Genomic DNA, 71,057 nt, shown 5'->3' on the forward strand with positions numbered 1-71,057 from the left:
TGTGAAACTATGATTAAGTCTTAACATCGTCATTGCAGCACAAATCTTCTGTTTTTGCTGGAGAATAATGTGGGAACCGTAGTGCACAGTCGTATGTGGGATTGTAATTTTTTGAGAATTACTACAAAGCAATTACTACAAACCTGTTTTCTCTTTGGCTTTTTGAGGAGTGAGACTGAGCACACTAAGGAAGTTGTCAAGCCGTATGACTGGACTTACACAACAGACTACAAAGGGACGTTGCTGGGAGATACTGCAACATTAAAGGTAACAATTTTCTCCATGTTAAATGCTGACCACATATTGCTTCAGTCAAACACTTTTAAAGCTGTCATTTACGTTTCAGTAGGCTTCTGTAAAATCATAACTTCTGACTGCAAAGTATAGTTTGGGCTTATCCTGTCTCTCAGCATGTTATCCTAATGAAATCATGGCTTATTTTAATAACGGGAGGGGTGGGGGAGGGTGGGTGATGTCTTAAGGCATTTTAGGATTAAAGCACATGGGAATGTTCAGCACTTGCTGGGTGCCCCTCTGAAGCTCTGAGCTGCTCACACACAGCAGAGCTATCAACTGTGTAATTCTGTATTACCTTTGTGCTCTGTTACTTGCCTGTTTGTCTAAGCAGATATGTAGATCTTGCTGCTTTCAGTGATTTTATGTTATTGCAGCAGTAACTCCTCTTATTTAAACTCACAAGCCCTCCCATATCTTGAGAATAAGACTAAAGTTCCCAGTTTTTCTTTACTGTATACAGATTTCTTGCTACTAAGTAGAAAATATATATTAATTCACTAGAATGCTTTAGTTAGAGATCATATGAGTTATTCTGGAATTAAAAATGCAGCACAGAAACAAACCATGTGTTGTTGGCCTGTAGTCTTAAGGCACCAGAAGTGTATTAGGGTCTATCCACCATGAGGTGTATTAGGTCTTTCCATCATGAGGTGGAAAACTTGATTTTCACAGAAAGGCTTTATTAGAAGCCTTTTCAGGGTCTGTAGTGAGAAGAGATACTGAACTTGTGGAATCCTGTTTATAAACCCGAATTTCTCATTTGTATGGTAAACATGAGGCATCTTCACATGTTTTGGAAAAAACATTTGAAAGAAAGTGAACAGAATTGTTTGCAGCTAAAAACCTACTGAGCCCGTATCCAGAGGGAAGTTTATTAAGAATTTTCCACTCTTAGCTGTTGCTTTTGCTTGATGTTTGTTTCCAAGAGGATACTCTTGGAAACTTTGGTTTTAATTTTAACTTCTCCTAGAAATCTGGGATGTTTTAAGGTTTGAGCTCTAAAAGCTTTTTCTTTTCTAAAACTGTGGAATTCAAAAGATCAGGACAAACTTTTTGTGGTTTGGCAATAAATTAATGTGCTAACTGTTCTTAACCTTTTTCTTTAGGTTGTTCCTACAACAGAACACATAAATACAGAGAAATTGAAAGCCAGGGAACAAATTATGTTTTTTGAAGAAGTACTTCTGTTTGAAGACGAACTTCACGATCATGGAGTATCAAGTTTGAGTGTAAAAGTAGTGAGTATTTAGAGGCTTACACAAGATGCTTGGTGACTCATTGGCTAATAAATGCAAAATGCAGTCACTTTTTGCATGTTCTTCCTTCTGGGATTTAAGCTTTACAACACAAACTTCTTTATCCTTGCTCTTAGAAATACAATCTTACTGGAAAATATGTTGTTTTGAAATCTTTCTATCATCTGTCACTTGCTTCAGGGAACAGTCCTTTCCCTCTTTCTGCATCCTGCCTAGGAATCTTTTGAGGCACTGTCTGCCCTATTGTTCAGCCATGGTTGTAGCAAATCAGCAGCACAGATTTTGGCTTTACTACTGAAAGCTCCTCATACTATCTTTCATAGTGAATATCTGATGCAGATAATTGCATACTTAAAGTGTACCTTTGTAATATGCTGAATGGAACATCTTTATTTTTGCAGAGAGTTATGCCTTCCAGCTTTTTTGTGCTGTTGAGGTTTTTCTTGCGAGTTGATGGGGTACTTATCAGGATGAATGATACGAGGCTTCATCATGAGGTAAACCCTTATTTTCCATCATGAGTATTTTACAGAGGTTCCCTTGCCGTGTTACTTTTATAGACCTGCTGATATTCCTCTAATTTAATACTGATGTTTGGGGGCACGGAAGTTACCTGAACTGAACTTTCATTTGTCTTTTATAATTGTGGTGGTGCTGAACTAGCAACCAAGTGTGGGTGCTGTGGAGGGAGGTGTTACACGAGCAGAGTAGGCTATTTCTCATGTGAAGTAATCACTTAAATACATGTGACAGACACAGATTAGAGAAGGAAGTACAAGAGGAAAAATAGGCAACAGTAAATAGTTTGATACTGTTCTTTTCTCCAAGTAAATTATTTTTGGCTTGTCTAATAGAGTTAGACTGCAAGTGTTAACTTGCAAATAACTGTCCATATTCCATTGAGTTCTGATATCTCATAAATAATACAGAATGTTAAGATTTAACTGGTTTAGTTATTCTGTCTAACTGTATTTGTACTGATGAAGCAGTTCAAGGTGAGTAAAGATTAACAAGTGTATTCAGTCCTAGCATTTTTTTTAGGCATGCACAAAGAAAGGTGATTTTTAGAAAAGAGAACATTGCTATCAACTTTTTCTGTCTTTGTGAATTTGAACATACATTTCTGCTCCCAGATGAAAATCTGTGGTCAACCAAATTCAGATGTATACTGAATTCAATGTATTTAAAATGCTTGGCTTGCACTGATACCAGATGATCATTTTTTTCCATTAGGCTGACAAGACCTACATGTTGCGAGAATACACATCCAGAGAAAGCAAAATATCAAGTTTAAAGGTATTGCATTTTTTAAACTTACTTTTTTTTTCTTTCTGTCTTCTTTTTTGTTTTACAGTCAGCATAGAAAATACTGTGTCTGTAAGTCATTCTTTGTTAGTTTTGGAACTGATAGAGGGAGAAAATCTTTCTACTTATGCAGCATTTGTTTTAGTGATTTGCATTTGTAAACAAACAGGATTTGCATTTGTAAATGCTCAGATCACATGGCAAGAGATGGGATTGGGTTACTTTTTCTGCTTGTGTGTTACCAAGATTTTTTATTAATTATTTTTTCATAGAACTCTTCAGGTATAAAATCAGGTATTCTATGTCCCCTGATGCTCAGTTTCAGGCCTGGTTGTATGCTTGCAGGTAGTGTTAGAGATTAAAATCTGTTTTTCTCAAATAAGTTTAATACATGACCTTCAAACTCTAGGAATGGTTCAGCATAATTTGTGGCACATTTGGAGTTGCAGCTGTTGATTTTTATTCTTGACCCAGCACCTGATTTTTCATATTCTTGTAACTTTCCTTCTCCCTTATTTTTCTTTCACTTGGAAAAAGTGACTAATGCTAACCTTCCAAAGGGAATATTTTTGCAAAATGTTTCTTGTCTTGTGAGAAAAGGGGCACTATATCATTTCTTAACAATATGTGACCCCTATAAAGAGGACTAAATCCAGACACAAGCTTTTTGAATAGTTTTGTAATTTTTGAAATATTAATCAGTGATCTAGGTTTTATTTCATCTCATGTTTAAAAATTATCATCTGTGCTGTAAAGTAATTTTTCCTGCTTGTTGTTATAGAGAGGAAATGCATATGGCTTTTCAGTTCCCTAGATTAGCTTGCATAGGTAAAGCAGAAAAGATTCCTGCTTCACTGAGATTTGAAATAATTAAAACAGTGGTATGGCTCCTTGCATGGCAAGGGTAGCCAAAGGGCAGGTTGCATTTGAATAACTCTGGGTGCACTTCTTAAAGAATGTTGTTAGAAAGTTTGGAGGTTATTTGTTCAGTATAGCATTATTTTTTTCCATCACATGTCTTGCATATGGTGATCTACAGAGATCTCCAGAGAAAGATACTGATTCACTTAATGAAACCACCTTGTTTGTTAAAATATGAAATTAAAATCCAGTGAGTTTTAGTATTTTATATACATGTCTGTGGTGAACATCGTAAAACTAAGATACATGTTAAGATTGATCAATTATCAATAGCTAAATACAAGCAACTCCAGGGAATATATCACAATGGCTAGAAGACATGGAATCCCTTGTGGCCATCCTAGTCTCATCTAGAATTAGAACCTTAAAAAGACTGTTTGTTACATTCCCATTTTAAATATATTTTTAAAAAACATTGTAGCTGTTTATGGATGTCTCTGACTTTCTTGTGCTCTTATAATCTGCTGCTTAAAAATGTTAAATCCCTTTCCCTGGCTTATTGATCCACATAAGGAGTAAGACTATATGTCCATTTGAAGTTCTAAGATAAATTTTAATAATCATACCTGACTTTGGGTAAATTATAGATTAATTGTCTGTAAAAGTTTGGAGTACTTTTTTTCCCCTTCCTTTCATTCACTTGTTTCATATAAAATTTTTGCTTTTTAGCACGTTCCACCTTCCCTGTTCACAGAACCTAACGAGATCTCTCAGTATCTACCCATAAAGGAGACAATCTGTGAAAAATTAGAATTCCCAGAGAAGCTGGAGCCTAAACCAGAAGAATCACTGGAAACCGTGTGTGTTAAGTCTAATAAATAAATGTGACTTTATATGGACTTGAAGTAGACTGGAGATGATGTGATCACGTATTCGTTGCCATGGGGGGTATTTCACTAATAGTGGAATGAAGAATTTGGCTCATTTTTCTGTAGCCTTAAGAGAAAACATTTCAAGCAGGTTTTGCTAATGGTGTTTTTTGGTTGTTTTTTTTAACCTGTATCTGGAATTGATGATAAGCTGGTGGTGAGTGATAATTTTCAATGGCACTGGAGAAATGACAATTAAGAGTCTGGGTTCTGTTTAGTTCACCAAGTAGGCAGGAGTATTTTCTGGACCCTCCACCACTAACACTTTTATGAAGATTTTGTTATGGCTGCTTCAGATATTAAGAGATTACTGGCATTGTAAAGTTGGCATGATTTATTTTTATTGAGAAATCATCCACAGTAAAAAGAAAAAAACTCATCTGCATTTATTTTGATCTGACAGTCCTAAACTACACATTTTGCTTGGCTTCCCCTACTGTGAGCTGATAACCAACTGTTACTCTCTGATCCAGAGTCTCACCTAAGAATATTCATTTCATCTGAGGATAGGTTTAGGGATGGGGGGGAAAAAATGGATTTGTTTGACACTATATAAAGGTAAAATGACTTTCTTTGTAAAGCAGTTAATTCTGATGTCAGGCAGATTTCTCTAGACAGTTCTGGAGACTCTCAGTTAGGGTCTGGATGCTGCTCCAGTCACACACAATATTGGACATGCATTGTTCTGCACTGACCATTTGTTGGATGCACTGAGTGGTGCCCACATGTGATGGTTATACTGCCCTGAAAGTCAAATTGCCAAATTGCAGCGTGGGTTGAGGCTGTGGAAGACAGGGCTGTTTAATCTGTAATCCCTAAAGGATGCTGTATTTGGAGTTTGACAAATGAGATCCTGTATGGCCTTAAAAGGATGCTAACGTGTTCCAGATACATAATTTTGGTTTATTATAAAATTCTTTAAGTTTTAATATTAATAGCATCGTGATCACTTGTATAGTATGGTTTTAACACTTTGTAGATTAAACTTAAATATTTGTGTTGCTTTTGGAAATCCTACAGTATGTTAATGGTTTGGCCTAAGAATGGGGCAGCTGAGCAGGCTTGTCTCGGGGTACTGCTGACTCTCAGTGCAAGAAGCAAGTCACTGCAGTGAAAAGCAGGCTGTGGTTTCAGGTGATTACAGATAAGAATGAGTATGCATTCTGTTGTCTTGGGGGTTTTGTTTAAAAATGTTCGTATTTTACAGTGCATGACTTAATAGAAACAACTCACCTCAAAATCTGGTATTTAAGCAGATCTTCAGAGAAATGGTTTTCATGTAGAGAAGACCCTGAGGTTTTTAGGAAAGAAACCCCAGTCTACTGCCATCTAAGGGACTGTTTTCTTGGTGTCCTGTGTCACTGATTTACTCCAACTACAGGGAAGACACTTCTCTGTGCCTCCGTTCCCTGTATGTAAAAATGAGAGTTAATATATGCCTACCTCACAGAGAGTCTGTGGGGATTAGTTTGTAAAAAGTTATTGATTAGAATTAATTTATTTTTTTTTTCTGAATACACCTTCAGCCTTATCTTTGGAATCCTTTGGAAAGGATTACTGCAAAATATCTTATGATCCGTAGGATAAAATGAGTGAAGAAAACTGAAATTAAGCAGTCTCTGAAAGAAATTGTCATCCAGACATGGTCTGTGTGACTGAATTTATGGCCACTTTGAAATAGAGGTGAGATCCTCTATATTCCCTCTTACAGTCCTATATTCTGTTGGCGTTTTTTCATCTTCCAGCATTGTTTCCTAAAGATTTTGATGTCAGGGTAAAGAAGGGGGCTGCAAATAAATGCAGCATGGAAGTGATTAAAATTCATTTGGTAATAGAAGATGATTTGGGTCTGCTCCAGTGATAGAGGAGTACGGGGAGAGAGTGAAAAGGAAGGGAACAGCAAATGGGGGTGAAGAGGTATTTTTCTAGTAGAAGTAAATCATGGCACTTCTTTTACTCTAAGCATATATTATTTTACATGCCTTAAAGCTTATAAAAACACACTTTAAAGCTGGTAATGACTGAGAGCAGAGCTCATGTAGTGCTAGCATGAAGGAAACTGTATCTGCATTAATTAATTAAAACTGTGATTCGGGTTTGGTCAGTGATGCTAATGTAAGCTCCGTTGGGCTAAAATGTGTTGGGGGGAAAACCCACAGAGTGGACAGCAAGCACTGAAAAGGGCACTCTGCATGTTTAGCTTATACTGTGTATTTTATCTTGTCCATCATACACTCTAATCTGTGACCTTTTGATACAGTTTTATTGAATGGGCTTGTATCCTGACTATGTAGATATGTGATATCCATCTATTTTGGGTGCATTTAAGTGGAACCACACGTATTGGGGAAATTACAGGAACATGTTTAGGAAGTTACAGTTACTACAAGTTCAAAATTGGAGCACTTTGTGACTTTCTTATGCCACACAGATTACCAAGAAGCAGTAGCATAAGCTGGTGTACCACAAGCCTGCTGGCACAATATTTCCACAGAAAAGTACCACTTTGGAGGGTACCACTTTTAGGGGGAGGGAGCAGGGGGGGATTCTCCAGCTGTTTTGTGGCGAGTCTAATGTGGCAGTTTATATTGTTTCTTGTATGTTGCAAACTAAAATGTACCAAATGTTTTATAGTTTTGTTTTTAACTGAGCAAAATAAACTGAAATAACCACTTGTGATGCTGAATTTTGCCTGCTAGTAAGATGTTGCATCCACGTGCCTTTGGCAGGAGACCGCTCTGGCTAGTTACGAAAATAAAGTGGAGACTCTTTCAGACCAGGGTAAGAGCCACAGCCGTGGGAGCGAAATGAAGTCTGTGTCATTGTTTCTATGAGCTTTGCTATTGCCGAGTAATGGACGCGAAAGGGATGGGAGGAGATGGGATACAGCCACATCCGGACTACATCCCCCGTCAGCCCGCGCGCCGCCCCGCGGCCTTCCCGTACCTGGGAGCGCAGGTGGGCGCGGTGCCTGCCGGAGTGGTAGTCCCTGGGGAGGGGAAGGGAAGGCAGCCGGCGGCCGGGCGGGGAGCGGAGCCATGGACAAGCTGAAGCGGGTGCTGAGCGGCCGCGACGCGGAGGAGCCGAGCGGCCTGGCCGAGGTACCGCCGGGGGGCTGCGGGGGCACCCAAACAACCCCTCCCCGGTTGGTTTGGAGAGCTGGCGGAACAGCCCCAGCGGAAAAGTTGCCGGTGCCGGCGATCCCGGCGTGGGCGGGAGGACGGGCGGTCCCCCCCCCGTCCCCTCAGCCCTGCGGGGACCCCCCGGGTCCCCAGCGCGGGTGGCGGTCCCGCCGCATCCCCCGCGCCTCCCGCGGGCCGCGGGAGAGGGAGCCGGAATAGGACACAGCTCGGCGTCCGAGAGGAAGTTTGCACACTTGACAGGAGGCGAGGTCTACTAGTAAATAAGTTTCGCTTTTATTTTTCTCCTCGTTTCCAGGTTATTGATTCAACTTCTTTAGGCTGGGGCACCCGAGTGAAAGGCTTCGTTGCGTGTTTTGCTATAGGATGCCTGTGCTCGGTCTTGGTAAGGACTTTTTGCCAGATCTCTCCAGTATTTGAGTTTCAGGAGCCCAGGTGATTGCAGCCTTGCTCTGTGCCGTTGCTTGATTTTTCTGAGTCTCTGAGGAGACGTCTGACTCGGTTCCAGTTAGATACACTAAGTCTTAACAAAAATGCTAATAAATGCGATTTACTTTTATATGTGTGATTCTGCCATTTAGGTTTAAGGTTGGGGTTTTTTTAAGTTTCTTTTGTGATGTGATATTTCTGGGATATATTTCTTTTTCAATTTCAAAGCTATTAATTTCCACCCCCCGTCTCTCTAATGTTCCTTTTTAGGGTAGTTGTCTGCTATGGATACCAAAGAAAGGGCTGATTCTCTTTGCAGTGTTTTATACTCTGGGGAATATTGCGTCTATTGGGAGGTAACAATCTTTATAATTTAGTTCCATAATAAAGATGAGAAACAAAAGCAGAATGATAGTGCATAAGTGTTAATAAGTGGTAGAAGCTGTTGCATTTGCCTGAGATTTGCTTTTGTAGGTAATTTTCTTGTTGAATTTTAAAGAACACAATTTTCCCAGTGGTGCCCTGAAAAGGTAAAGGAAATTTTAATTTTCTTTGTTGTTATTAGTAATACATTCAAGGTAGAAGTTACTCATCAGTAAAGGAGAATCAAACTTACACTTAGAGCATTGAGGTTTTTGGATTTTGTTGGTTCCTCCTTCTCAATTTAAAAATAATTCTCCATTTTGCATTTGGTAATGTTCTGTGTGTTTTGGTGAATATATTTGAGGCAGTCTTGTCTGTCAGGGCAGGCATATTTGTTAGGACTTCAAGGTTCCTGAAACATAGCTCCACAGATTTGTGACAGATACAACCTTCTGTGATTGAGGAAACTTAGCATGATGTTAGAAAGTGTAAATAGTGGAATTGGAAGTAATATACTGATGAGGCAGAATAACATAGTATATGAGACAGGAATATCACTTTAGATAAAACTTTCATGTTGTATAATTCATACAGTATCCATCACCAGGGCCCTAAATGAGGGCTGCAGTTCTAGTAAGGGATCACAGAATGGATCCAGGCCTGAAAACAGTCCTTTATATAGGGGAATTGAGCTGGATTACCTGGCAATCCATGCAGAACCTCTGTGGATGGCGTTCTTGAAAAGCAGATTTAAAAAGCATTTTTGAAAAGCGGGTTGAAAAAAGCATCTGTCAAGAATGATCTAACTGGAGCTGACCTTGACCTATGCTACTAACTTGACAGTTCTGCTCTGCTTATGTTGATTTTAACTGAACAAGTGTGAATAAAATTTGAAATACTCTGCAGAAAAAAAAGCAGGAACGGATTTTGTCTCGTATATTCCATAGTGTAATTATGTTCTGCATGACAACAGACAGTTTATTCTTACCTAGTTTCACTTTTGCCTTTCTTACCTCTGTGTTCATCCTGGTTTATTTTTCACAGCACTCTTTTTCTTATGGGACCAGTGAAACAATTAAAAAGGATGTTTGAGCCTACACGTTTGATTGCTACTATTGTTATGCTAGTAAGTATCAAAGGAGTCAGTTTTAACTCATGAAAGCTTGTGAAAAATTTTCACTGTAAAGTCTTTTCATATACATTGATCTACCTGAGTCTCAGGATGTGTTTGTGGGTGGTGTTTTCTTTTATTTTTTTTTTCTTTTCTTAAAGCATCAAACACCCTGCAAATCGGCTATAGTGGAAAGGTGAGTGTAGCACCAGAAAACCACTGAAAAGACTGAGATTAAGCCAGATTGTTGTGCTAAATGGGCATTAAGGGTCTGTGGCTGGTGTGTGTGTACCATGCATGTGCTTTTTTAGGGTGCTTGAAGTCACAACATCGTATTTACACATTTCCTAAAAAATGAAAGATGGGAAACTAGTCCTACGGACGTAGTTAGATATTTTGGTTTTCATTATTTTGTCTTTTTTATATTCTATCTGATTTGCTTTAAAGAACCATGTAGGTATTTCTACCTTGATAGAATCATCTATTGCTGACAAAGCAACAGAGGGAACTCTATGCTGTGGTCACCTTGCATTAAAAATGCAGGCATCATCCCAGCTGGCTGATAACTTCAGGTTTTGAAACTTGTATGACAGAATGAAATTGCAAATTCAGTGTTTAGCTGAAGTCAGCCCTTAGAATTATTTTTATTTTCAGAAGATGGAAATTGTACCAAACCTACTGCGTGTGTGTCTATGCCTGGAAGTTGCTGCTAAGTTCCATACCTAAAAGTGAATGTTTTTTTGTCTCTGCAACTTTCCCATTTTCTCTTGGTGAGTCTAAAGTCTGGAAGGTGGTATAACTTGCATGAGTCTGTCCTCCCGTTTTCAGTCTGAATGTCTTCAGAGTGTTTGCTTGGCATCAGCACTTCCTAATTTCTCTTTAAACATCCTGAAATGCTGCAGAGCTTGAGAAATTGTGCATGCTTGCAGATCCAAGCAAGAAGCTTACTGTGTGGTGTATGTGTTTTGTATGCATTCAGGATGCCTGAAGTCAGGAGAATGCCTGGAATGTTGTTCACTGGAATAAAGCCAGTTGTTAGATGTATGATGCAGTATTTAGACCAATATAAAAATCACCACCTTAAAACTAATGGAAAAATTACATTTAAAGTCAGTTATCATGGTTGAGGTGAAGTGTATGATTTCTTTAAAAATGCATGTGTTACTGTCTTGAATATGCAGTACTATATCTTTGCTTTTCCCACTCAAGCAGAAAAATGCACATTATAATCTCTAGTACCACAGTGGTACACGTGTATCTAAGCCTGTTACATATTGATGAAGGAAGATGAATTACCAGCATCTGCCATAGCTAAATGAGCTGTTGTGTCTTAAATTGAAAACCAAAACTTTAACTAATAGGAGGCTTCCGTTTAAACTGAGGGTTAAAGCAGAAAATAATCCAAAGTGGCCTAATGCCCTCCCCAAGATTTTAACTGTAGTAAAGAAAGACACAGTGCAACTCTGAAAAAAGAAAAAACACTGGTTTGAATGAATGTACTGGACTTCATATATATAAACAGGTGAGCTACTAAGCAATAGCCCAAAGTTCTTGAAAGTGTATCATAGTTTTAGTTGGTAAACATTAAGTAATGACTCAACTTTAACCCCATGGTAACCATGTAATCATCAGGAAATGTGGCATGTGCAGAGGCAGAAAGACTCTTCAGGTACAACTCTAGTCTTACTCATGCAAAATGATGAAGTGTGGTGTGTGCCTACGACTCCAAGAAGTGTGTGGGATGAAGTAGGGACCCACTGATGTTCCTTTGCAGCCACAAAATTATTTTCTGGAGATACCAGGTGATATTTTGTAATTGCTTTAATTCGCTTCAGAAAAGTAGTAGCAAGATCATTTTAAATGCAAGGAACTCTTATGCAGGATTGGATAAAACTATGAAACTATGTAATCCCTTCCTGTCTTGTGAAGGAACCTGTTACAGTGTTACAGTATCTATAAAAACTGGAGTTGTTTCTATGTTTAACAGAAATTGTTTGTTTTCTTCTAGTTGTGCCTCGTACTAACACTGTGTTCTGCTTTCTGGGTGAGTACCTGAGTCCTATATGTATATATATATATATATATGGAGTTAATATAACTGGAGTATATTTTGAAAATAAGATTCTTACACTGTTGTCTCTGCTATGTTTCTCCCCTCCTCCCTCCTTCTCTCTTCCTTCAGTGGCGCAAGGCAGGACTCGCGCTTCTTTTCTGCATCTTACAGTTCTTTGCCATGGCATGGTAAGTGATTTCCTCCCCACGTGCTCCACTTTATATGCACCTAACATTAGTAGCTGAGTGGATTTTGACCTTGCATGAGTTAGAGGGAAGGAAAATTTTTACCTTGTCATTCCCCTAGATTCTAGACAATGCATCAGTGAGGAGCTGACCTGTTCCCACTTTTTGATCTCTCACACCACTTCAGAGGCTTTGCAGATGGAGTTTGGGGCTCCATTTCTGAAGAAGTTCCTTTGAACATGTTTAATTTCTGTGAGCTTGAAGTAAAACTGTTTTTTTCTTTCCCTTTTAAATCAATTTGTTGCTTACTACCTGGTATTCCTCCTTTACACTCTCCTGAATTTGTCTGGAGACCCAGCTATGCCAATCAAATTGTCAGTGTTCTTCATGTTAACATATGCTCTGTGCAAGGTCACTGAAGTAGTGCACAAACTGATATGAACACATAGCCAGCCTTCAAGACTAATCTTGCCTGCCTGTAGGTCTTGGAGCATGAAGAATATTGAATGCAGGAGAGCTGTGTTTAAAATGCTTCCACAACATGCCCTGCTATTTTGCCATAGTGTTTCACAGCCTGGCTGGGCTGAGATGACTTGCAAGGATACTTATTCCTGTTGCTCACAAACTCAAAGCTTCGTTTTAATTGTGTATCTTTTAATTCAGAGTATCAGAAGGGTTGTTCTTGTTTGTGACTAATAAAATCTGACATGAAGAGTAACTTTCAAAATATTTCTTCTTAGGTACAGCATTTCCTTCATACCATATGCAAGGTAAGCTTCCCTACTCTCTTAATTTTCATTGTTTAATTAATCATACAGAAAATTACTTTATAGGAGCATTGTAATACGTGGCTTTAGAAGATTTTCCCTGGTGTAGGAAATCCATGTAGTTAAATCTGAAAAGAAAACTAAGCAACTTCTCTAGTGGGAGAACACAAGTAAAAAAATATGTGAATCTGCTGACCACATGCTGTGACCATAAGGCTTGCCTTTGGAATGCCTAAATGTTGGTTCAAATGCTACTAAACAAGAGTATTCTTCTGTGTACCTTTTTTTCCCATTCTCCCCCATGAGCACTGTTGTGTTTGAGCATACAGTTCTCTCTCCTGCCCCATCAGCCCCACTGAGGCCTTCAGTGCCTCCGTACAGCCTTGCAGGTGTCCTTTCCTCTGTGAGTGGGCAGGTGGGCAGTGAGCAGACCCACTTGTCTCTAAGGCATTTGTGTAGTCATGCAAATTATGTTGTGCAATTAACCCATGGCCAGCTGATCTTTACAGCCCTCAGTGTCAGTGTGATAGGCAGCATGGATTGAGTCTCATCAAGTGGCATAACTGAGGTGACTGTTGTTTTTTTTTCTTTCTCCTGCCTGTAGGGATGCTGTGAAGAAATGTGTTTCGGTCTGTCTGTCCTAACAGGAATACCAGATGCTTCACAAAGTTCTAGGAAGTTCTAGGTAGAACTATGTTAAGATCACCGTGTTGTGTAGTTTCCTACTTCTTAAGCACATGCCTTGCAGCTCATTGTTAGAAGCTCCTTGTGCTACATCCAGTGTATGCAATTGCTTGGGTTTGTAAGCAATGGTGTCTTGATCACAGGGTGCTTGTGATCAATTGAAATTCAGTCTGGCAGAAGAACTGGGCAGAAATCCAAAATTTGCTATGATAATTCTTAAGTAAATTCATGTATTTGGTTTTGCAAATATTTCAAAGTAATACATGAAGTCTGTAAAATGAAGACCTTGGCTCTGTTGGGACTATGGCAGTCTAGATGATTTATTTTTCAAGAAAAAGAAATCAGTTGCAAATTGATTTCTTACTGACAACTTGGGTTTTTTTTAAATAGCCTTATGTTACTTAATCTTTGTGCTGTTTGCCTTGGATAATGGAATATTGGTATTCTTTCTTTTCGTGTCTCCCTGGCAAAATGTTAGGTTTATGAGACTTCTAAAAGATTTAATTATAAAGTCAGAGACTGTTTGGGACTAACCATGAAATGTTTGCATCTTTAATGAAGTATTTAATTTTCAGTCTGTATTGATGGTATTTCCTTAAAATATGTGAAAGGGATATTTTCATCTGTAAAAACTTGTTCCTGTAGGAAATGCCCTTGTAAAATAAGGTTAATTGATTTTTTCAGCTGCCAGGAACCTGAGTTCTTTGTCTTGCTTACAGCTAAATGTAAGCAGTATGTACAGTACAGTATGTACAGTATGTACAAAGTAGGAAGCTGAAATTATTCACACAAAGCTGAAGGTGCTTCTCTTCTCCCTCAGCTGTAGCATGGAAGCAGTGCAAAGCTGAGGGCATGGTAGGCAAGCAAAGAGAGATTTTATTTATGTCCTTCCTCAAAGGACAAACTGTGATAAGGTGGATGTGGGCTGTTGGTTAAGCAACTTGGGCAAGGGAGAATGCATTTTCTTCTGAAATGTAAATAGATTAAAACTCCAACATTTCTTTCTTTTGTAAGTGGGATCAGTTTCTTCTAAAACTCTGGCACACACTAGTGAACTTCCTCTGCTTTGAGGAGAAAGTATGATTTTCTACTGCCTGTCTTAGCAAAGAAAGTGTGTAACAATCTAGCTGCTAGCTCCTAACAAATGCTGAGCAGTCAGTATCCAAATTCCAAGGCCACTCTCTTTATCTTCTGAGCTACATATAATCATTTACTCCCAAACCATTGCAGTGGTCAGTTGTTTAATATCTGAGCACAAATTCCTGCTTCTCCTCTGTGAGGTACTGTTTAACTGCTTTCACCTTTCCTCTGACCAAACTGTCTTCCTGGAGTCAGTGTGTAAGATTATGATTATCCAGTGGACTCTGGTAGGAACTGAAGCCTCTCTTGCTCCATCTGCCCAGAGTTTAGTCATTTGAAAGCATCATGTTTGCATGGCAAGTATGTCCCTGACTTGTACCACAAAGATTTTAGGTAGGAAAAACCTAGATCTACTTGGCAATGAATAATAACCCCACAGTGAAGGCAGATATTCTGTGGCTTTCAGAAAGTTACTAAAATCTGAGTTAATCCAAAATCTTAAATTTCATTGTCCTTCTGATAATCTATAAAGCACAGTATCATCCAGCTGTTAGGATTCTCTAAAAAAAATAAAGTATTCCCTTTTGCAGATAGTATGAAAGGGAAATTTTAGCAACCTTTCTGTGAATTCCAGCTGGCCAGAATTACTGTTACAAAGACATTTGAATGGAAAATGCCACCTTGAAAACATGGCACTGATGTTGGGATAAATTAGTTATACAGATTCAAGTGCTATATCCTAGTGCTTTTTTTCTCCCCCAGGACTTGGAAGTTAGTGTTGAAATAACTAGATTGACTATTTCTCTTCTTGAAAAGTAGAACTGGTTAATTGCACAAGGGAGACTGGGAATTAAAGAAAACTGATACTTCTTTTCCCTGACTAATCTCAGACAAGTATCTAAACTGATGTGTTTGGTCACAGAGTAAGTTCAAAACCTATTTACATCTGTCAAAGGACATGTGTTAGTCTTTTCTTAGAACTTTGATAATGTTTACAGAATTCCTTTGTATAGGGGAAATTGAAATGCAACCCTAATGCCTTTTACATTCCAATATTTCTTTAATTTTTGGGTGTTCCTGAAAAAAGCTACTAGTACATTGTTTCTGCTTCCCCTTTCCAGGAAAGTTATGTTAATTGGGATCATCAGTCCAGGTTAATCAGCAGCCAAGATAATGGAACTTGACTTCTGGGGTTCTTTTTTTTTTTTTATTTCTTCACATTAGAAGGAGTAAAAGCCTTTCTCTTATTCCTCGGCTAGCTTGGGTAGGATTGTGGTAGCCTGACTCTCTAGCAATTCCTCTAGAAGAACAGTAGAATTGGGTATACTGAATGTTATTTTTTCAACTTGCATATTGGCTAAGTGGAACCTTTGAGTTGGCTGTTGTGAATACAGCTATTTAGAAGTAGGAAATTTATGGAACTACCAATAGAGAGCAGGTAAACTTAAATTAATTTTTTCTTTCTTTCTCTCCCCCATCCTATCATTTTTAAAACTGTAGTTCCAGTTCCACAGCCTTTATTGAATAAGAGAGAAGAACAAATCTTTATTTGACTGCATAGCACATGAGACTAAGCAATTGTGCCCTTAAAGGAAGTGAGGCCAAGGAAAGATGGCAAAGACACAAGGATCACCATAGTGCCACTAGGGTTTTTGCTGCCCTTTGGTGTTGTGCTCTGTTCCTGTGAAGGTCAGATGGTAGCACAGATTTGCTGTATTCTTGCCAATATGTGAAACATACTCAGGGTTTGTTGCTTCATCTACAAGCAGTTTTGATTTAAAATAGCTCTATCAGAACAAAACTCTTTAGATTCTTATTCCCTTGTAAGTGGTTGTGTTCAGGCTGTTGCCAAGTTTAACGGCAAAAGAAATTTCCACTTTATTAAAGTACTTTATTTTACATGATTTTTACATAACCAGGGAGTAAACTAGTATATGAATGTTCCCTCTTGACTAGTTTTCAATCTGACTTAGATAATACCATTAAACCTTTTTTTTTTTTTTTTTGGTCATTAAAACTACTTTGTGTTAAGTGTTAAGTTTTAATATCATCAGCTTTGGTTATCCTCTTGGCAGGAAGCGTGGTGGGCATTTCTGAAGCTTTCTGTCTTAATGTCATTCAGTGCAGGAATGTTTGTTGTCAGCAGTCTATTGCAATTAGAGATGTTTGTGGTTTAAATCACAAAACTCCTTCCTTCCCAAAGTCCTTACTCAGTTGCCTACAGCACTTAACTCAAGGCTGACTTCTCTAAAGAAACTTGTATGACATTGGGTGCCTATCCCAGTAGGATTTGATATTCTACCAGAAAGTGCTTTTTGCCTAGCCTCACTGTTGATCAACTTGTCCACATTTTTATTTGCAGTACAGATATCATAACCTGAACCAAGCAGCCTTAGCATACAGTTCTAGCAAGAAATATGTTTATCTGGGATCAGCTGACTTTCCAGCTGTAGTAGAAGTGGAAATGGGAAGGGTGATAGTCATCTGAGACTCTATACGTCGAAATGTGGGATTTTTTTTCACTACTTCGAAGTTTTGCTCTGTTTTGTGTGATGAAGTCCACTGTGAATGCTGGTACTATCTGAGATGATTCTACACTGATGATGTGAACAATTTCATCTCATTTAGTATTTACAGTAATGAGATTGTTCATGAGCTGTTACAAAAAAACAAGAAATATTTTCTCCACCAAGTTGAAAGTCTTTTCAGAAATCACATTTTTAAAAAGAGAGTGTTTTAGGCTCTGTAGGTGAATATGCAAACTGGGGGGAGACTGGAGACTACTACAGGATGGCTTCCAGCTAGGAACGGGATGATGGGCTTGAATCTGTCATAACTTGTGGGTGGATGCAGCTGGTGTGCAATGCCTTTGGAGGCTCATGGCACTGTCCCTTATGAGTGGTCAGAAACACGTGTTCTGAGAACTACCTGTGGAGCAGTGTGGGTGCCTGAAGCTCGTCCTCTCTTGCTGTGTGCTCAGAGATTGAAAGAACCTCCGAATTTCTGAGAACGGCTCTTACTTAATTTTGGTACTTAATCATGTTCATGAAAGTAAGATCACTGTGCTGTTGTAGACTCTCAAAACCGAGGAGGATGTTTAAACACGTTTGTCTTAATACTGATGTTTACAACCACAGCAAATGCTGACCAGAAATGGTGTATTTTCTTAAAACCATGTGCCTCACTCTAATGTGACCACTAAATTTTTCTAACAGCTGTGGAATTGTTTTGTAAAATAAAAATCAAATTCAGAAATTCTCCACAATATTTTATACTGTTACTGATTCTGTTTCCTGCTGTGCTTTTTCTATGTATTTACACTGTTTTATTTCTACTTTGATAAATACTTTTTTCCCTAATGTACAACTTTCTCTGTAATGAAGTGAAATCTTTGCAAGTGCTGTTTTTTCCCTTCAATAAAGTTTTCATTGCATTAAATGAATTGTCCTTATGGTTAATATGGCATTTTTAATGATGCTGATTCTCCAGGTGATGCTGAAATTTCTCTGGGTTGTTTGTTTTCTTCTGTTTGTTTGGTTGGTTTTTTTTTAAAGTTATTGTCTTGTCCTCACTTCCTTTGTTGTGCACACAACATGTACTTCTGAGGGGAGTTTCTGTGTCACCACTGCTGTGCAGGAACTTCACCCAGCAGTTGCATGCACCCTGAGAACTGGTTGGCACAACGGGGGTTGTTAAGGTGGGGATGATATTTTTACTACTTCTTATTTATTTACTTCAAGAGTCAACCTAGATGTGCCAACAAACTATCATTAGTCCATGCTACAGAGCAAAGAATGCCTGATGCCATTCTGTCAGCAAAGACAACAAGAAGCAAGATGCCTCTGAAATAAATATGCTCTGAGTGCTGATTGTACACTGGAAGTAAAATGCCAGTGATTTCTGAATGTGTGTTAAAAATAGTTAGAGGCAATTTTTTTTTCTTTCAGAAAGCCAGTCCTTTTAAGTTTGTGCTTAATATGTGCCCAAACACTTGCTGTGATTTGGATATTTCAAACCAGTATTATTACCATAACCCAGTATTCCTTGACAGAGTATCAAGGCTGTTCAGGGTGTATTAACCATTCTCCTGGTTGACAGGCAGTTGTGGGGCTTTTTTTTTTGTTTGCAAGGGTGGTGGTGAGATTTGTGTGCTGTGGAAGACTGTGTTTTTTTCAGTTACCTTTTTTGGTTTTGTTTTTTTTTGACTGTTCTCCTAAACAATCTCCATCTCAAAATTGACTCAACTGAAATTTCTGTCCTACGGGAGACACTAAAGTTGTGTTTGTAGAAGAAGCAGCAGCCTGTCTTCCTGTAATATAGAAACCTAGGGGGTTGCATTTTATGTCGTTGAAAAGGATAGAGCTTCCAAGGAATGTCAGGAAAGCTTGATACATTTGTGTCATTTCAATCCAACTGTGATTCCTAAAAGGACAATAAATCCTTCCCATATCTAACAGCTTAGAGGTATTTTGCTTGCCTAGTTCAACCTCCTGCATAACAACAAAGCTGTTGAACTTTGCCACATCATCCTCATGCTAAGGTCTTAATACTTGAATGCTTTTAAAAAAAAGAGTGAAGTCTTCATTTGTAATCCCTAAACAGTGATCAGCTGCCCTCTATGGAAAGTGCATTCTGTTGATGAATGACTTTGCTCCTTAGAAATACTCTTTGCTACTTAGAAATACTTTATGCTGTTGTGCTACAGCATCTAGTCCTTGAATCCTATGATCTTGCATTCGAAGTCACCAGCATTCAAATTCAGTGACAAGACCCTTGGAAGGTTGCTGTACTCCTAATGTCTGCCCCTTTCCCTTCTCCTTCCACAAGGTCTGATTTGCAAGAGAAGGTATTTTGTGGATGCAAAGTGTTCAAAGGTGGGGGTTTATAGTTATTTCCACCCCTTACTTGTACTTTTCTTACTAACCTATCTTGGTTGCAGTATTTGTGGGCGTACAGGTTTGTAACTACCCAGCCATGAAGTGCTGGAGATGCATAAAGGGGAAAAAAATCCTCTTTTTTTCTCACTTTTCAGAAGAAAGCTTCTGATGAATTAGAGATGGAATAGTATATCTAAACTGCCAATCTTTGGGATTGATATTTTATCAAGTTACCCTGGTTGAAACCCTTTTAAGTTTCTCTTGCATTCCCTCGTGGCATCTCTAAGAGAGGTTATTCTTGAGAATATGTGCTTTAAAATCTTTGTAGGAAAAAGTGTGAAATAACACTGGCATAGTAAAAATGGTACCTTGAAAGTATTGTCTGGCCAACATGATTTCATTGCAGCTCTGAAGGGCTATCAGTCCAAAAACTGGAGAAGGACTGATGAGAGCTGGAGAGGTCCTTTTATGCAAGGGCATGTAGTGACAGGACAAGGGGGAATGGCTTCAAACTGAGAGTAGATTTAGATTAGATATTAGGAAGAAATTCTTTACTGTGAGGATGGTGAGACACTGGAAGATGTTGCCCAGAGAAGGTGTGGATGCCCCATCCCTTGTAGTGTTCAAGGCCAGGTTGGGTGGGGCTTGGAGCAACCTGGTCTGGGGAATGGTGTCCCTGCCCATGGCAGGGGTTTGGAACTAAAGGATCTTTAGGGCCCCTTCCAACCCAAACCATTCCATGATGCAATATGTGGTGTGAAAACAAATGTTTTATCATGGGCATGTACTTCTGTGGTTTCTGGTTGTGTGCAACAATCTGTGTCAAGTTCGCCACTTCTGAGAGAACCAAATGCTTCAAGAGAGTTATACCTGGGACTTGTTAACTCTCATAGTTAACAAAAAGCTTTAAACTTACACATCCAAGTCATAAGTGCATGTTTGATTTGCCCAATAAACTTTGAGCTTATTACTTTTGTTGTGATGTTGTAAATAGAATTAAAAAGTTCATTCAGAATCTTTTAATTTTTTTTATTATTTTCTGAAAAGAAAGATTGATGTGTAAAGCCTCCCCTGCTCTCTGGGCTGCAAATTAATCTCAGTTATAATCTCAGATATGCAATGAGGTACTATTTGGACGAGCTGCCTGCCTCACTGCTAAGAACATACCCGGTGGAAGTTATTGAAACTGTCCCCTCACCGCCAACATTAATGAAAAAGCTAATCTTCTTTAAGTCTCCTCTAGCCTAGCAATCTCTTAAGGGGCTGGATCCATGATTAAAAAACAGAAAGAAAGCAGCTGTCTTTTTATCCTTCCTTAATTATTCTGTGGTAGTTGATAGGTGTCGGTTTCCTGGGAGTGTCATGGTGATGGAGGTTACGTTTCCCTGTGTTGGGACTGAATGTTCACAGGGGGGGTAGTTGAATGCTGCAGTGGGAGCTTTGGAGATGGAAAGAGTGAGTCTTGTTTTCTGCAATTTCATCTGATGATGAAGGGCTGCCTTTTATTTGGAAACATGCACCTAAAGGCCAAAAACAGCTATCCAATGTCAAGGCAAGAAAGGATCTTTAATTACCTTTTTTCTTGGTTTTTTTTTTTTCTTTCTTTCTGTGTACCTCACCAGCTGGTGACCAGGGGCATTTTAGAACAAGCTTAATTAGAAAGTCAAAAATAACCCCTTGCTTTTTTCCTGCTGTAACTTGGTGAGTAAACTCCAGTAAGTGTTGCAGGCTTGTTCTTTCACTGCTCTGCCCAGTCTTCATGGCTTCATTTTAAAAACAGGAGTCACTAAATACTTATTAGTAAATCAAAGATGATTATGAGCGTTGTGCCTGCATTTTTAACTAGTTCTGACTGACTATGAGCCACAAAGTGTCTGATCCCTGCTTGGAAGTGTCCAGCTCTCTCAGCTTGGTTTCAAGGAAAGCTTACAACACTGCAGATTTTTTAGGAAAATTTTCTGTTCCCTCTGGTGCACCTACAGATTTGCTTGTCTAATTAAACAAGAGATAAGGCTTCTGTCCTTTGGCCCTGCTCTGTGCCACTTGCACTGGCATTGAGTGACAGTCACCAGAAACACCTACTGTGCTCCTCTGCAAGTGCAGCTACCTTTTCACAAATGTTAGAATCAGGAAGCTCTAACTTCCAGCCCAAGGAATAACCCACTTGACATCTGAGAATGGATTATTCTTAGTGCCCCAGCAATACCTAAACCAGGGATATTAATTGTTTGTGCTTCAGTTTCAGCACCTGTAGACTTGGAAAAATTAATCTTGCAAGAAAGCAGGAGAAAGAATGGGTTTGGAAAGCATTCGAAGTTGTTATTTAGGTGAACAGAGGGACATAAGATTAGATTTACTTGTCCTAAAACAGGTAAATATTCAAAGTAGATTTCCACCCATAATATTTTTGTAAAATGAAAAGCCAACAGCAAACAAATAACTTTGAGTATGAATCTATCTGGTTTCCCTTCTGCAGCCATCTTCCATGGCAGCTGTGTGACACAGAGACAATGTACAATTTCTAGGAAGCCTGATTTGTGGAATGGGGTTCGTATTGGTCTGGATGTGTATTTTAAAGTAAAGTCTCAGGCCGAGGTACCTTCAGCTGATCATTTGCTTGCATGCATGCAAACTTGTTATTTCTTTGGCTATTTTTTTAGGTTGGAAAGATATGTCAGTGGTGAGCTGTACCTTCTGGGTATGTTGCTACATACATCACAAATTGCTCTTAGGCTGAACTCTTACAGCTGAAACACTTTTCCCTATGCTGAAAATAGTAATTGGGCTGTTCCCACTAACCAACCACAGGTAACTACTCTCATTTTGGAAAATGTTGTGGTTTCAGGCATCCTGAGCTGTGGTAACATAGTTACTAAAATTGAAACTATATGGAAGTCAGGTATTTTAAGTTATTAGATTTGGGGGAGGGGGGGGTTCCATGGACACTAGACTTTCAAGTATTAGTCACCTTGTGTGAGTGATAATCGTAAGCACCCAGCTGTTACCTACTTCTGGGATCTGAAAGTGCATTTTATTATTGAGCAGGATACAAGCTTTAGTATGATACACCTAAGCAAGCACATTCGTGCTTCTCCCTTAGGAATGCTAGATGTAAAAAATCCAGTCTTACTGATGAAAAACTTGCTTCCCAACCCATTACTGGAATGGGTCCATTATCCATTCCTTCCATATACCCTTACTTCTCTACAGCTCAGTCCAAGGAGTGCTTTGGGCAAGCACTGCACTCCGAGCAGGACATCCTTTTCTCTTGCTTTGTGGCCGTCTCCATTTCCAATCCATCTTTGCTGGGCTTATTCTTTACCTCTAGTGATGCACCACTGCCTGCTGGTGAGAAGGTGTTTCACTTCCTCATTTGGAAACCCTTCCACCAACATCAGCTGTTGTTGCTTTTGTGCATGCTTTCGGTTTCCTCTAAGCTCTAAGCACCTTGTGGAGGGTAGACTGGATGTGATTTTTTGGAGGCTCTAATCCAGTATCACTCCACTTGAAGCCCTGTGGGACAGATGGGCAGTCAGTACTTTTAAAAACCAGGCTGCTTCCCTTTTTATTTGTTTATGGAAACAACTGTGTGTAATTATGGTTCCATGATTCCATGATTCTACTGAAATATTGCTACTTTTATGAGCTATTGTCTCTTTACTTGCCTCAACTTTGAATCTCCTGATTTCTAAGCAACTGAGTCTAAAAAAGCTGTATAGAAATAGGGCTTCAACCAAAAAAAAAAATCTCAAAATAGCATGTCTCTATTTTAGAAGTGACTGAAAAGCTGAAGATGTTGATTTGAAATTCATGGTACTTCAACAGCTTCAGTTTCTGTGTTTAATTGCATTTATAATATAATAAAAATAAAAACTGTCTCACCTCATCTCCTATGCATTTGCTATGCCATTTGATCCCATACAGGGAAAAATTACAGTAGTAGCTTCTCTCTCCTCTTGAGTATTTGGAAAGGGAAACCCAAACATAAACATATTCCATGTTACACAAGCATACTACCAGAGATGCAATTATTTTTCCGAATGCAAAGGGTCACACTTCCAGGTACCTAAATATCCTATAGACATTAAACATTATTTAGTTGTTCAGCAGTGAAAGTGGGCTGTTTATTAACTAGAACTTGCTATTTGACATCTGCTAGTGTAATTCTGAATGTGAGCTTGCTGATAGATTAAAATAATCTAGGTATTTTTGTTAGGAGTTGACAATTAAAAAAGGAAGAGAGGGAAGGGATTTTAGAGAGTGAAGTTTGGAGGCAGCATAGAATGGCTTGGGTTGGAAGGGACCTTAAAGATCATGTCGTTCCAAACCCTCTGCCATAGGCAGGGACACTTTCCATTAGACCAGGTTGCTCCAAGCCCTATCTAACCTGGCCTTGAACACTTCCAGGGATGGGGCAGCCTACTCTCAGTTTAAAGCCATTCCCCCTTGTCCTATCACTACACTGTCCTGTAAATAGTCTTTCCAGCTCTCATCAGCCCCCTCTAAGACCCTATGAGGTCTCCCCATAGCCTTCCCTTCTCCAGGCTGAACAACTCTAGTTCTCTCCTCCTGTCATCACAGGAGAGGTGCACCATCCCTCTAATCATCTTGGTGGCCCTCCTCTGGACTCGTTCTGGCAGGTCTAAGTCCTTACTGTGCTGGGAGCCCCAGAGCTGAATGCAGTACTGCAAGTAGGGTCTCACAAGAGTAGAACAGAGGAGAGAAAATACCTCAGACTTGCCTAGCTTGCATCTTCCAATGGTGATGACATTTCTGGGAACTGAGGATTCTCTCCTAAAGCCTCCCGTTCTGCAGAACATCACATTGCTGCACACCTGCAGCTGTGAAGTGTTGAGGATTTGTAAGCAGGATCCTTACTCCATGGAGGTCTTGAGGGATTAGTAGCGGGACTTGTTGCCAAATAAGGTGCCATCAAGCTCTGGCCATTGCTGTTTAGGTAGATAGTATCTCTCAACTTCTTAACTGTGTGATCTGTTTGTTGAGCCTTGTCAAATGATGGATTTAAAGAGTCAGAAGCATAGAAGTTCAACATGGGCTATTGAACTAAAAGAATGCAAAGTTCTCAATTAGTATACAAAAAGTATATTTCTCTAAAAATGACCTCCAACACTACATTTTCATAATCAAATCCCTGACTCTCTTATGCCCAACAGATGAGAAATTTCAGAGACACTATCAGAGATATATGTATCAGGAGAAGTTAGGCACTCAAATGCCTTGCTATATGCCAAAGTCCAGTATTTACAGGTCACTGGCATTCACAGGGCCTCCACTTAACCCTCTCGAATGGAACTAAACCCAGGTCTCTCACATCCTTGGCTGAATGCTGAAGTTGTTGGACTTCTCAGTAAAATGGTGGCTTCTTTGTGGGCAGTATGTGTTGTTGGATTAGGCTTGTCAGAGAAGGTCTCAGAGGGAATGCCTGTTTCAAGGATGCTGAGCAAGCCTTTGTATGAGATGGACCTTAAGCGGGTCAGCAATGCCAGGCCTCAGGCAGTTAAGCTCACACTCAGCCCCAGAAGTGTGGAGTCTATCCCTGGAAATGCAGCCAGAGGGAAGTTCAGCACTTGTAAGGTGCAGCAGAGGTTTTTGAATGACAGTGGGACCAAAGGATGGACAAAATATGCATCAACAGTGTAATCTAGGGGTGCTACCTTCTCCTTGTGCATTGAAGCCTCAATGCAGAATGGTCTCTTCCTATTACATTTTGATTTAGGGACGTAGAGGAATGAGGTTAATGCATTTATTCAACATGCCCTGTGAAAATATTTTAAGACTACCTTCTCTGTGTAACTATCTTGACTCTTACCAGCTCCTTCAGTCAGAGTCCGCACCAGCGTGAATGCAATTTCCATGCATTGTTTCAGTCTGGAAATGAAACAATTTTCATTAATGGAAACCTGGTTCTCAAGCAGAACAATTAGACCCACTTCAGGTTGAAAAAAGATAAAAGCATGCTAATTTGGATGGAGGACTCTTCTTTCAAGGCAGCCAATTGAGTCATCAGCCTGCCACCCACCTGACTGTCTGACAGGTAATTAGGAGATAGTCCTCTTTTTGTGTGGAGCGTGTGCGTAAACCTCCACACGCTGGTGTCACTGCCCATTGGGACTTCCAGAGGAAAGAGCTTGTCAGTGGCAAAAGAGTGAGGAGAGCATGTTTGTCAGTCGTTGCCCAATGAACTGACTTGGCTTTTTTTTATGTAGCTCATTATTTTTGTCTTTTCAGCAGCTACCTGAAGTTTCTGGCAGTAAAGTCGTCATGGCAGACCTGGGCTGCAAAAAACCCAGCGACTGCACCGTCTCCAGGCTGCTCAGCGTAGTGGAGAGTGAACTCCGGGCTGGGAGAGACAAAGGCGACCCCACTGAGAAACAGCTCCAGGTTGTCTTAGAGGATGCGACGCTCTGGCAGAGATTCAGGGAAGTCACTAATGAGATGATCGTGACCAAGAACGGCAGGTGAGTGATCTGGGGGCTGAGTGTAGGTGACAGCCAGGGGGGTTAAGTGCTATAATAATAAACTGTGTGTGCAGACTCGAAAGAACTGCAATGAGCACACAACAGTTTTTAGGGGATTGCATCCTCATAGTCCCCTAAAACCAGCATATGAACAAAATGGGGTGTCCCTGCTCCTCTTTGGTCACTGCCAGACCACTCCTGCCACCCATTATTCCTGCTTTGAAACATGCTGGAAAAATATATTGACTGACTTAAGGCTGCACAAAAAGGGAACTTTTGCAAGGGAATAGATGTACCTCTCAAAACCTTTGGAATGACTTTTTGTGCTAATAACCACTAGCCTTTATTAGCAAGTCCTTACCTGTAGACCTCAAATTACTGTACAGAAGCAGATTGGTGCTGTTATCCCAGCTGCAGTTTTCATCTCTCTGGCCTTGGATATTAACAGCTTTACAAGCAGTCTGTACTAGAATGGGGTATAATAAAACTGTGTTCTATGTGGTATATATGTATGTATGCATGGTCCCACACTGGCATGGCTCCATAGTTTTTGCTGGTGCCCTTAGAAACCAGTGCAGAATATTGGCTAACATACATAGTTTTAGAAAGACAAAATATTGTGATGTTATTGGATAACATATCTTACTATTTGGGGAACATGGAAAGGCACAGGAAAAGAGTGCAAAACCTGTCAAGAAGGATACTCTTTCTGAACCAGGCACTGGCTTGAGGGAGGCTCTCCACAGAGGTTCTGCTCTGAATTGGGCTAACAGCAGAGTCCAGCCCACAACAGACAAGCAGCTACTAAAATAAAGGTTTGCCAGTACAGTGGAACTAAGGTTTTCATTTAATGCACCCTCTGCTGCAACTCCCATCCCCACCCCCCAACATGCATACGTTTCTTTTGCGAGACCTCTCAGGAGATCCACGTACGAGAGAGGAATTAAGAGATGGAAATTTACTCATGTGGACTTTCATTGATTTTGCAGTCTTCATTTTAGCAGAATTTGGGGATGAAATTACTGTTGGCTGTAGTTTGACAAGGGACATAGGAGAAAGCAGTAAAAAGGAAAAATCTAGTCTATCGGCTCAGCAGGGTTACTCTGGTAAGACAACAGCTACCTGCCCAAAATACCAGCTCCTGGGTAACAGTACCTGTTGCCATTCTGATTCCTCTTATAAACTACAGTGATAGAAATCTGCTGCTGAGGTTCTCCTTACACCGAGAAGCTGCTTTTGCTTCATTTAAATTGCTTTAAAAACTGCTGTTAGGCTACAGCAAACTTCTGAGTGGACTTACTCTTAGTATACAGTAGTTTAAACTGACTCCTTGGCAGCAGAAGTGACCAAAAATGAGGTAAGAAAGGTTTGCCTAAAATTCATTAAATTGGTGCAAAGAATTGCACCTTACCAACAGGCTTTTTTCAGTTTCTTTCCTCTCAGCTAATATAAATCATGACTGCATTGTGATATTAGTTCCCTCTAAAATGTCAGGGTGAGTGCATAGACAAAATCTTTTTATGATGATGAGGAAATCTATCTGAATGTGTTTTGTTACTTTTTATTTCATTGTGTAAGCTGCCTTATTTTTGTTATTCTAACTTATACATGCCTTATCAGCTTGATTCTACCTTTTCTAAAACCCGTGACATCTCTAGTAATGTCAGTGGGGGCAGGAATAGGTTCTTTATGATCAAAGTAACAAACTACAGAAGTATGTCACACAGTCATCTGCATAAGTCCTTTTACCAAAGTTACTGTAGCATCAGGGACAATGAGAAAGGATCTCTTGTGTTTCTGAAAGTATCTTTCATAAAAATCACATTATTGCACCAAAAAGAAAAAAAAAAAAGGAAATACAAACTGTGGCCTGCAACAAAGATCTCTGAACAAGTCCAGGCTATTCAAAAAAAGACAAACTTGAGACAGCTTCCTATGAGTGCTGAGTTTTTTTCAGGTTCAGAATTCTTGTCTCCAGAGGGATTCTCAGTAGAAAAAATATTGACCTTATGCTGCTGCTGCTTCAATCAGTATAACTAACTCAATCATTCCTGCTGAAGGGTATACAAATGTTTTTGAAAACCGTGTTCCACTATGAAAGAGAAGAGCTGGTCTAAACTTACTGTGTGTGAAAACTAAAACAGTTGGTACGGACATGTTAGCAAAACCCAGAAATTAAACCGAAACCTGATCCAGGAGCATCCCAGAGAATGAAAGTCTAATTGACTAGTGATCCTCAGGCATCAAATTCTAGCATGCACAGTTCTATCTGCTCTTATTGCATCATCTCTAATTGGTACCAAGGGTCCCAAAATGCCACAGTTAGATGAACCATCTTCAGTTAGTACATAGATTTGTCTCCGTGGCTGTATTATAATTCATTATAATAATCACCTGCCCTAGCAATATGTCTAGGTATACAGGGAAGGTAGATACATTCTGACCAGGATAGACATCACTAAAATTAAACCACGTGGTTTATCGCAAAATACATCCCAATGGTTGCAGCCGATACAGTGGGAAACCATCTCCGATTTTACTCAGATTTGTTGTATCCAACTGACACTTCAATGTCAAATGCTCTTTTTTCTGATTCAGTAGGTTTTCTGTCTCAGTGGTTATACCATATTAGGTATGCAGCATCCTGAGACTTTGCAATCCCCATTACTGCCTGGAGGCAGGAAGGCACTGATCTCCTCTGATGGGAACAATCCACAGGGGATCAATGAAGGCAAATGTGAGTAGGGGGAAAGAAGGCCTTTGCAGCCTTAAATGCTAAAGCAGCTTTACTGGTTCCTGCACATTCAAGGGAAGATGTATCAAACATCTTCCCACTCAAGTTCTGTACTGTGGAGTAATGGTAGCAGATCTGCTCTAAATAAATTCAAGAGGCTGAAGTTCGCATTTGTTGCAGTAATGGGGGTCACATGTGCACCTACTTGATCATTGAAACAAACATTCTGACTGAAACAAATTTGGAGAAATCACCATTTGCCAGGCTAAAAGACAGATATTAGCAATAAAGCCACTTTAATCAGCTGAACAAGTTCTCCATGGTAAGTTCTCCATCATTTAAATCTGTACAGTCAAGACATGCTGGTCCAAGCAAGGCAGGCATTAATTCTGAGGGAAGCTGGTTAACACAGGGAAATACTATAATCTTGATGCTGTAGGAGGTTAGAGTTGATGATGACTGTATTTTCTTCTGGCATTGGTCTATAGGTCCTTTGGGGATAAACTCGAGCCTCTCAAATAGAAAGGCAGAGAAGCCTGCATTGTGGGCAGAGGAATTAGCAACCTGTATGTAACAGAAATCACCCTGAGAAATGTAGTGAAATTAAATTTTCATGTGATTTATTTTCCCCTCTAATTCAATTTCATCTATATATCTAAATGTGTTACTTTGAAGACCAACTGTAGAAGGTCTAAGGGATGGAGGGAGCAACGCATCCATAATTTTTATCACATCAATTGGGTGGCTGGTACATCCTGGTCAGAAAGATACATGTAGCATATAAATCCTCTAACTGGAGAGGGACTTTTTAGACAGCAGTGGAGTGATACAACAACGGGTAACTGCCTTAAACTGAATGAGAGCAGTTTTAGATTAGATATTAGGAAGAAATTCTTTACTGAGGGCAGTGAGGCACTGGAGCAGGTTGTCCAGAGAAGTTGTGGGTCTCCCATCCCTTATGTGTTCAAGGCCAGGTTGGATGGGGCTTGTTGCACCTGGTCTAGTAGAAGGTGTCCCTGCCCATGGCAGGGGTTTGGAACTGCATGATCTTTAAGGCCCCTTCCAACCCAAACCATTCTATGTTTCTATAATTATTCTATGATATCTTCCTCAGTGTTGCACTGACCCTACATCACCAATTATCAATATTAGACGAAAAATCTCAAATTTCTGAAATCCTGCCTTTTCCTGTGAGCAGAAGGTGCTGAATATATACAGCAAGAACTATATAAAAGTATCCAGAAAGGTAGGTGGTGAGTGGGATGTCATGGGAGAATGATTGTTAGCAATCTGTATTTGAGTGTCACAAGAGAGTATGGCTGCAGGGGCAAAGACTTTCAGTCTCCCTCGAAAGAGCCTGGAGTTTCAGCTCCTTTATGTATTTTGGATGTCTTGCACCACGGCCTAACTAAGCCTAGAGAGCTACCTTAGCCCCATGGCCACAGACCTCAGGCTATTGCAGTGGTTTTTTTGGTGTAACCAGTCTCCCTGCACCCATAGAGAAAAGGAGCTCAAAGATTCATTGGCCTGCCCATAAAAATGTGTCATGGAAAAATGCCAGTTGCCAGGAGAGGTCAGTGTAGAGGTGTCTGGGGCAGGAAGGCCTGTGACTCATGTGAGAAGAATGTTGGAGGTGATACATAACAGCAATTACATATGTTCCTTGACAAGCTAAGAATAGGATATCTTTGTTGGGAGACTCCTCTGTTCTTCTGACCACAAATTATTCCCAGTTCCTGAAACTGTAGGAGTTTACTAACTCTTTTGCTGCAGACTTTCAGGCACAGAGGTGTCAATTCAAAGCTGTGCAGCATCAGTCACAAGCACTGGGACAGGCAGAACACTGCTGGAAGTCAAGCTGTGAGCTCCTGCAAATCTGTATTACAAAAGAAAAAAGAATAGTTAAAAGGGGATTGAGGAAAGGTGGCATGGACCTTTAAGCACAAAAGGAGTATTTTCCTCCAGCTAAGCACAGGTAGGATTTTAGTTTTAAATGCACAAGATCGTGGAAGGCTGGATAGATGTTTAGAGCTTAGAAAAGGACAACATTGCATGTAAGATGGAACTAAAAGCAAAAGAGCCTGATCAAGCAGATGAGGTCAAGGAATATGGAAGTACGGGACCAAATTACTGGAAGAACTGCCAAGTGCAAGGTACAACGGCAAGGATTTTAACCAGAACTTCTCAAACTGGATAATTATATGATTGTAATGGGACAGTATGTGAATAGTTGCACTTAAGAAAGGGAGAAAAAAAGTTTCAGCTAACTACAAACTTTTTAATATATCCCTATATTAAGAATTTAGGATGTACTTTGAATGAAAGAGTAATGAAATATGTGGAAAACAATGGAAAATTATATAAAAAGGCATTTTATTAAATTTAACTCATGCCATACCAACATGACACAACCCTGATAATTTAAAGAAAATTTTTTAGACAAGGAAAATGTAGCAGATTAGGGCATTTAGAATTGTGCTACCTGGAAATCACTACTCAAGTGGGAGATGTTGGGTAGAACAACACAAGAACCATGGGAACTGATAGAGGGAACTGACCGACTTTGCTCACAAAATTCTAGAATATGACCATCCCTTCAGAGGAAGAAAGAAAACTTTTTTGTATAGAGTAGTGTGGTCAATAAATCTAACTGGTGTCTGTTGAATACCTCATTAGTATTAAGTCCTGATTGCTGGATAGTGCAGGATGATTTCAGAGGATATATCCAGAGTCAGTCAAAGTGGGACTTGGCCACGGGACAGAACATGGTAGAGTGTAACAAGGTCAATCTAAACACCAAAGTGCACTTTTTAATAGGATTCTGCAGTGAAGCTGTGGTTCAGCTCCACCTTCTCAGTCATTTTCAGCTCTGTCTAAAGCTGTTTGTTCTTTCTGGTTCCACACCTAAGGATGTATTTACCATGTCCAGATCCCATGGATTCTGATGATCCTATACACATCTCATTATGTTCGTAATTCTTGGCATGATCAAGACCTTAGTGCCCTACTTTAAGATAACATGAGTTTTTTTCCAAATGATTGAACTAAAATAAAATAAAATATTAACCTTTAAGAGACTTCTTCAGCTGGATAGAAGGAGGGAGTGAGGAAGGATGTTTTTTACACTCAACTATTCTGTGAGCATCTGGACACAAACATACTGAGGAGAGTCTTCAAAACCATTTTCCAGTGATGTCTCCCTTTTTTGTTTCCTCGGCCAGGCGGATGTTCCCCGTTTTGAAGATCAGCGTGTCAGGCTTGGACCCAAATGCCATGTATTCCTTCCTGCTGGACTTTGCTCCGACTGATGGCCACCGATGGAAGTACATCAATGGAGAATGGGTGCCAGCTGGGAAACCAGAGCCACCAAACCACAGCTGCGTCTACATCCACCCAGACTCTCCCAACTTCGGGGCCCACTGGATGAAAGCTGCCATTTCCTTCAGCAAAGTCAAACTTACCAACAAGCTCAATGGGAGTGGGCAGGTATGGCCTGATGTTTCCACATACACCTCCTGGCTTCAATTGCAAGCACCTACCAATCAAGAAATATCAAGGGTGCATTTATGTAATTATAGAAGCCCTTACAGGCCTCTTCACCCACAGATGCCAATTATTCTCTGGAGGCCAAATGTAAACAGGGATAAACAGGCCTTAATTGGCACTTTCAGATTTTAATGGACTTCTTGATGTTAAGAGAGACAAAGTGCTGTGGTTTACTTAATCATCAGGGAGCTTTTCAGAGTTGGTCTTGTGTGCTGGGGATTTTTACATAGGACTTCAGAGAAAGAGGGGAAAAATGGCCACGGGTATTAGGTTTTTGTTGTGTTCCCCAATGCTGTTTGGTGTAAGTGGAATGTTGGCAGGAGTCAGATAGCAGAATAAAAGGCTGCTCCTAAATGAAATAATTGCTATGTCTGCTTCTGCATCATGATAATTATCAATATTCTATTGAATCAGCTTTGGCCTTTGGAAAGAAACCACATGTACCATAAAATAAGTGACTTTCTCTTTGAACCCCTTAAAAATGCAAACAGGGAAATTACTTTTATTTCATATTTTATTTTTGATGATGCATCTAAAGGCAAAATGTTGCACAAGACCTTTTGTTTGCTCATTTGTTTAGTACAAAACTCCTACAGAGGATGATACTTGTCAGCCCAGAATCAATTTTTTCCACGTAAATGTTATACATTTTCTATTTGTTGTTTTCATTAGGTTTGTGAGGTACTTCCATAAGCCTAGTACCCTAATTAGGTAGGAAATTATCTCAGTTTTCACAGACTGGAGAACAGGAAGATGATCTGACTTTTCATAAGTCATACAGGGAACCAGCACACAAGAATGACTGTGCAGCATAGAACAGGATCTGAGCTTGCAAATGCTTTTCTTGCATCCAGGACCTCAGAAAAAATATGCATGGGAGGAAAAAAAAGCTACAGGAAACTTGGAGGGTCGAAGAGACCCTAGGAAAAAAGTACAGGGGAACATGGTATGTATATATGATGAAGTGGAGAGGAAGCAGGGGAGGAAAAGCTATATGAGAAAGCTATATGAGAAACAGAGCCCAGACAACAGTCACCAAATAACAAATGACTGAAGCTTCCCTTGTTTTCTTTTGAAATCTTGACAACAGTGTTAAGGTAAACCATTCTGTGCTTCAGCTTCCCATTATATGATAGTATTAGAAAGTAGTAGCTGACTAGCAGTGCTTTATGCTAATAGCTGTGTTCTTTCTTATATATATGTATGTATGTATCTATGTATCTATGCATACATCACTTTGCAAAGTATAGATTTAACAAAAAAATCTTTTTCTTGAAGTAGAGATAATAAAACAATTTAATTTAATAGCCCAGAATCAATGCTATTCATAGCTTTTAATGCCAGGTTAGAGAGATCTGCCAAGATTTGTTTAGATACACTTCATCTTGCCCAGAGAGGTGACTACGTGACTCCCTCAGCTCCCTCCTGTCCCCACTTTCTGTGATGGTGATTCTCTGAGTCTTTCAGATAGTAGAAGAAGGACAGGGAGTGCCCTGCTCTGTTTCAGCAGCCTCTACTGCAGTGGAAGCCCAATGGTTTGAGGGCCATAGCTGCTGATACAAATATTCACTAATGCTGCTGTTTAAAAAACTTTAAATACAAGTCCAGTGAAGTCTCATTCTGTTCAGCCCTGTGGTTTTCATAAGGGAAGGGAAGTGGTCACAGCACCAAGCCTGTCTGAGTTCAAGAAGCATTTAGATGATACTCTCCAGCACATGGTGTGACTCTTGGGGATGGTCCTGTGCAGGGATCCCTATGGGTCCCTTCCAACTCTGTTTATTCTGTGATCCTGAGAAGACGGTACCTGTCCTTCTGTTTCAGTCATCACTGACCGGGAGGTTTAACAGTGACGTCTGGTCTGTTATCAAGCCAGAGCAAAAGAGCAGCTGTGAGATACCAGAGTGGTGTCTTTCTCTCTGTTTTGCTTTCTGCAGATAATGTTGAACTCCCTGCATAAATATGAGCCCCAGGTACACATAGTTCGCGTGGGAGGCCCCCACCGGATGGTGATGAACTGCTCCTTCCCTGAGACGCAGTTCATAGCTGTGACTGCCTACCAAAATGAAGAGGTGGGTGGATGCCACACTGTGCTCTTGGTCACCATTGATGAGATATATTAAAAGGTTATTATCTACAAGACCAGCCTGCTTTTTTCTTGTTTCCCCATCAGTCCCATGCAGTGTAATGTTCCATCCAGTCTAATACTCTGTTGTCTCTCTGCAGTAGAACATTGACTGATCTGGAGTCTGGCTGCAGTACTAAGCCAGGCTTAGCTTAATATCCTGCCACAGCTGTTCCAGACTAGTCCATCTGTCCTGGCATCCCAATCCTTTACTGGAAAAAAACAAAGAGCCCTACAACCCTACAGTCAAGTCCAATATCTTTCTCCAGCAATAACTGATAGTTATAATGATAACCCTCTCTCTCCCTGCTCCTTATAGTACATAAAATTGTGTAACAGCACAATATTCCATGGAAAAATTTCTTCCCAGTCCTGAAAATGTAATTGATATATACTTTGGACTGTGAGAATTGCTAACTCCCGTGTCACATCTGTTAGCTAGTATTGCTGCAGATTTTATTCATACTTGATGGGAATTTAGTGTTTAAACTCTTGAAATGGTCCACCATCCCACAGGATTTGCCAGACTAACTCATGCCAGGCTGCCCCAACTGGTGTTCTGCCTGTGGCACTGATGAGTACACAGCACTCGGCAACGAGCAAAACTGTCTCCTAACTAGCCCAGGAAAACATAAAGTGTGGAGATATATTTTAGGCTAACCCAGAAAGTTTCACTTAAGATTATTCTGGAAGATGTTTTATAAAGTTTCTATTCCAAATTGCCTTCACTAACATGCTTTGTTTTCTGTAAACTCAAGATAACAGCTCTCAAAATCAAGTATAATCCCTTTGCCAAAGCATTCCTGGATGCAAAGGAAAGGTGAGTTAATCTTTTTTTGCTCTGTAGCTCTTTTGTTTTTTTATCAGTAGCATTTTGCTGCTGATATGGTTAAAACCATTGCATCACAATATGAAAGAAAAATGGCATAATTGAATCTTGTTTCTACTGTTTTAAATCCAGAGTTTCTCCACTGATATTAGTGGGGAGAATCTGTATAATTATTACGATAGTGTCTCAAATGGGTGAATATCCTGTTGGGGATTCTAGGACTTAACACTGTCTGCACGGGAAGTCTGAGATGAGATGGTGTGAACTTCCCCAGTAATGTTATACTCGGCATATGGTCACTAAATTGTACTTGCACTCCAGTGAATCCTGTAATTTGATAGGTCAGGGAGAATAAAAGTTAACTGCAGATGTCAAAAAGCATAAGTGAAATGAAATTGCACTGTAACTGTAAGTACACTACTGTTATTAAAACTGTGCGATAATGTATGGCGTGTTCATTAAAAGTAACCCGTATGTGCGAAGATGTACGTATGTAAGATGTCAGAGATGCTTCCATTGGAAACAAATTGTGGTTTATCTTTTGAAATTTTGCTTGCATCATCTGTTTTACTGCAGAGAGGCATCCAAATGATGCATTCCAGCCCATAATTGCTAACAGATTTTGTTTAGACCTGCTGTGTCTTTTGACACGTGAAGTGCCCCACGTGCCTGAAGGAGAATCTGTATTTCCTTTCATTCCTCTCATCACTTAAGCTGTTGTGTCTCAGCATCAGGGTTTGCAGTTGCAGAAGTGGGAATGCTGCCTTCAGCTTGCCTGGCTGAGCAGGAGGCAAAGCCCTGCCTTGGTCTGGGGAGGAGGCCTGCAAGGAGGAATGGTGCCCACAGGTAGATTTAGAACTCCAGGTTCAGCCCCCAGATATGGCACAAACTTACAAACATTTTTGTGTATGTTGTTTCCTTTATGGCAGAATGTGGAAAGGTCTACTGCTGCCTAGCAAGTAGTTAAGGAAGATGGATTTCTGCCTCTTTTTAACTCACTTCTCCAATTTTTAGTGAACAGTTCTGTTTATAACTTTCATGATTTTTCAATGAGAAGTTTTACCACTAAATATTTTCCTTTTCAGAAATCATTCTAAGGATGCTCCAGAGACAGTCTCTGAAGGTCAACATATGACATATTCTCACAGTAAGGTTTTTATTCATGTCAGCTGGAAGTTTTGTGTGGTATGATGGGTGCTGGCAAGCTGCAACTTACTTAACTGGCTCATAACTGGCTCAGTCATTTACTGAGTGCAGAATTTTGTTCATAGAAAGAGACCCTTTAAAAAAAAAAAGAAGATTGAAGAAACCTCACAGTAGAAAACAATGTGAAAGGGTCTGCAGAGGGATCATTTTCCTTGTGATCCAGTTTTTCAGTATTAAAAGGAATCTAGAATCAAGATGATATACGACATTTTTACTTTCTTACCCCCTTTTTTTATTTTGTATTTGTAACTCAATATTTTTGCCACCTATAAAATTATCTTTCATTGGTAAACAGGTAAAAATGGGGGGAGCAGAGTTTTTGTTTGTTTTAATGATAGTTTTTCTTTCATTTGTTCTTTGGTGTTCGTGATATATTCTGGTAGTTGCTTTCAGGTCTTGTTTTTAGGGTTGGTGGTTTGGGGCTTTTGGGGCATTTTGTTTTTTGGGGGGCATTTTGATTTTTTTTGTCAGTTGTCCTGAAAACCAGTGTCTTGGACTCACCTGGTATTTCTGAGGCACGGGTAGTTCTGCAAGAAGGCTGGTTGCTTTCTTAATTGTATTGCAGCATTTTTGTGCAATAATAATAGTTTTCTTCTCTCTTTCCCCTCAAAGTGGGTGGCTGGTTGATTTCCAACCCTGATGCAATGTGTGCACCGGGAAGCTCTAATTATCAGTACAGTGGGCCTCTGCCTCTGCCAGCTCCACACACTCCCCACAGCTGTGAGAGGTATTCAGCACTGCGGGGCCATCGGGCTGCTCCATACCCACCTCCCTACATGCAGAGAAGTCATTCACCTACAGGTACTGCTGTAAAACATTGCTTTGTTTCCTCTGCCTGCCTGACCCTTGCTTTAGGTTAGCACAAGCATTGAGACAAACATAAGCTGAGGCTAGGAAAGAGCACGATGAGTGTCTGTAACAATCTGGACTGAACCCGTCATGCACTGAGTATGTTTAAGGCAGCAAAACAAGAGGTACAAAGAGCTGGGTGCACTGTAACTGTTAATTATAAATGAGAGTGTATGACCTCGCTTTAAGTGTAGCTCCCAATTATACAAAAAGAGCACTGCATGTCTTCTTTCAGTGTCATGCCATGATGCAGTTGAGCTCTCAAGTCGAAGCAGCTTTCAAGAACATGGTAGGAGCTGATGTGAGATGAAAGCATTTGGTTATTGGCAGAACATCTTTTGAGTCCCTTTCACTTTCTAGATCTGGGCCCTGAGTTTCAGAAATTGGTTCTACTTCGATCAGAAAAAGTTGATCAGAAAGAAGAGTAAGGATAAAGTAATCTGCTTGCTAATTATAATTTATCAAGAATTCCTGTTTAATGGAAATATTTATCATAGAATCATAGAATTGTTTGACTTGAAAGAGACCTTAAAGATCATCTTGTTCCAACCCATCTCCCATGGACTGGGGCATTTTCCAGTAGACCAGGTTGTTCCAAGCCCCATCCAACCTGGCCTACATCAAGAGATGGGGCAATATTTATAAAACTTGATTAAGTATTTAACCTCGAATTATAAGGAAATATGTATCAAAACATTGCCAGATATATGTCAATTATTAATGAAAAACTATTATTCAGGCTTGCAAAAAGGCATATCATATGTCTGTCATGCTGTACCTTCTCAGAAATCAAACCTGGAATTACAATGGCACCTTGCTACTCTCCAAATGAACATGGGAATTTTGTCTTTCTACCTATGGTTGAGAACCTCATGATCAGATTGCTGCCTCAGGCCTGCCCGTATTCTGTTACCTTAAGACAATGTTTCTGAGGATTTGTTTGTTGCTTTTTTTTTTTCCTCCCCAGTTAATTTGTTGGAGACTTCCAGCAACAATCTTCAGGTATTCTCAGGACATGACAGCTGGACTTTGCCATCCTCCCCACATGCTAATTTGCTCTCAGTGCCACACACAAAGGGAGGTGCCAGCCCTGGACCCAGGTAAGGTTACAGGAAAATTGCTGGTATGAGGAGCACTGAGGCTTTTATGACTGCCCTAGTGATTCACACTTTGTCCCAAGCTTTAATTGGTGTCCGGGATTTTAAACGTGTCCTAAGTACCAAAATCAAGATTCCTGGACAGATCTTTCTGACAAGCTAGTTATCTCCTGCTCTGAAATCAATGGGAGCTTAATTTTTCCCCAGCATTGCTGAAAACTAGGATCTTGGAACAGCCACAGAGAACTCTGGTATCTACAGTCTGTGATCATTGTAAAGCTAAATTACTTTTCTCCATTTATTCCTCACTGTTCTCCTGCATGAGAGCCTATCTAGGAGTGGATGGAATTTAGACCTCGAGAGTCAATTAATTATCAGATATTGTCCCTTCTTTTCCCCAAATGAACACACACATTTCTTCTCTAACTTAGGTGCCAGGAAAATCAGCTGCAATTCTCAAAACTTTATAAGCATTCACAACAAAGATCTTGAAGTTTTGAAACCTCATATCTATTTGTGTATTTCTCTCCATGCCTTTGTCCAAGGTCATCAGGTGTGATGGTGATTTTTCACTTAAGATCTGCAGGGCTGATCTAGTTTAGTAGCTCAATTTGAATAGCTGATAATGCAATTGACTTTATTGTGGCAAGTCTTATGGAGGGGAAAATGCTTTGAAATAAGTCATTCAATTTGTACTGCTTTTTTTCCAGCCACTACCCTTGCCTGTGGACAGTGAGCAACAGTGCTGTAAATGTTGCCAACCCAGCAAGCGAGGTAAACAGCAGCCCTTCAAGCATGTTTCTAAGGGGTAATGTCCCCTTACCAGCTTCATCATCAGTCCAAATCCCTCTGCAGGGAATGGTGTCTGGCAGCATGGAAACGCAAGGGGAAAGCAGTCTAGCCAGACTAGCCGACTCTGCATGGACATCCTTACACTCCTTTTAATGGACAGGCAGGGCAGGAGGGAAGCTCAGCCAAACAAGACTGACACAAATGGCAAACGATCCCCTAGAATTGCAGCACAGAGCAGAAGGTATGCAGAAAAATGACTTCATCAAACCTCACTTTCCATAATGTATCTCTTGTGTGCCAGTGAAGCCAAAATGCAAAGGCAGGAAATGTTATGAGAACCTGCTTATTACTGTAACCTTTATGCATCATTCAGAATGATGCCCAGAAAGAGTCTTTTTAGTCAGTTTTGCTTCTATGCCACATTAAAAATGGTCAGAGACATGGGACTGAGTGAAGCAGACATGGCAGCTGGATATTTGCATGTCATTTTAGAAGCCTTTTCTGTAACTAATAGTCAAGTCCAGTGGAAATTGTGATCAAGTTCACAACTGGTTATTTGAGGGGACATTGCTGCTTTAAAGGCTTTCTGAATCTCTTATATGAAGGTTTTCACAATACCTGAGATTAAACCCTTCAAGGGATGAAATTAGTCTAACTTCCTTGTGCCACCTGCATACACTGTGCTCTGTCCCCTTCCCTTCTCGAGCTCTTGTTTGCTGTTTGTGTTCCGTAGGGATAGTGCACACACTCAAGCTGAGAAAATGGCTGCATTGTAGCAGCAGGGCTAAGGGCAGCTAGTTTAGCATTTAGAATCTGGTGTCACAGTCCTTGAAATGGAAAGTTCCAGTGTTTCCAATATGTGCTATTTTTGAAAGGGTGGAGGGGAAAAGAATTATAGAAAAAAATATTCTGCTTGCATTTCCACTTTGCTTCAGATGTGGAGTACAAATAAAATATGAATAAACGGTGTATTATCTTCTCAGTGCCTCTCCAAGTTTTAAACACACATACAGTCTTTTTCACCTAACAAACTGAGCTATTTAAAGCAGCTCTACTTGAAGCAAGTTGATGAAACAGGAATTTTCTATTCCTTGTCCAGTGCCTGGCTGTATGCTCTTGGGCATGGTATTTCATGTCTTTGCACCTGTTTCCCCTCTCACCTTTTGTCTGCTTCAGCTTCCTTTTTCAGGCTTTTCCTATCCCATATGAGTGTACAACACATAGCATCGTGAAGGCCTAATCCTGTCTGGGATTTCTAACCACTACTGTGATGCACGTAACAGTAGTCATCCCCCATCTTCCTTATCCTTTCATGTATCTCCTCAGGCAAGCCCTATCAGCTTCTCAGAGAAGAATGCTGCTGTTTGATCTCTTGAAAAGAAAAAAATTGCAGGCTAAGTCATGTAGATATTTCTTTGTATAATGAAATGCCCAGCAGCAATTCATTTCTGTTTACAGCCATGAGCACTGATAGGGGACAATCCTCAACACGGGCGTTGAAGAGGATTCTCCAAAGCTCCTGTGAGCTGGTGTTTCTGCTCTGCTAGATACAGCAATATACCCTTTGTGAACACTCATTTATTACATACAAGCTCTGGGAGCAGCATTTTATTTTGGGTAGACATTAGATGCAGCAGCAAAACGAGCCTTTTCATTCAGGTCATCAAATGTGCATCTATCTGGTGAACTCAGCAAGCTCCTGTTTTGTATTCTATTACCTGGCCTTGAACCACATTTTCATGACTCCCCCATCTGGCTTTTCAGATTCACTGCATTATACACCTGGTAAAACTGTTAGTTTTGCTGACTTGTGCTGCTATCCCCTAAAATCAAAGTAATGAAGTTACTTTGGACGTGCATTTTTATTCATACAGACATTGGTCAAACAGGAGCTAACAGAGTGCAAAAAGCTCTCTGTCCTGCTATCAGTCTAATCCTTTTTAGTTATGACTGTAAATCTGCCTTCCCATATTCTGACAAATGCTTGGGGATGAGTTTCTCAAAGTTATATTTCTCTACCTTGCAGCCAGAAATGTAAGCAAGTGTTTCTCTCAAATATACCTCTTTTTTACAAATGAGGTTTATTAACTAACTTATACTACCCTCTTCTGGCTGTTTAGCTCCCCACAGACACACCACACACAGAGTCTGTATGAGATGGCTATAGATGCTAAAAAACAGCAAGTGGTGACTTCTCTGTGTTCCAGGACTTGCAATGTTTCCTTCATGGTTAACAAGTTGGATAATTTCTTAGTTATCCCATGTACTGCATTACAGTAGTACAAAGGTGATTATAAGGTGTTACACAAACTGCATTTTCATTTCAGAAATAAACAATCCAGGAGAAAATCTAATTAGCTTTCCTGGTAGTCCCATGGGATTGAAAGGACAAAAAAGTATCAAAGTGAACAGGGAAAGTAATTTTTCTTCCTTACTTCTGTAAGAGAAACCATGATCGACATTGCAGGAGGCAAGAACTTCTGAGATTTCAGAAACAGGCTAAGTTTTTATCATTGCAGACAATCTGATTTAGCCCAAGCCTGAGAAATTACACGGGGGGATAAAAACACCCCTGGCTGGCTCACTACTCTTGGCCCTGTCTCAGTACAAACTGGCATCTGTAGCCCAAAGGCCCTGGGCCTGAGGACAGCAGGGAGTATGCTGATCTTGGGTTTAGTGTTGGGGAGTCCTGAGAGGAGCAGGGAGTTGGACTCCATCCTTATGTGTACCTTCCAACTTGAGATCTTCTGTGATTCTATTCTACGATTTTGCCACCTAGATAAAGAATTGGAGATTTGGTATTTGGCTTGGACAGATTACTTCTAAGCAGTGGAAGCACTGGAGATAGCTTTTGCTATTTGTTCACAAGAAAAAACTGCAGTTTTAACTGTGCAGATCTCCTTTCCCAGCACAGTGGACTTCCCTAAAGCACAGTGACAGGCTGGGCTGCCGACTGCACTGTTCTTCTGTGGGAGGCAGATTCTCTTAAACTGTGTATAAAACTGTTTCCCTCTGTATAAGCCATTATTGTGGATTTGGTTTTGCACCTATAGTGCACTTGTTTCCCAGCAGATTTCTACCTGCCATTGAAAAGCACACAATAATAATTTCTGAATGAATATTTCAGTGGTTGTTGTAAGCAGTAACTGAAATGGCAGCAAGAGAAGAGAGCAAACAGCCTCCCTCCCCAGTTTTTATATATTTTGACAAAGTCACTTCTTCACTTTGTGGAAAAGAAATGCACTGAGAGACTAGAAAAGTTCTTTTGAGGTCTCCAGAGTAGATATGCTACCTGATATTAATGACATAGTTCATATTTCTTAACTTAACTAGATTACAGGGTCTACACTGTAGGTTTTTGTCCTGACAGAAGCAACGCTGAATTTGTGGGTTGTTACCCTCAGGCCTCTCACCTGGACAGCCAAAGGGCAAGGGCTTGAGGACACAGCTCCATACAAATCTCCATGTGATTAGAGGGAGCAGCCATTTGTTTTCAGTTTCTGCAGGGCTTTAGCGCTGTACTCAGCTACCAAACATGAGGTTGCAGAGTGGTTTGTGTGACACCCCATTTAACTATATTCAAAAAGAAGTGGGGGGAAGTGGTTAATAAAAGCAGAAGATCTAGAGGGTAAGAAAACCCCCAACCAAGCAACCAACCAACCAAAGAAACAAAAAAACCCAAACCCCCAAATTTAAGACAGTTTGTTTGCCTCTGATGCCACACTTTCTACTCCTGTAGCAGGTCCTCAGTGGCCCTGCTCCCAGCAGCAGTGCTGAGCAAGGGGGGAGGGAGAGACATTGCACTCGGTGGCTGCTGCCCTTTAATCCCTTCTGTGGGCTTCAGCTGCTCTTGAATCAGGGCTTCTCCTCAGCTTTCCAACCCTTTCCTGGTACTGCCAGGCTGCATCTCCCTCCAGGCTGAGGCAGGTGCCTTCTGTGTCAGCCTTTTTGTCAGCCTTTTCCCTTGGTATTTATTTTCCTGGCACTTGGGCAGAGGTCTCCCAGGGAGGCAAGAAAGCACCCAAGGACCTGTGCAGAAGTTTTTTCCTCGAAGAGCAGCCCACAGCTCTCCAGATAGCTCTGGTTTTAAGACAACAAGAGAGGCTGATGCCTGCCCATCTCTGTGCAGTGTGGTGGGCACACTCAGCAGCCCGGATTTTGTCATCCTGAAAAGTCACCTCCCCTGTGCTTTGCTGGGTCTCTTTCCAAGATGGGCTGTTCCAGCTCACACACCTCACCTGTGGCCAACAGAGGGGATTAACAAACGGTTTCAGGTGTTCTCATCCACAACTACAGAGTTTTATGGGAATGTCCCTATCCTCCCTTGCAGGCAGAAAACCAGAGAGCAAACACCAGCATCCTGAATTGCCCAGCACCATCCCAGGTGTTCCTTGGTAACCCAGCCCTGGGTGCCTATCAACAAAGACATCTGTGGCTCTGTTGCCAGCAGAGAACAAGCAGCAGGTAATTTCCTCAGATGAGATCTTCCCCCTTCACAGCCTTGTCCTGCCCTGTTGCCCACCCTGAGAAGGCTATAACCTGCCCTCCCCAGGAAATCCTGTCTCTGTGCTTGCACTGGATGCCATATGGATGGCCACCACCTCTACAGGTCTTCCTGCTTCATCTCTCAGAGCAGACATAGCAGAGGTGCTTTTGAGTTCTCAGATCATCAAGAGCTCTCAGGATTACAAATTGTCAGGTACTTTTGGGATTGTTCAGTGAGGATGTTCCACCTGCTGTGGAAAATTGTCTGGTTTTTCCTAGCATGTACTGATACAAAAAACTGCTGGCATTTTGAGAAGGCTGGGTGTTTGACAAGGCACAGGATAAAAGCCCTGCTGTGTGGTACAGTTCAGCCAAGTTTGTAGTGAATAGAACAAATCCAAATGCCACAGCCTGGTTCCCAAAACACTTCCTAGGCAAGGGCATATCTGTAAAGGCCACTTTTGCCAACAAAACTCTGCAGTGCCTTCTGTACTCATCTGGGGCATTGGCTCAACACCAACTGAGGCAGAAGGGTGCTTCATTGTGAAACTCTAGCATGACTGCTGGGGGGATCTTATGTTCTCTCTGTGACTCACTCTGAACTGTTTTGCTTGCCTCAGTGTTATACTCACACAACAAATCCAAATCAACAAGACAAAAAGCTTTTGGAAAAATCCTGCCTTTCTTCTGTTTATATATGCCATTGCATGACAGTTATGACTTTGCTCTTTGGATGCTGTATCTCTAAATGTCTTATGCTCTCTTCTATTCCTGAGTTGTTCCAGAGGGAAATATGAAATATAGAAGGTGTAGACTGTGCCTCTTGTCCAGAGGAGTAAGGCATTATCAGAGCAGAAGTGTGGCAGTTTAACCAAGAGGTGGGTGTGATTGTGAAGCCCTGCTCCATATGAGATAACTGGCAGACTGAAGGGCTCAGCTGACTCTAGTGGGGACCAGGGGACCAAGTTGTTCTGGGGCAGGCTTTCAGCTACTGTGAAATTCCACTGTGCCACCAGCTGAGCATTTTCCTTTGGAACTCCAAGGTCTCCAGACCAATCAATTTAAGCCCTAGGACAAGCTATGTGTGTGTGTCCACACATGTGCCTGTTGATAATCTGTATTTGTAAACCTTCCCATAAAAAGTAGCTGCCAGACAGAAAACTGGATATGTTCTCTATCTGATGTGTTTGAATGTCCTCAGGTCCTTGCTGTCTCCTGCTATAGAAGTTCCTCTCTGCACAAGTGGAAAAAAAATCAATTTCTGTAACATATGTTGGTCAATTGAACCAGTTTTGCCCTGAAAAGTCAAATATCCAAAGGGGACGCATTGCTTTTGATCTACTCTGTCAGCTTGCAATAAAATGTTTTGTCTAGATTTATTCAAATCTCTGGCTTGAGTCACCTTGAGCGGTGTTTTGTTTGGGGTTTTGTTTGTTTGTTTTGTGGTTGGTTGTCTGTTTGTTTTGTGGGTTTTTTGACATTGCTTCTAGTAAAAAAAAAATTAATTTCTGCAGCCTTTAAATGTGTTTGATAGTTTCTCTGTTAGAAGGGTTGGTATAAAGAGACTATCAACCTAGGAACGTAGAATGGGCAGGGAGCTCCAGGAGTATGCTTTATTCCCCTGCTATTGGAAAGAAAATACAATTAATTTTATAAACTAATCAAGATTTCTTGGAAAATTAATTGCGGCTTAGGACCCAGTAGCCTATAGAGAGAACTGGCATTTAGAAAGCTTATTTCTAGCCTAAGTGTGCTTATAGTTAGTTTATAAATGCTAATTCTTGGGCTGTGTTGTCTTTTAGCTGAAATAAATTTCTTCTTTCATTTTTTTGGTGCAGTTTTAGGAAGTTTTTGTGTTGTTGTGGGTTTGCTTGTTTTGGGTTTCTTTTGGAACTGCTGTGCTTGGCAGCACTTCATAAATTGCCCTCTTAAGACAGTTTTACATTGTCTTATTTGACTTTTCTTCTGCTGAAGGAGATGATGCTTGGTTTTCCCTCAGCTGCATGTTTCTACTGCTTCCTTTGTCCAGCTTTGTCACGCAGCAGCAGAGCAAGCTTGTGGTCTGCCCTGCTCAGTGCAAGGGGGACCTGGCACTGCTGCTCTTCTGATGGGCAGCTGCTGTTAGATCAGATTATTTTGTAACTGCAATCTCAGCCTGAATTTTGCTGGCCAACAAAGCAAAGGTTTAGTTTTATTTCATGCCCCCACTACCTCTGATGTATTTTGATTTTCTGTTGCTGTGTTCATCCTAGAACCCTTTTCTGTGCTGACTCAGTTGAAATTTATCCACCCTGAACTTAGTGAGCAGAGCTGTCTGCAGTATTTCAGAAGCAGTCTTACTGGTGTCTTGTATAATGCCACAAAAACTACCCTCTTTCTCCTGGAAATACTTCAGCAAATTCACCCTATGATCATATTTGCCTCTCTCACAGAAGGTAAGCTTCCATTTTGGGCAGCACTGATGCATGAGGGATGACCTTATTTCCCCTAGGGGGATCCTATGATTCAGGACTCCTCGCAGCTTTTACAGCATTATCTGAACCAGCCTGCTTACTGCTGTGGGATTTGTTTTGCTAAATTATTGGTGGTGCTTCCAAAAAAGCTGGAGCAGAGGAGAACCTTGAATAAGGCAGCAGACGTGTTGTTAGCTACACAGGGTAAAATCGTGGGAGTACTTGCACTGATTTATTAGGTGTGCAATAAGAGTCAATAGAGAACTTCTCCTTTCACACAATGTCTGGCTGAAGAAAGCAGGACCTTACATAAAATCTTGTGTCTAACTGTTGAATGTGTGATGCATCCCTAAATTCAGTATGGAAGTAGGAAAACAGAGGCGAAAGAAAAGGAGTGGGAAGTAGGAAACACAACCTCCACAGGGTGCTTTATACCTGATGTAATTTCAGCCAGGCCTGTGTTTCCTCCGGTGAAAGAAAAAGCTTAACCATTGCATCCCATGTTGTTAGGAACCAGGTGATGCGTGAAATAAATTTGACCTGAAGAAAGGGGGTGCATAAATAACTAATTAAAAGCTATCATCTTGCATCCGGCAGCTGCCTGACTGGATGTTAAAAATATCCCTGCCAGTCTTCAAAAGTATGTTTTCATGGTGGTGATATAACTGGTACTTTGGCCTTTGTGCAGGATGTTAAAAGCCAAGGGCTGATGTCTGAGATAACGTCTGAATGTGTAATGGCTGCTTCCTCTCACTGCACAGGCTCTGCATCCCTGGCTTCTGACTCATGCTGAGATCCTGGATTTTCAACAGAAAGTCAGCTCATTTCTACACTTCTGCAGAATTCTATCCTGACTTTGCTCCATCTAGAGCAGGGAACTTTTTGTGTTTGTGACTGTCTGTTAGTGCCAACAGTCCAGATTTGCCTCTTAGAAAGAGGAAAGAAAACAGAAATAAGTTGTGGATGAGGGGAGAGGACCAAGTCAAAGCTGAGCCACAGACACTTTAATGTTTGGGGCATTTTTCACTTCCTTTCTGCCTGGCAGTGAGGTGCTGGTATAATTTTTTTCTTCCTAATATTTGGGGCATTTTTTCCTCTCTTTCTGCCTGGCAGTGAGATGCTGGTGTAATTTTTTTTCTTTCCAATCCAGCAGATGGTGTTAGATGGCTATTTAATGACTCGCATGGGATGGAAAGAACATCTTGTTAGTGACAGAGCTAGAAGGATGCAAGAAAAAAACAGTTTTGCAGGGATGTTCAGTGAATCTGAAAGCTGTGATAGGCTCCTGTTCTAAGCATCTGTGTGTATACTTTCAGCTTACTACTACTAGGGAGTGGGGAGCTTCATAGTTGTAGTACTTGATTTAAATCAAGACTTCTGTGACATTTATCATACTTTTTCATCTAAGGGTTTAGGCATGCCTGAGTGCAATGGAGCAGAAAAAAATATAACTACTGGCACTCATTGAGCATTTTGGGGGTGGGAGTTGTATAAATTATTTTTTGTATTTATTCTTAATTGCATTTTTTCCTTGCATACACCTGAAGAGTGAAGTGGTACAAACTCTGTACAGTGCACTCCTGTGACAGAAGTGTTTCCTAAATCACACTGTCCATACAAAAGAAATAAGTCAGGTGGAATGAATAAAATGTGAGCTGAGCAGGTTGTACACTGTCCAGCCAGGCTAAAATACGACATTCGTTTCTGACTGCTTTCTGTTAGCTGGTGTGATGAATGCATTGGGTCTTGATCAAGCTTCTACAGAACAAGTGTCTGTCTATACTGCTGACCTAGATCTGTTATAGATGATGATATTACATGTGGAAACTGATAAGTGTGAAACTATGAGTGCCTCTGGTAGAAAAAAAATCAGCTTGAACAGATATATACACAAATGGGCTGTAACTTGCCATTTAAGAAAGATCTTGGGTTATTGTGGATATTTCATAGACTGGTTAGCACACAGCAGGTAAAGTTAATAATTACAGAGAAAGATAGAGAATCAAACATCTGTTCTTCTGCTATATAACTCAATGGTGTAACCTACCCTTTGAGTACTGCAGCCAGTTGTAATAACTCTCTCTTAAAAAACTTACAGAAGAGCTAGAAAAAATATGGGAATAGGCAGCAGGAATAGTCAAAGGCATGGTCTCACTGCCGTGTGAAGAGGGCATAACTGGTTTGACCCTTTGCCCTGGGAGAGAAAGGACTGGGGTAGAATATGAATGAATGATATAGATGAGATGCTAAAGGTGAACAGTGAAAGACTGCTGCTATTTATTGAGATGTAATTGGAGGCAATGCCCAAAAGTTTTTATTTTGTTGTTTGTTTGAGGTTTTTTGAAGACTGCAGTGAAATCATGGAGCTTGTAGTCACTTGATTTTTCTTTTTTCTTTGTGGAATTTGGAGAAAAAAAATGCATCCAAAATTGGTTAGGAAAGTTCAGAAAACCCATGTCTGCTTTGAAACATGACTGTATGAATGCAGGTTCTGGCAACATAAGGTGAGAAGGGTCAGCCTACACTTCTCCTTTCTAGCCTCTTGCTAAGCTTAGTCTTTGCTGACAGTTTCTGGTAGGTCACATATAGTTTTGTTCAGTTACTCTAAGTGGCTACTGGAAATGGGATTACAGACTTGTGAGGCTCTTCCCGTCCTGTGAGATAATGATGCGTATTTAAGTGATAGTTTTAAGAGCTGGGGTTCTATAGCTGTGCTATGGTAGGCCTACAGGTAGGCTACTGCACCCTGTTATTCAGAGAGCTGCTTATAGAACTTAGTCTAAATCTGCTTCTGTCTTTTAAAGCAGCCTTTATCCTGGACCCCGGGGCTGGGTCAGGTGTGCTGGTAAGATTCACCTTAACATCAGACAGTTAACAGACTGACATAGAAAATCATCTGCACAACAGGCTTGACATGCCAGTCAAGGGCATAATTTATACAGTCCCAGGAAATTTGTTTTTATGAAGTGACAGCTTTTAATGATGGGATAATGTATTCTACTTGGTAGACTTGTTCTCGAGCAGTCACTAAAAATAGTGAGTACTAGGGTATACAAATGTCCTGGGTGGAGGCACAGAAAATGAAAGAAAGGTAGAGTATCATGACTTGTCTGCTAATAGACTGCAGGACTGCTTCTTTTTGAGAAGATTTTTTGTGGACTTTTTGGGGTGGTGGTGGTGGTTTTGTTTTGTTTGATTTTTCATTTGCGTTTTTTTGTTTGTTTGTTTGTTTATTCCTCTGGCAGGACAGGGGGCTGGCTTCTGTCCTGTAGTACATAAATCTACACCAAGTAATTAGAATAATTTATACCATGGTATTTAATCTTAGAGCAGCCCAAAGCAATTTACAGGCTACTAACTGCAAAGGGAGCCTTATCAATATGTGATCTGGGAAGCTGAGTCATCCCTAGGTTTGACCACCCCTTTCCTAGCTGCAAGTTATGTGTCTATTCTGCCCTGTAGAGGGGACCTGCTCACCCTGCCCCAAATCAAAAGGATCCCACCCTCCAGGAAGCCCTATTTCCTATATTTTGGCATTTCTGACCAGCTTGTAGAATCCTTAAGAGGAGAAAGGGCTGTGGTCTTGCCTCATGCCCTGAGTTTTCACAGAGGATTTGCTTTCCTCCATGTCTTCCCTTTTGTTGGATTTCTCAAGAAACACTAAATGAAAAAAACATGTAAAGAAAGGCTTCTAGTTAGTGCACCTCAAAGCCCTTGCTGGTTTGGAGGGGAATGTTGTGGTTAGCACTACTGCCTTGATGTCTCATACATGTGCAATTCTGCATTGCAGATCTGATGTAGGTGAGTTGGCTGAGTATGCAATATCCTGTGCTTGGGCATTAAAGCTGTCTTCTCAGGCTTGCTTAGCTCTCAGTTACTTTTAAAATAAATCTTTAAAAAAAAATTAATAAAATCTCATCACTGCTTTCATCCTTTCTGGTTCACGTCCATAGATGCAATGGAAATGGACTCATCCTCATTTTTGCAAACAATAATTCTCTTAAGTTAGTGGGGTTTTGCTGGTTTTTTTTTTCACTCAGTGTCAATTTAGCTCATCAGTTTCTAAGGCAGCTGTCCGTGTCCCCATACTACATGGGCTGAAGGGGAGCAGAGGCTCTCAAAATGGTCCTTGGCAGCCAAGAGGATGCAAGTTTATAAATAATGGTTGCTGTGGCAACACATCAGTACTGTCCCTGGGCTGAATTTTCACTCGTAGGTGTTAACATCTGAAATTATTAAACTGGACTGGGAGCTGTGTTGACGACAGAGAATTGCAAAATGGGATTAACCACTTGAGGTATATTAAGTGAAAATATTTAGTCCTTGCCCAGATGACTCTGAAGACTGGATGAAGCGATAATGCAGCATTTACAGGGGTTTGGCTCTTCAGAGCCAAAGTGTGGGTATGCAAGTGCAATAATGGATGAAGTCCACAGGTTTTTCTTTGTCTTCTTGTTGCCAGTCTTTGCAAAAAGTCCAATGGCTGATATTGGCACACTTCAGGTGTGTTCAGAATCCTCCTGTCCTTGCCAATGACCACTAACCAGACACTGTTGGGAATCTACACTGCCAGTGTCCATATTGAGGCCTAGTTTTCAAAATCTTTGGGATGGTTTTAGCACAAGTTCAATGTTAATGAACAAACAAATGGAAGCACTGCTCAGGAATCTAAGCATCTTCATTTCTTTTCCCAGTTATGCTTCTTAAAAACAACTTGCTCTACATTTAGAGGCCATCTAGAAATAACATTTTTAATCTTTCGTGTATTAATATTCTCTCTGGAGTGGAAGAACAGCATGCATTATTCAAATGGCCTGTATGCTGTATGTTTGGTTTTTGGTGTTCATTATCAAATAAAACTGAGTCAGATTAACTTAATTGCATTTACACTGTTTTACTTTCTGGTGCATATGCATTAACTCCCTGCCCCTACATTATCTTCCTGGGATGATAAAGATTTATTTTCCCTTTTTTTTCCCTGTGTGTGTTTCTTTTTTTTCCCTTTTTGTGTGAAAATATGTTTGTTGCAGCTCTGGAGCTTGAAAGGTCTACTTTCTAAAATATTTCCTGTTTTCAGCATTAATTAAATCATATGTCCTTCTGTTTATATGAAGTTGTTTTGATTTTTTTTTTCTGGTGATAGCTTTGGATTTCATGGGTTATAAGCTTGGATTTTAAAAAGAAGTCTTTCTTTTAATAACCTATCTTCTCACTGCTACTTCATCCTTTCTCACAAAGTATGTTTTGTTAATATAAAACATGTTGATTTGTTCTGGACTTACTGATGTCTAAAGATATTTACTCCTCTTGTACTGTGCATGCACTATCACATTAATGCACCTTAAATGGCCATATTTTGCCTGATGACTTGGTACAGGGCTCTCAGAAGTTCCAGATATGGCAATTGCTATATGATATTGGATCTTATTTTCTTTTTACGAACTGTTGATCTTCTATGAGCTTTTGGCACCAGCGGCTTTTGCTTGAAGAATTTTACTCCGCTTTTTTTCCCCCCCCTGTATCTCCTTATGATACTTTTTCCAAACTTAACCCCTTATCTTCCATAGGAAAGCAGTGTTCTTATCTGTTTTCAGTGATGCAGGAAAATGCTTGTCTGCCAACGGTGTAAAATAACTGCAATAGTTCCACAGCCTCACAGTGATTTGGTGTCTGAGAACTGACTAATAGTGATGATTCTTCGCAAACGTGGGCAGTGTAAGCCTGCAGAACTTCCACGTTATTGAAGAATACATACATTTTGGAGGTGCATTTGGGACAGCATGTAGTCTCACAACATAGCTCTTAAACTGATTCCCTCCATATTTGAGCCAAATGCTGTTCTGGAATGATTGGAGCACACGGGGATTACCTTTCCTGTGAATCTGTGATGCAGCCTTCCTCTTCTGCAAAACCTTTTGAACTTTGACCAGGTTAGAAAACCTGTTGTAATAATTTGCTTGTGGCTGCCTTCAAAGGCAAGCATCAGCTGATGCATCGTCTCCTCATGCTGTTGAGGACTGAGAGAAAAGAGCTGATAATAACTTTTCACCTATGCTACAGGAAGCTGAAGTATTTCTCTCCGCTTTCCTTATCTTAGGTGAAAGGATTCAGCTTCATTCTAGAAATCAGTAACTGTACCCTAAGATAAGGAAAGCTTCTCACCATTGAAATCATGTCCCTGTGTAAAGGTGTGTAAGGTTCAGTCTTCCTTCAGTTCTGCCCTCAGGCCTGGAATTATCTGTCAACACATTAAGGGAATTTAAACAATAAATGAAATTTAGGTGAATGGTAAAATGCCTGATTAATTCAGAAAGGGAGCTAGCATTCACTTTGTCCTCCCCTGATCTCTTACCACAAATAAGAAAGTACCATTCATAGCTAGAATTTGTTCTAGTGTGACTGTAAAGACTCATATTCCTGCCTCCTCTCTCTGCCTCCCAACCCTGGAAGAAAATACTTCAGAACAAACTGAATTTGCAGATAGCTGGATGGTTGCATACTATCTTCCTTTTGCATCTGTTTGGAGGCTTGTGGTAAGGACTCCACAGGGCCTTGAGAATTACTGTTCTTTGCAGGAGAGATTTCATGCAGAGATCTGGGTAAATGGCTTAAATTTTTGTGTTTTTTTGGTTTTTTTTAATTTAATTTTGAGGGTGTGGGGGTTTGAGCATGGAGGTGTGTATGTTTTGGTTTTGTATGGGTTGTGGGGTTTTTTGTGGTTTTGTGGGGTTTTTTTGGTTGGCTTTTGTTTTGTTTGGTTAGGGTTTTTTGTTTTGTTTTGGGAGAGTTTTCTTTTTTTTCTGCCCAAGTAGACTGAAACAAGAGAGACTCAGAGTGGATTTATTGAAGTAACTTTTATTTTGAGGGAAGAATCAGGCAGAGGAGCAGGTTGCCCACCAGAGCTGTAGTGCCTTCATCCTTGGAGGTTTTGAAGACCTGACTGGATAAAGCCCTGAGCATCCTTGTCAGATCTCAAAGCAGACTGTGCTTTGAGCAGAAGATTAGACTAGGAATCTCCTGAAGTCTCTTTCAACCTGCATTATCCTTTGAACACCAGCCTCCCCTAAGCCCAAGGCAGTGCAGTCACGCTTGGCACTAGCCTGTGTGAACAAAAAAGATCCCAAATTCTCAGCATTGCTTGCAAGTTCAGAGAAGGTTTTGGATCATCTCCTCCTAGGATGTATTCTTACTATTTTAAAGCAATGAAGATACTACAGAGTGTATTTTTTTTAATCCTATGGGAATAACTGGAGTGCATTTACATGCACTCAATCTCAAGTGAGCTATCCTGAGTGTTTTCCTGATTCTCACCAGTAGCTCTTTCTTGCCTCTGATAGACTTTCAGTTTTTGTTTACTTCCTAGCAGGACAGTAGCACTCTAATTACAGTGTTAGAATTTGTGCCAGTCTTACTGTAATTCCTTGTGTGGATGCTCAAACGACACCAGAAAAAGGAGTGTGTACTGACGACTAAGTTTATGTGCACAAGGAGCTAACATCAATAATGTTAAAACCATGCCAGTGTAGTTCTGCTGGAAAACCCTCCTTTATAGGGGAGCCTGATGACTATGTTACTTTTGAGTTTGATCTGAAAGATCATATTTGGCTTATGCTGTGTATGGTCATTAAAATAGTCCGGTACCTTCATATGAGATCTAAAAAGCTCAGAAGCTCATGTCATCTCTTCAGCTGTTTATACCAAATTGCTGGACATGAAAGACAAAATTATGTTTCATGTTTTGCAAGGCTTTCCCAGTCTCTTCTGCTTTCTTTTTGCTATGACCCCTTTACTGAGTGGCTGAAGGGTCTGCTTCCATTCCCACCCTCCAATGACTGCTTTAGCTCAGGAATACTCAGCCTTTCCCATATCACAGATGTCTTTTGACATGTCCATCCTCCCAGACCTGTAGGTACTTTCTACCTTTTGCTAACAGGATGTTTAGGGCACATTTTTCACCTTTGTGGCTTCTCTGCTCTGTCTGTGGGGCAGGCAGTTACAGTGAGGCTTGGCCCCTGGCTCTTTACAAAAGTAGATTCTTTCCTCGACTTCCAACAATGTATTTCTCATGCTCTGCCGGTAGAAGACCTCAGAGCAGACTGGTTGGGTTTTGTTCTGAAACTGTCCCTGAGCTTGGGTATAAGACAGGCTGAAATGCTTTGCTGAAAGCATTTTCATGGTGGGAATGCAGGAATTTTAATCCTTCCTGTTGCTGTTTCTTGTCTTGCTGCTCTGCGTGACTTGTTTTCATAGTTTGTTTACTGCATGATGCTGGAGAAGGAAAGAAACAAAATGTTTGTTCCTGTGAGAAGTGCAACAGTTGGGAGATGCTCAGCAAGCAAGTAACAGTCTACATAGTCAAAACAAAAAACTTTTTTGAAAAGTGATAGCAAAGATTGGTTTTGCACAGAGAAGCCATAACTTCAAAAACAATTTTCAATGAGTCATTGTTCCGTTCTTACACAGGGATCTGATATTCATGCATAAAGACAGAAATTTAAAGAATATCAGACTGTTCCCAAAAACAAACACATAGGAGAAAAGAACAGCTTGCCCCCTCCACCTTTCACAAACAAATGCCTAAATCTTGTACCTAAGCTTCTGCTTGAAGATAAAGGCCAGTCTGGGAGCTAAACTAAAGCAAATTTCCTCCTGCTGAAAAGGTAGGTATGTCTATTGGATTGCCTCAAAAACAAATTAAAAAAAAAAATTAAAAAAAAAAAGGGAGGAAGAGGAAGCCTCGTGTCTTAGCTTAAAGTTGCCATCAGATTGCTGTCAGGGATCAACATTATAAATTAGCACGGTAAACATTAGCCTTGTCTCTTTGCTTGCAGCAGAAATGCTGCCCTGTCTGTCTTTTCCTTTTTTGTCTCATTGGAAAGTTTGCCTTATCTGTAGCTCTCACGTTCCTGTAGCAAATCTCAGACAAGTGGATGGTGGGGCTGTTTGTTTCATTGACCCAACACCTTCAGGCTCCTACCAGCAGCCATTTTAAGCTGCCTTCAGGGAATAAGTTGATTAAAAAAGAGAAGAGGTGAAAAAAAAGGAAATCAGAGGAAATCAGACTAACTTTATTGGAAGTATTGAGTGGGCTCTATGATATATATGGAGTAGACAAAGACTCAGATTTCCTTGTTTTGGCAAAGGTAGTCTAACATCTACTCCGTTTACCCCCCAAGGATGCTGAAGAAGGGTTAACTTGAATAGTTATTGGGAACTTTAGTATTGTTTAGCTACGAAGTTTCAAGCTCTCTTCAACCCTGTATTTGCACTTGAGAGGGAGTAAATAGGGTATTTCCAAGATAAGATGACTTGCCTGAGGTCATGTTGTTAACTTTGGAGGGTAGGGATTGGGCCTCGAAACTGTAACGCTTTGGCCGGCTCCGGATCTGTGCACTAGCCCCCACTTCAGAGCATGAGTTTAAATTATGGAGCATCTGACGTTGATGAACATTGTAGGTTAATGTCTAAGACAGGATATTATGTTTTATTTATAGGTATTGCTCAGTGGAAATGGTAGTACAGTTATTTGTTAACCACGCCTGTCTGGAAGCCGTATGAAAGCTGAATAAAACCAAGTGTTTGCTGTCTCTGCCCTTCTGCCCCAACTGTTTTATTTCTCCTTCTGTAAGTCCCAAGACTAGCACATTCAAAATGCAAATGCTCTTTGATAGGAGCTTCTGTGACTTTGTTGCATTGTCTGTGCAGCTCTTGGTTTCAGGGGACCTTCACACAGACAAAATTGATCAGCAGCAGGAGGAGGAAAATAGCTGTTGCCGCAGCAACCAGTGATGACTCAGCCCGGGTAGCAGGCAGCAAAAGCCGTGAGGCTGCAGTAATTTTCCAGATGCTTAATCCAGCTCTTGGTTCTTTATTTCTCTTGCTGACAGGCAAAAGTCCTCCTCTGCCTTTCTTTGCTCGGAGACCCACGCAGCCTGCAGCCGTACGTGATGCAGAGTAAGTCCTTTGTGGTGCTTACCCAGAATGGCGTCACAGAGACGTGTCTGGGTAATGCAGATGAGCTGCTCTACAGATTGAACTGTAGCCCCCAAAGGCAGTAAAAATAGAACTGTAAACTGCCTGTCTGCAAAAATACCCCAGTGTGTCATTGGTTGCACTCAATTCCTATCTAACTAACATCACGTTTTACTGTAGCTCCAGCTATGATATATTAAATCAGTTCATCTTGTTTCTTTTAAGTAATGAGACTGTTCTTGTGCTGCATACAGAATGTGGTAAAAACAGAAAAGTGAACTGCATTCAGTACATGCATTTCAATGAATTATCTTCTCATTTTTCTATGACCTACTAATTTTTGTGCACGAATTTCAGCCTGCATGTAATGAAATAGTGCAGGTTAAGAGACTTATCCAGGAAAAGGGCACCTCGCATGTCACTCAGGGAATACCCACTTTGTGGTTTTCCTGCAATGACTGCATCGTAATACAAGCATCACCCCATCTGGGGCACTTTTATGAATATTCAAGTAGTTATTTACCCACTCTGGTGATGATGTGGAGTTCTTCGTGATTGAAGTATGGTGCTGAAGAATTCAAGTGTAACTAGATTAAAGGTAGAATCAGTTTCTTTATGTGGAAGGTACACATTCCCCTCTAGAGCTGGAGAAGCAATTAGCACAGAGTGGTGATGGAATTTGGTTTCCCTGCTCAAGTGAGTTCATCTAGCTGTGGGGAAAATAAACCTGCTCTGTGGCATGTGGGGAAAATAGGAAAAATAGCAACTGAGCCCTGTGTTTGTTTCAGGAAGGGGAGAAACAGTACTGATGCTGCCAGCTGCTGTCTCATGCAATCCCTGGAAGGCAGATGGCTTTCTGTGGGTGAATCAAGTGAGACCATCAGCTCCTTCTCCTATAATGCAGCCTCTTGCTTGCAAGACCTCATTAAAGTTTTGGCAGGGTGTGCAGCAGAACCGAGCTGCTGCATTGCTGACAGGCTCTACAGTGTGTTGCTGGCTGCAGCCAAAGCCATGTAAAGCCATCAAGTGTGGGGGTATGAGAAAGATATATGTGATGTTTGTTTTTCGCTTCTTGTTGTGGTTGTCATCTGCTAATAAATACCTGACTCATATTACATGAATAGGTATTGTCTTAAATCTTTGACTCCTGTCAGTTAGTGGTGCATGTAAGCATTTAACGAATGTGCTGTGGCTGCTTTTCAGGGGAAACCAGTTTTAAAGGGCAACAGTAGAGGCTCATCTTGTTACTGTGAGATCCTGAGCTCACTCTTGGTGTGCAGCTGCTCCTATCTGTGGCCAGGTTTTGGATGTCCAAAGTAAGAAGAGTTCTACATCAATGACTGATACTGTAACCTTTTTTGGGTTACATACATACTATGCAACGGGTTAAAACATGTGGTGAATTTGCTATAAAGATGTCCTTTCCAGGAGCACACAGTTTTTGAAGTGTAACAAACTGAGGGCCAAATATGAGATTTTGATCCATTCATCTCACCCCCCAAGATGGGATGGTGAGCTCCCATTTAGCTCCCATGGGTAGCATGTGATAATAAAAATACTGCTAGTCAGGTTATCTGCAATTTCAGCAACAATTACTGCAAGCCTACATAGTTGTGCTAGTTTTATTATAGCATGCATAGCTAGTTAGCACCAAAAGTTCTGCAGTCCTAGCAAGCTCCTTAAAGGAAACAATCAGATATCATCAATTGTGTTAAGCTAATATATATTCTGTGGGCTCTAGAAAAGATGCTGGCTTCTCTGTCTTTTTGGAAAAGGAAAAAAAATTAAACCCACCAGTTTAATACTGTAATATTGACTATTAAAAAGGATATATTACTTGCTAATGCATCTTGTGATCAATCAGACTTCAGTAGATTGCTTGAAATCTATGGAAATGCATCTGCTATACTGACTGTAGATAACAGTGCTTGTAATTAGTTGCACGCTGGTTTCTTGGTTTGCAGAAGCTGGCTAAGGCCACTGTGTCCAGTGAAGGTCGCCAGGTACTCAAAGGACGAAATGATTTTATAAGGGATAGAAGCCTGACTAACTCTTTTTCAAGGTAATGCTATATTTCCAGATGTCTTTTTGCTTTTAGAAGATATAATTGCTAAAAACTGTGACTGGATAAAACCTTTTATAATCAAGGCAGCCATGGAATGGTTGGAGTTGAGGCACAAATCATACACTACTAGTCTTGCTGATTCTCAAAATATGAAAAACTGCATATTTCAAATTTTTCCCTTCAGGATATTTTTCTTTCTTAAGGTCTTTTTGTACTGAGGGTAAACTCTTCCAAATCTACTTGCTGCGGTATCCTGTACAATGGGAGCCTTACAATGTACAGAGAAGTTCCTACCTCCCTTTCCATGTTATTTAGTGCAGTGCCAGAATCAAACACAAAATCACTGCTGAACTTGACAAAGCTCTCTAACTCATGCTATGGATGAGCTAAGGCATCTGGCCTTGAACAAAAGCAAAGTATCCAACCTGCATGTCAAAATCTACCCCTCTCATGGACTCACTTCTTGTTAGTCACCAATTGTGCAGTGGCTTGGCTTCCAGTATTGCAGAAACAAAGAGCAGCAGATTTGGAAATCAAAACAGGTTTTGCAGGTCACTGTAGTCTGTTTGTGGGGCAAGAGGTGTGAAGAAGGTGCTCAGTGGAGACACACTGACTAATACAGTTCAGCATGTGTATGTATGATTTCATAGCCAGCTGGCAGCCTGGAGGGTGCTGGAGCAGAAGCACCATCCATCACTGCTGTTAGCTAGGGTGGTATTCCACTGAGCCAGTCAACTCTGCAGCTAGAAAATGGGCTGGTATCCCACCTCTCTGGGAAAGGAGCAAAATCAGTAACTTTCCTTGACTTTACAAAATTGCAGGCTCAGTTATCTACTCAGACATACTGTAAAAATAGGTTTTATTTTTGCTTATCTTAAAGGACATTTTGCTTTATGTTAGTTTGCAGGAAAGAAATATTCAAGGATTAGGAACAGTGTGAACTAAATCCCAAGTTCTAAACACTGAGCATGTATTTTCATTTGGATTTTGGAACTGCCTGTTCTCCTTCTAATGTGCTCTTTAAATCCCTCTAATCCAAGGTATTGTTTACAGAAAATAGGAATCTTATGTCTTTGGGATATGAGGCTCTGGAGAAGCTTAAAATCTGGGTATATCGTATCTCATGCTGCCCTGTACCAACAAGGGAGAGGAAAGCTTGGTTCTCATCTCAGTCAGTGCTTTGCACCTCTGTATGGAAATTCCCAATCAGAAACCATTTACTACTAATTCAGTTTTGGCATTTGGATGACTGTCCTTTGAAAACAGTATTGTAGGCTGTTGAAGAGAGAGCATAGCTATCCCACTAATGAGATTTATAAATTTGTCCACCTTCAATTTCCTGTATGATATTTCCTGGTGGTAAGATGTATTACTCAGTAGTTTTGCAGGGGAAGAAATAGAAACATTACTTCCTGGAACATTAAAAGTCATAGCTACTGAGAGCCTTTGGGAGAGGTAATCTCCTCAAGCAGGGGCCGTACAGTGTCTGGCATGGCAAGGTCCTAGTGAGCATGTCTGCTGCATTACCTCTGAAAAGCACTGAGACTCATCACAGTACTATGCTCTCTTTACACAGTGTTTTCTATTACCAGGATGATGAGTGAGAAAGTGAGTCCAGCATTATTGGATGAAGGCAGAGAAAACTGAAGTCCTGGGATCCTTGTTCATGGGATTTATTTTTCTCCTTTGTGCTTCATTAAAAATGAATTTCCCATTTCTAGGGATGCATGGAGCTGGCTGTTTGTATATCTTCTGTATAAGAGACACAGAAGAAGCTGTTTGTAGTCAAGGTCCTGCTATACTAAAGTTTCTGAAGTAACTAAGAAAGAAGAATTCAATTCTTTGGATCAGTTGTCATTGCACTCAAATTTAGTCTTATTTTTTTGTGGAAGGAAAGCTGAGCCTGCCAGCACTTTATACAGGATAGAAATCTCCTTTCTTTCCTTCATGAAACAGTTGCAGTTCAGTCTGGCACAGCTCTGTCTTCTTCTTTTTTTTTTTTTTAATACCCTGTTCCATAGTCAATTCTATTTATCTCTCCACGGTGTGTCCCAAATATCTCTGCCACTCCTGGGCACCGATTCAGAATTGAGTGCCATCTCCTATCTTTTGTGTCGTTCCCTGAGGTGTGCTGAGATTTCTCTGCAAATCTGTCTCTGAAGTTTGGGCCAAGTCTGCTTTGCCTAGATAAGAACTATCAGCGTTGAATGCAGTTGTCTTTAACAGTAAGCAAAGTTATCTTTAGCTTTCTTCCTGTGCTGGCTCCTTGTAAGTTTTCACCCATGAGCACTGAAGAATTTCCTCTGCTCAGCAGCATTGTGGCAGCTCTGAAGCTTAATTAGCACCTTAGCACCAGTGTGGCAAGGTGGTTTGCTGCTGAGCACAGGTTTCGAGTCAGGGAAGAAACTGAAGGGTGTTTGATTCTTCCCCACCCTCCCTTTTATTTTCTTTTTTCCCCCATGTCTTCAATTATTATTGCATTTGTGTCAGTGCCTCCTTTGGCTTTGCAGGTAAGAATGCTTAAGGCCTCTCCTATCCATCTCTAGCACAGCATAAGACGTGACTTGAATGACCTGTCATTGCAAAGGAGTTGGGTGGAGACCACTGTATTTTAGTAGCAGCCCTTTCTTCTAACCTCTGAAGCAGGTCACCTGTGTATATAATCACCTCTCTTGTACATTGTGTAGCAACACCTGTCATTCATTTGTTTGAAGTTTTTATTGCCCAAGAGAGTGCTCAGCACCTTTTGCTAGTGCTACATCCTCCACAATACCTTCTTTATTTTAAGCAGCACTTAGATTTCCCAGACTGACAACCACTGCCTTGGGATTTCTGGGAACATCAGCAAAGAAAAAGAATTTTCTTCCCTCGCAGAATCCATTTTTTTTCTTTTCTTTTTTTGTTTTTGCTATGATGTTCCATATGAAGGCACTGGACCTTAAGGGTTTTATTTCAAGGAAGGGGAAAAAGAATAGAAATAAGCTCTGAAAAGAGGTTTGTGCTTTGCAGCATTCACCTAATGCAAGGGATGGATATTTTTAAGGATATTTAATTTCTGCAATACTATGTTGTAGAAATACACCACACTGTCCTCCTACAGAATACTTCATTGCCTCCATTTTACTTGGAAGTCAACTGAGGGCTAGAGAGCCTCTGTCGCCCTGAAGGAGAGTATTAGACTAGCCCTTGAAATCTTTGTTTTCAGTTTAGAGAAGCCCAACCTGAGACTGCATTCCCATTTACCTTGGTTTTTTTCCAAGTTCTGCAGCCCACTTGGCAAACTGCGAGAGGCAGTGTCTGATTGCACAGGATCTTTTCTCTTGCCAGGTAATTGAGGATGATCTAAAACTTCCCCATGCACGTAATAATTTCACTAATATCTGAAGGCCACTGTCCTTCAGCTTGCTGGGTGTGTATGAGATTATCACACAGTTTTTATCACACACTTTTTCATTTACCTTTACTAATACAGTTCTTCAGCTTTCTCAAACATTAAACAACTCTCTGCAGGGTAGGTGAGGAAAAGTGCAAGTCAGTACCTTAAGGAATAGCGCTTGGATGCAGAATGCTCCATTCTTGTACTCAGTAGTGAGGAAAGCCCAGAGAGTTACCTCCTTGAGAGGATTGCACCCAAGTCTGCTACAAGGGTTTTGATGGGGCTAGAAAAATAATTTTCCCCAGGATGTCTTACTTTGAGACTCCAGCTTTTCATGTGATGATGTGCCTCTGTACAGGGAGGGTCACAAGCTTTGGCTTTGCTCTGGGCTTTTCCTGTTGCTGTGGCAGTGTCTGCTCCCTTTGAGGGATTTTGGCTGATGTGACCAGGAAGCTGTTGCATGCTCCTGCTTCCAAATGGGTGGGCTCCTCCCCTTACAGTTGCCTCTTTTTTGTAAAAAAGATAATGACCCATGCCAAAGTGAAACGTTTCGAGGCTTCCTAATGGGCACGAAAGAATTTTAACTATTCAGTATGGTGGTTCAGCCAAAGCATTTTAACTATTCAGTATGCTGGTTCAGCCCACAAGTTTCACCTGTCAGGCTCTCTTGCTGTATCCTAAAGGAGTAAGCAAGGCCTTGACACCATTTTCACTCCCCCTCTGAAAGGTGCTTTTAATTATGAGCTGCCAGAGCTTGTAAATCTGGCAGATGTCTTCAAGGGCAGACAGGTTCTGAACCCAGGCCACCTAATCACATTCTGCCTGCCAACAAAGCAGAGAGAACCATCAATTCCTATCTTTTTTGATGGTTAAAAATTAATTAGTCTCTCTTTTAATGAAAACTAAATGAATTCACTCTGGGGGCAAAGCATTCAAGGACAGTCCTTGACAAACAATTCCCAGGCTCCAGTTTGAAATGCAAATGGTAGTTGATTTCACTACACTTTCCTGGAGCCCACAAAAAAAAAAAAAAGGTACCAGAAACAGTTGTGACTTAGAAACTTCAGCAAAAAGGGTATTCTTTATTTTTTGTATTATTAATTAGATCACAGGTGCAGGGTTTGGATTACTCTGCAATGTGGGATATTCAGTATAGACCTTAAGGAAAAAATGTTCTAGTATGAGACCCAGAAATGTCAGGAAGTTATAGATTGCTTGATATTGGAGATGCTTTAGAACTGTCATACTAACATGTTGGGGGATTAACAGGGTAAACTTGATCTTGTTTCAGAGAAAACATATGGACTGTTTGAGAGGAGAGCTCTCCTTCAGCTGCATTTTTGTACTAGGCAGTCTCCTGTTGTTGACTGTGATGATGTGCTACCACTGGTACCTGATAAGCACAGAAATGTCTTTAAATAGCCAGGAAAAGGGAGCTAGGAGGCCTAGGTTCTATTCTTGCTCTGCAAGATGTCTGTGGACAAATCCTTTTGCTTTCTAAAAAAAACCTACACCTTATCCTCTCTCTCTCTTTCAACTATAAATTCACCAGTGTGGGACTGATTCTCTGCATGTGTTTGTAGAGCACTGAACATAGCACAGCTCCAGTCCTCCTTGGGGCTGCAAAAGGGTAATAGTGTTGATTTCTAGTTTCATTTACAGATGAGGGAAGCATAAAAGGCACAATTTTGAACACTTGAAATGTTGTGTCTTAATAAGCTAACAGAGAGTATTTTAAAACATTGGGAACTGCTTCTGAGAGCAGGTTGAGCATGAAAAGGTGGAGCCAGCAAGATGGGCAAATTTTGGCCTTATAAAGCGAATATATTTGACTGTTGTTTCATCTCATGTGGGGGCTAAGGGATGTTGTAATGTTGGCAAATGGTCAGTAAGTAATCAAGTAATCAAGAGAGTTTCTAAAGTCACTAGGTGGGACTCAGCCTGCAGGTTTGAGTCCTGAGTTGTGCTGGGTTTGGGGTTTGTGCCTTTCCTCTGGCCTACTGATTATATCAGAATTTTAGTTTTCAGTTAAGAGCAGAAACAGTCACTCTGAACTTTACTTTCCTCACTAAACAAATGTCAGAAGCAATCATGTGGAGCTTCCTACCCTCCCTGTGCTTTTGCTTGGTGTTCCTCATTTTGCCCTCACAATTAAGCAAACTGGGTAGCATGGAGGGAGATGTGAACAGAGTAATTCTTTTCCTTAAAACAGTTCCACTATTCATATGTCTTTGTTCCACTGAGCATACATGTGTGAAGTGTATTTCAGGTGTTATGAACATGGTGTACAGTCGTACTACAAAATTAGCATTTGAGTGGTTTGGGTTTCTTACAAAAGCAGTTTCTACTTTATAACACACATCAGCAAGAAGCAGTTCAATGAGTGTTTTGATTTTGTTACCATAATGCCTGGCACTCAATGCCTTGTTAGTTTTCTTTCTCTTCCTCAGGTGTGTCCTGCTGCAACGAAGCAAGTCTGTACCTTGCTTCAGTCCTAAACACAAGTGCTGTACAAAGGAGGGCATAGAATCAAAAAAGGTTTCCCTGCTTCTGCTACCACTGCAGAGGCTGAAGCAAAATACCTCACATCTCTGTAGGGGAACTACTGGTATTAATTAGTACTGGTTTCCAAGGAAGTAGCTTCAGCTTTACCACACCAGGTGGCTGAATTCAGCCCAGCAGTGGGAAGCAATGTTTCTGACAGCAGGGTGTAAGCCGAAGGCCTGGATATCAGAGGGCTTAAAATACTGAGGCATTTGTCTGTTCTCCCTTGTAGGCATTTGGTATGGCTTTGCCTCCCAGCTCTCTGCTTCTGGCCGTGTTGGGATATCAGCAGTTGGGCAAGAGAAAGTTATTTTCCAGGGGAGGGAGGAGATGCTGTTTGTTGCTCTGCTTAGAAGATTCTATCTGGCTTTTTATTTATATCTAATTGTGTATAAAGTCAAATACACTTAAAAAGCATAGATGAATGAATTTAAGCATATATTAACATACTTTTGCTCATGTGCTGTCCTGAAAAGGGGCTAAATTTCTGAACTGGAATCTTACTGGGTTTTATTTGTTCTAAAGTTAAACGAGCTCTTAATTCTTAATATGAATATTACAGTTCCTTTTCAGAGAATATTTTCTTTTAAAACACATTGCAGTATGGAGTGTCTGAGAACTGAGGTGCATCAGTGAAGTATTCAGAGATCTATGAATGATTCTTTTTTGAAGGTCACTTAAATGTCTTGGAATATTGATATGCTCCACCTGGCTTGGATAATGAAAATATTGAGTGTAGATACTTGTGGTTTGATTTAATGTTGGCATTATTTTGCAAGATCACCTTTAGCTGTAGCTTCTTTAGCGATCATGTGGCAATATTGGGATGCCAGAACTTGATAGAGAAACAGAATGGGACAAGAAAATGCCTTTTAAAGTCAAGGAATTGCACGTAAACCTCATCCACAAATGACAGTAGATTTGTGCAATTTATGACTGGCCATTATTACATGTAACTGATAATATCCCTTATTTTATCGTTAAGTAAAGGTAACCTGCTGATAACACTTTTGCTCTTAGCAGTAGAGAGGGTAGTAATTACTAAAGCATTAGGTGTGAGGCAGATCACAAGATGTCTGTAGAGGAAAAATCTGCAGTAAGAATGACCAAAGTTATTTCTGGTTGCTCATTAAATAGATAGGCTTAGAAATAAAATTAAATGCTCAGTGTGATTGCTAAAAGAGCACAGCCAGAGTGGGACCAGCCAGCTTAGGTATGACAGAGACTCCTACGCTGATTTTTGTGACGCAAATATAGCAAAGGCAGGCAGCCATTAGAAAATGGCTTTTCATAGTAATTCCTGCTATTTTTAACACTGAATATTTCTGAAAACTATCTTTCCCTACCTTGGAAGAAGTGAAGACATGTACAAGTTTTCCAGCTATTATTATCCTGCAATTGCCATCTGGACACCAACTCTGAGTAACGGCACAGTTCCTGGGACATGTTATCTGTGAGGCAGATCTTGGCTGGAGACCTGATGTGTTAGTGCCACTGTTATTGGGTAATTGGGTATTAGCTTTTTCCCTCTGTGACCCTGCAGCAGAGTTCAGAAACTGTGGAATACAGGGGGAATGACTCCTCTGTTGGTACCCAGGATGGAAGCTACCAACCCCTTCCATGTAAAAGGCTTTCTAAAAGTATTATAGTTGATAGAGATGCCTTTTAAAATGTAGTCTTTTTACCAAAAAAATCCCCATAGCAACCTGATGTTTCTGTATCTGTACCAAGTGTGCTCATTCTGTGTGTAGAAACCTAGGAGCTTCTTTTGTAATTACCTCCTCTGCAAACTCAGCCTCTGGCTCTGTGTGATGAAGAGCCCCACGACAGAAAGGGACAAGATTATGTGCTCAGTCCACAGAACAAAAAGGGATGAACTAGTACAAACTCTGCCAGTAGAAGTTTGATCAGAAAATGTCAAAGGGGCACTTCATCTCATAGCTTTTATGCCATGTCATTTCATCTCTTCTTCTATAGCTGGGATAAAAGAACAGTGTCACGTGTTCTGTACTGCTTAAAACTGCAGCTGAGCAGTTGTGCCCAAAACTGATCAAATTTCTTCCACTGACTATCCAGCAGTGCACAGCTCCCCTTGTTCAGGGCCACAGTACCATGGTCTGATGTGGGTTTGAAAAGCCCTTCCTCTTGAAAGACTTTTGCTAAGTATACAGTTACATGTATACTTCTTTCAGTGGCGGTGCAACCTAAACAATTTCAGTCTGGCACAGCTGAGATCTACCACATCTCCAAGGCAGAGATGGGAAATGGTGAGAAGAGAAGGAAAGAACAATGAAGGGCAGGGACAAGCAGGAATCTTTTAAATCAGCTTTGTTAACAGAGAAATAATGGAACACAGCTTTGATCTCAGAGGGATTTGTAGTCAAAGAAATCAAGACTGGGACTTAACAAGTCTGCTGATGTGGAGCAGATGTGTGCTTCTTCAGAGCTGGGTTGCCTCTGTATGGTAAATAGGAACAGAAAAAAAAACCTCAGGACAGCCAAATCAACATTTACACTTGCAAGTAAAATTTTTTTAAGAAAGAAAGGAAATAAGAAGACACTGTGTTGTTTAGGTAGTGTTTTGCTTTGTTATTGTTTTTTTTTCTTTTACATTGTTCTTTCTAGTGCTCTGACACCTCACAGTGCACTTTTAACATTGACCATTGAGAGTAAGTGTGAATTCTGTTCGACTCCTTATGCTTATTTGATGCTTGCTTCGAAATCCCCAACCCCAGAAAACTGGAATTCTGAAAACTTTCCTTCTTTCTTTGGAATATATCCTGCCTTGTGTCTGTATGCTGAGTAGACAGATTTTGGATCTTCCCTGAGGAATGAAATGAAGAGGGGAGGACACTCTAGGCAGGTTGGATGGTGCCGGTCTTCCCTGTGGAAACCTGTGCCTGATTCTAGAGTGGTAAGAGGATAATGTCAGGCTGGACTTTCCCCTCTGCTCCTAATGAATGGGTGTAAGATTAGCAAGACATACGTGTTACTGCAGTTGTATCCCTTCGTACACTAAATTGTCTATTTTACTTCTCGGCTCTTCCCTTCTGTTTACGCCACTTCAATATTTGTGTTGTGACACTGTCATAGAAGAAAAATGCCATTTCCTGAATACTTGATCCTACCTACTGATGGCACAAATGTGCAACGCTCTGCTTGGTGAGATCAAGCCACAAAGTGTTGCTGCAGGCATGAATAGAGATGAGATCAGCAGTACAACAGAGAAGGCAAATGGGGTAGAAAAATAAAGTAGATCGAGGCAGAAAAATACATATGGTTGTTACTGCAGGAAAATATTTGTGTCTGAAATAAAAAGTGTAAAGAAAAGAAGTAAGTCTTTGTGACCCTGTATTGTAAATTCATGATGCATCTGGCCATGTGAGTGTAAATGTCAGTGCTCTGTGCTGAGAAGCTGAGCTGAGCATCTTAAAATAACTTTCCCCTGCCCATCCCCACACCCAGACCAAAGGTGTCAAAACCTACACATACCTTTGAAGAACCACAATCAGGAAACAGAGGCTATCAGCTTATTTTTTTAGAGTTCTACGAATTTTTCAAGAAAATGAACAGTTGTGTCCAATCATTTGGTTAGCGAAGCCCTAATGTGCTCATATAAGTAAGCACATTAAGCTGTAAAACATTCATGTACCAAGTGAAACCCATTCTCTAGAAGCATTAGCTGTTTTGTAGACAGGTTATGACAGAATAATGAATCCCGGTGTTTTGAAAACAGGACAGCTATGGTTCTCTGACTTGACTTGTAATCTCTTTCTCCATCTTCCTTCCATGTAATTTTTGTTCTAGTACTTTCTAGTGTAGAGTCCTTAATTTTCTTCCCCAGGAAACAAACTTTCTAACACTTGTTTAAGAAACCAGAGGAGTTCTCTTTTAGTATTAGTCGGTGCACTTAAATCTGGTCACAACTGTTTGTTAGGAAGTATTAATGTTGATCTGACAGACATAGTTTCTCTACTACAGTAAGCAAGACATCTTTCTGGAAAATCTGGCAGGCATAGGAAGTGTTTTAAGTAGTTTAGTACTTGATGGTCTTTCTGAGTAAAAACAGTCTCATTTTTGAAATGAGAGAACTGGATAGAAGAATATAAGGGTTTGGTAGGTGGCTTTGTTTGGGAAGAAAAACTGAGGAGTGTCACTCATTTGTAGATTTTAACTATTTCCTTACTTACTGTTCTTTGTGGTGTGCAGTCCAGATTCCTTTTCTGTTAATGGAAGAGCAGCTGAACGAAGTTCATTTTTAAACAGATGATGGTCTGAATTCTCCAGGATAGTCTCTCTTCACTGTTCATACTCTGTCATGCCAGTATGTCTTGGTCTGGTTGATCTCTTCGTGCAGGCGATCTGCAGGCTAGTGGCTGGTGTTCATGCTGGCATTGCTGCTTGATTAACTCCAAAGGAGTAAGGAGGGACAGGCTGAGGGCAGCCTGGGTCTGTGAAAAGGGGAGTTGGTGAGTGCCACAGGAACAGTCCTTGGCTGGCAAAAAGTCTGCTCCACTTATAGCTTATTCTCTTTCCCCAGCTGATGCTGGCGCTCAGGTTTAGTTGTGGATCCTTGTTTGCTATCAGTAGGTCAGAGCCAAAATGCATCTGTAATAAAACAGTCTCCAAGCTGGTCTCTGTCTAAATCAGTATGGACTTTGCTACCTGCATGGCCAAAGGCTGGCTCTTTCTTTATGAAAATAGGAGAACAGCATGCAGTGGTCCTTTAGCCAATCTGTGCCTTGCCCCTTGCATCTCTGGAAAGGCAATGCTGGACTGTGAGTATTCCTGACCTTTTAAATTCTTTATATTCACCCAGAGATGACATTTTCCAGTAAACTACAAGATTGGAAGCTTTCTAGAAGAAAAGCATGGTTTCTTGCTATGTTTAAAGAACGGCAAACATAACGGTTTGGCTCTCTGTGTGTGTGTGTGTGTGTGTGTGTGAACAATGATGGTCGCTGGGTTCAGACACCTGCAGAGGTCTGGATGCAAGACATGGAGCAAGGGTAAAGTTTGTCTTTCCTGGTGTGGAGCACATCTCACGGTGGAGAGCCATAATGGAGGAGTTAGACTGTAATCTTTGGAGCTGCTGTCAAGATCAAATGCCTGCTTTGTTTGCTGCTTCAGTAGCTGTAATGAACTGATGGGTGTGCCCGTGCAGTAAGATAACCAGGCCTTGCAGCAGGTTTGGGTTCACAATGGCCACAAGTGTCACTTGATATTTTGGCTTATCTGAGCTCCTGAAGGGAGTTCATGCTGTCCTGTGGGCAGCAGGAGCTGGATGTTATGCATCACTCTAATTGCACTAAGCAATGAAAATGCTGCTGGCATGCATATCTTAATGGATATAACTTCCTCCATTTTATGAAGTTTGTCACACCTGGACGAATGGTTCTGAACAATACTTGTTGAGGTGTGCTTTCCCATGGAGCAGATTGACAGGCTGTCGGAAGCCCAGCAGAATGGTCTCATAGGGAATTTTTTAATCCAACCTTTCTGACTGGACACTCGTAAGCATAATAGAGTGAAGAGATGGTAGTGGTGCTTTAATTGTCACCAGGAATAGCTCCATCCGTCTGTGGAAGTGAGGGTTGTCTGTCGCAAGGATCGGTGACCTGGCAACCTGCTGCTTGAAACATGGCTTACTTTTAGTCTCCTTTCTGCGGGTTGGCACTGTTGCTTGGGTGGGATGCACAGTGCCCCCTGAATGCTCAGTCTCTGCAGTGTGCATGTTTTAAAGCTGTTCCAGGTTTGCTGTGAGCTTTTGTGGCATTGCTGCCTTGTCTGAAGTGGGCACAAAACATGAATGGAGCTTTTTGTACTTTTTGTACAAGGAAAGAAATCTGGTTTTGGGCAGCATCAGGCTTGGATCCATTCCTGGAAAGTCACATGGACTCATGTGCACTTACTTTCCCCAAACATCAAGTTACAATATGTAAAAGAAAGATCATAAGATATTAAAGTAATGCTCAGTCTAATCACCTTGTTTATGTACAAGTGTCAGTCTAAAGACAGGCTATCATATAGAATATGACAGCCATCTATCCATGAGTACCTATGGCTTCACAATTCGACAGACAGGCAGCTGAGGGTCCCCACTGGTCAGTAGTTTCTGAATTACATCTGCTGTTCTTTTTGCATTTTTTCCTTATGAGATGTTTGTGAAAGCCGTGGGAGCCTTCATCTTTCTGTCTGGCAGTTAGCACATGTTTTGCCTTTCCTAACTGAAGATAATCTTTACAGATAAATATGGACTTGGTCAGGTTCTGCTTTATGGGAGAAGAGCTGATATCTTAGATTGATTAGAGTAGTTGATTACTTTATTTTTTCCTTGGAATGCTGAATGAGGGAATACTGTTCTTTTGCAGGCTACAGCTACTTCTTTTGTTTACTTTTGCTGTGCTGATTGTGTTTTTAACTAACTGGGATGTGCAGTGAATGAGCTGGATACTTCTCATGCTTAGTTCAAATAAGTGATTAGGCTCCCTAGGGAACTCAACCACTTTAATGAATTCTATTCTTCCAGGCTGGCATGAGGGAGGAGAGGAGTTATCTATTCAAGATACTGTAAGGCACCTGGATAGTATGACAGTACATTTTATTTACACCCATGACAACTCTATGTAGTATGAATGAGCTGTGTTCCTTATTTTATGGATGGGAATCTGAAACACAAATACTGTCACAGTTTGAAAGGAATTCCAAGAGGTCGCTTATGGTTTTGTATGTGTGTTTTGTTCTGTTCTTTACATCCTTTCCTGAGTTTCTCAGCAGCTACTGCTGGATCTAACTGCTGTTCTTATGAACTGAAGACTGCATGTGTTGAAGTCTCAGCTTTTCCAGGAAACTAGGCCACATTTTCCTGATAGCGGAGGTGGGACATCATGGCTGATCATGTAACTAAGCCATGACAAGCCAAGCTGAGTCCTGGTCAGGCCTGTGCTGCACATTGTCATCTATTTCCAAATTCTGTTACTCTATGATAGTGCCAACTGGCATTGTGAGATCTTATTGCTGTTTGGTTTACAGTAATACCTGGAAATCCACCTGAGATGCCTCATACCTGGCAGGTCAGCAGTCCCATCCGACATACTCTTCTCTGATGGTCAGACACACAGTCATGGAGAGCTTAATCTCTTGCTGCAGGCCCAAAGCATGAGTTGCAGTA

At 40.7% G+C, this 71,057-nt stretch overlaps 3 protein-coding genes across 3 annotated transcripts in view; all 3 read left to right on the plus strand.

Moving 5' to 3' along the window:
* TIPRL (TOR signaling pathway regulator) overlaps positions 1–4,634 on the plus strand; it is a 5,706-nt gene extending 1,072 nt beyond the window's left edge. The window contains exons 2-6 of the mRNA XM_029960700.1: positions 168–267; positions 1,404–1,535; positions 1,955–2,050; positions 2,787–2,849; positions 4,449–4,634. Coding sequence (XP_029816560.1) covers positions 168–267; positions 1,404–1,535; positions 1,955–2,050; positions 2,787–2,849; positions 4,449–4,601 — 544 coding nt within the window. The 3' untranslated portion in view covers positions 4,602–4,634. The remainder of the gene's footprint in view (positions 1–167; positions 268–1,403; positions 1,536–1,954; positions 2,051–2,786; positions 2,850–4,448) is intronic.
* A 3,012-nt stretch (positions 4,635–7,646) lies between these two features.
* On the plus strand, positions 7,647–17,898 carry SFT2D2 (SFT2 domain containing 2). The gene is made up of 8 exons (XM_018074717.3): positions 7,647–7,749; positions 8,087–8,173; positions 8,488–8,573; positions 9,625–9,706; positions 11,700–11,735; positions 11,874–11,932; positions 12,670–12,699; positions 13,301–17,898. The coding sequence occupies exons 1-8, from the start codon at positions 7,687–7,689 to the stop codon at positions 13,338–13,340; spliced, it is 483 nt and encodes a 160-aa protein (XP_017930206.1). The 5' UTR covers positions 7,647–7,686; the 3' UTR covers positions 13,341–17,898.
* A 7,381-nt stretch (positions 17,899–25,279) lies between these two features.
* TBX19 (T-box transcription factor 19) lies at positions 25,280–39,428 on the plus strand. Its single transcript, XM_018074613.1, has 9 exons — positions 25,280–25,392; positions 25,587–25,816; positions 31,772–32,036; positions 34,031–34,165; positions 34,977–35,038; positions 36,133–36,194; positions 36,866–37,054; positions 38,070–38,202; positions 38,910–39,428. The coding sequence occupies exons 2-9, from the start codon at positions 25,620–25,622 to the stop codon at positions 39,142–39,144; spliced, it is 1,278 nt and encodes a 425-aa protein (XP_017930102.1). The 5' UTR covers positions 25,280–25,392; positions 25,587–25,619; the 3' UTR covers positions 39,145–39,428.
* Positions 39,429–71,057: the final 31,629 nt, after the last annotated feature.

The sequence above is a fragment of the Manacus vitellinus genome, unplaced genomic scaffold, assembly GCF_001715985.3.
Source record: "Manacus vitellinus isolate BGI_N305 unplaced genomic scaffold, ASM171598v3 scaffold_28_pilon, whole genome shotgun sequence".
Taxonomy (NCBI): Eukaryota; Metazoa; Chordata; class Aves; order Passeriformes; family Pipridae; genus Manacus; species Manacus vitellinus.

What these genes read in the sequence shown, in the direction of transcription:
- SFT2D2 (XM_018074717.3), top strand. Translation starts at nt 7,687, where the DNA reads ATGGACAAGCTGAAGCGGGTGCTGAGCGGCCGCGACGCGGAGGAGCCG. An exon ending in TTGCTACTATTGTTATGCTA is followed by an intron (nt 9,707 to 11,699) that starts GTAAGTATCAAA and finishes GTTTTCTTCTAG; the next exon opens with TTGTGCCTCGTACTAACACT. An exon ending in TCCTTCATACCATATGCAAG is followed by an intron (nt 12,700 to 13,300) that starts GTAAGCTTCCCT and finishes TCCTGCCTGTAG; the next exon opens with GGATGCTGTGAAGAAATGTG.
- TBX19 (XM_018074613.1), top strand. Translation starts at nt 25,620, where the DNA reads ATGGCAGACCTGGGCTGCAAAAAACCCAGCGACTGCACCGTCTCCAGG. An exon ending in ACATATGACATATTCTCACA is followed by an intron (nt 36,195 to 36,865) that starts GTAAGGTTTTTA and finishes TTCCCCTCAAAG; the next exon opens with TGGGTGGCTGGTTGATTTCC. An exon ending in GGTGCCAGCCCTGGACCCAG is followed by an intron (nt 38,203 to 38,909) that starts GTAAGGTTACAG and finishes CTTTTTTTCCAG; the next exon opens with CCACTACCCTTGCCTGTGGA.